This window comes from Botryllus schlosseri, chromosome 5, assembly GCF_051294905.1.
Source record: "Botryllus schlosseri isolate E-star chromosome 5, Bs_hap1, whole genome shotgun sequence".
In the NCBI taxonomy this organism is placed as follows: Eukaryota; Metazoa; Chordata; class Ascidiacea; order Stolidobranchia; family Styelidae; genus Botryllus; species Botryllus schlosseri.
Genome location: NC_137240.1, coordinates 25,184,566 through 25,256,654, shown reverse-complemented (window position 1 = coordinate 25,256,654; position 72,089 = coordinate 25,184,566).

Genomic DNA, 72,089 nt, shown 5'->3' with positions numbered 1-72,089 from the left:
GCATTAGTCGTTATGCAGCCGGTAATGATCTAACATTCATTAAGGACATGCTAAGCAATGAAAGCAAACTCTCTTTTTGCTGGTCCTACCAGCATAGTCTGTGCTTATCTTTAGAGCTCTTTGCCCGGCATCATTGAGGACTTTGAAAGCACTTGCGGGTATGATTCATCATGCTGCAAGAATCTGACAAGTGCCAAACATAAATGACTGATTCATCCAGCCCTTAACAGCATTCAAGACTTCAGTTATGTACCACGACAACAGCCTAATAAGATCAGACAAAGTAGTGTCAATGTCAAGCTTATGTTTGTATTCAATGATGGTACATCTCCCGTGAAACTAGAAATTCGTATGCCACTTGCATAAGCGCCTTTGCACTATTTTTCCCCGTGTTTTTGCGCTTTCCATCAATGAAATCAAGGCATACAGGCTACAACGGTTACCTTCACAATAAGCCATCCAGTCATGTATTTTAAAGATATTGTGAAGCAGCTGTCCTTAGTTAATCGTGTATTTCGTAACTCAACATGTTCTGAATGAATCCTAAATCATTAGTTGCGGACCAACCTATAATGCACTTACAGTTACAGAATCACCGCCGTCAGCCGACTCCTTGACCAGCTAATCAACAAGCCGCCAAAGTCATGATCATTGAAGCATCGCAGATTAGCCAATCAAACGCCGAGATGTCGTGATTACTAGTCTGCTTGCCGTTCTATGGTCGCTGACACGCCCAGTCTACGGCAGCTACTTTCAAACGCATTTAGACAAATGTTAACGACTTTCCTGTGAGCTTATTGCAGGTTCATTGACGTTTTTTTTTAACCATAATCTATAGAATGAGACATGGATACGCATACATTTTGAGATTTTCCAAATTATGGACAACCCTAGTGGATAGCTATGGCTTTGTTTGTAATTAGAGTCTGTAATTGTGAATGTCACGTCCACGACAGTTCATTTCGCTCCGTAGATCCGGAAGACAATGTGTAAATGAAAACTGAGTTGTGATATTGGCGTCTCTATGCCTGCAATGCTCTTTGATTAATTAATGTATTGCATAATCCAAGATTTCGAGTCTACAGAGAATCCACGAGTGATATTGGTCGCCGGCGCGACAGTAACTTAAATTTTAGGATTTTGAGAAGAGCCCGTAAATCTGACGACGGCATCGTCATTACCTCTCGAAGACATGTTTATACTGCCACGAGAATAATTATTCTGGCCGTGATGACAATTTACTGATAAGTCACTGCAATATTGATCAATTCAGTACAAAAATAAATATGTAGTAAAAACCCATATCTTATACCCAAAAGAGCCATATACGGCCCGCGAGGCATAGGTTCCCGACCACCGTCATAGACGAACGACACTAAATTGGCCCGAGTGAATCTATTTTGCGTTTTTACTGCATATTCAGCTGCTTTAGTCACCAATCGCTTCAACACTGCGCAACAGTTGCCTTCTAAACGTACACTAATCCCATTTGCTCTCCGCGCCCCCTACCTCCCAATTTTATTTCCAACGCTCCCCATTCGCTCATTTAATGGCCAGCGCTCCCTGCACACTCGCGAACGCTCCTAGGGGGTGCGGACGCTCACTTTGGGAACCACTGCCCTATAGTATAAACTTTCAAAGCTATAACTGATTGACTGAGATTCACTTGGCAGATCAGTGGTGCAGTATCCCTTATGATTAGGGCTGGGCAAAATCGAGTACCTGAGTGATTCGATTCTGAATCACGTAATATGCTTCGAGTCGAGTCGAGTAATCGAGTATCACTGATTACGACGTCATAACAGAATGTTATTTGCAAAAGTTTAAATATGTACCTTTTATGCGACCGCAAAGAATATAATGCGTGTTATCCATCTCATTAAAGATACTTTGGTATTTTTTCGATCCTATACCGACTTCATTGCACTTGGTGACAATGTTGTCGGATCATGACTTCGGAAATGTGCTTTATCCAGTGATGCTCTTAGCTTGTACTACATGTTTCGTATGCTAGGATACGGCCAATCAAGGTTTCAAGGCTTTCGACAGCGAAAAATTGTATCGAAACTATAATTCTCGTTGATAAATAACTTTCAGTGGGGAATAGCGTAAAATTTTAGTACTCGAAAAAATCGGCTTTTACTACTCGAATCGAATCATTAAAATTAATACTCGATTCAGATTCGAGTACTCGAATCATTGTGCCCAGCCCTACTTATGATCAACTCCAACCTAAGGTTATCAAATTTGAGAATGAAAACTCGACGGGCAATACTTCGTTCATGTGTTGTTAGTGCCATTGGATTATTTATTCATTCCCACCAAGTAAGCAAACTTTTAAAGGATTTCAATAATTCAGCAATGATTCACTTTAAATTAGCAGTACTATTGAACATAGTAAATGTGTCATCCCATACCTGCTATATGAAAACGATGACTTGCTGCTACCGATAAAGTGACTGATGTTCTCATGACCCTCCAGTTCTATTGAATTAGAACGAATTTGTATTTGTGAAGTTTAGTCAGATGTTTATAAGAAATGATGTTGTAACACTATTACACAAGAACATATCATTTTATTGCTAGCTACACATACATCATTCGGTACCATTTATTTTCAAAATATAAAGAATATCGCAACGACTATTTTCTGTTTGCCAGGGCTTTAAATTCTAACAGCTTGTATACCCTATGCGCGCGCATGAATGCCAATAGAACACGAAGACTGACGTATCAAACAGAAAATGGCGAGGGCTATATAACTTGCGGGACGTTTTAGAATAAGTAGTTCCACCCCAGGGGCTGGAAAACCGCGGCTAGAGAGTTGCAAGCTGCAGTTTTTATGCCTCTGCTTCGATTTTCCGTAGCTTCAAAACGAATGACAACGAATATTCCTCATGGTACCTGTTTATCTTTTCGCAAATCCAAAATTGGGTAAAGCATAATAATGTTGCAGTTGCGTGATCGGGTACCTTTTTACTACATTTAGAAGTCATTGACAATTAATGTAAGATCGTCAAAAGTTGTCAGCCGTTTGACTGCGTATTCTTTTGCTGCCGAATGCGGCGTTCGTAATCCATGTTTCGAAAATCAAGCATACATCATGATGCACTTGCAGCTAGCAGCTAGCAAAATACAATGACCTGGAATCAAACCTCGTACTTCGAAAATTTAAACTTGGCACGTAACTTGACCTCTCTTGAATGGACTCACCTTCAAATGTGAAATGTGAAATGTGGAATGGCTCACGATGACTTGTGACTCAAAGTTAGTGACTTGTTACCAACTCTGAATAATGATAGAGCAATGTATACAGTATAGTATATTGTCGTTTAGTACAGTGCTCTTCAACCGGGTGTATTATACATTCAGGCAGTATACCAAATTTTTGACTAAAGTAATTTCGAGCATTTATCAATCGAGGAGCGCAACTATATTGGGTCATTATTGGGCTAAGAACCGATTGATTTGTAAGTGGGGAAGAATCGATTTACAAATATATACCGCACGATAGAATTTACTCTGAAACATGGGATAACATTTCTTGGACGATCAGTATTTTCGAGTGTTGCGGCGATTTCGAGCTCACGCGCCCTGACGAATGAAAATGTTCTGCGAAAATCATATCGATGGCAGTGCAGCAAAAAATGCCCGACTGTTTCACGTACTGAGCAATGTAGCAGATCCGCTTACAATGGACCGATTACTAGCTATCGTGATAAATACGCACGTTTGTGCTTCAAAACAGGTTGACCGGATGTTCCATATCGTACAATGTTCATCTCTACTGCACGCAGCTCATAAATCACGTACATTTTGTGATATCCTCGACGAATGTCTCTCCTCGTCATTTAACCGTTGGTAATGGACATATTGGTTACTTTTGTAGTAGAACAAGGTCGAGTTACCATGAGAAAAGCTTGATGTATCTGTCTACAATCATTCTCCAGGAAGAGATAGCTCGGATCGGTACTTTTTGTGGGTTGGTACTTTCTATGAGATGCATAAACAGTGCAGTACACATAATTACAGGGGCGTAGCCAGAGGGCATCGACGCTCGAGTGTGAGAACCACTGAATTAGCTGGTGGTCCGGTAACGTAGAGCCCTGATTGGTATTTAGCATTTCCTATATGTATCCTCATTTCGATTAGGCTAGAAGTGGTCAACCCGCATTCCTCCCTAAACAATAATTACATAATTGAATCAGCATGTGGTGGCGGCCGTCAATGTTGAATTTGAATTGATGAATTGGTTCCCAAATCTTTGAGAGATATGAATTCAACTTACAAGCACCTTTCAAGCTAAGCGCGAGTCAGGGTGATTAGGAAATTAGTTTTTAATAAAATAGTGTCCCTGAAATCCGAGCTCCCCCGTACAAATGCAGACTGCAGAGAAAATTGATACATCTCATAAACACACACTAAGTTCAAATCGCGTACGTCTAACTAATGAAGGTTTTTATGGTAGTTGTGGGCGACTTATGATATATTTTGACTATACCGACATTCCTGAAAGGAGGTTTAAAAATAGCACTATATAGCAAAGTCAATAGTGAAAGCCGGAAGATGAATCATCATTAATTTTGTTCCCAAAATATTCGAAGACACCTCCTCCATCAGTTTTCGGTTAATCTGATCACCTTAGTTGAGAATGGATAAATATTTGACAATAAGATGTGAAACTACCAATATTATCGACGCAACAACATTGCTCAACATTTATACTCGCGAGTTTGGTGCATATATATAGTAAGTTTGCGGGGACGTTCTGCTTCTACAATTTGAAACCTTACTACGCCAGGTATATCTCAAGAAATCAGTGATGGTATACAGAACGCCTCAAGGGCTCTCCGCGACGCAGAGTTCCCGGTAGCCAATTAAACATGAGTATTTGTTGCCCAGATGGGCCAATACGACTCTCCATTGTAAAGCCCTCCATTAAGGATGGTGCGAGTCCCTGAAAGGTTCTGTCTCGTGTGAACGCGAACATTACTACATGCTGACTTTTTAAACGTTTCCTAATGTATCAACGGAAACAATGAAATGCTATAATAATTTCAGAAAATCAATATCTTTTGTCGCTTTGCCAATAATTTCAATGAGAACTCATCTAGACCGGGCCACGGCTGTGGAGTTGAAGTCGGAGTCGGCGTTCGGCTAATTTTCACCTAAGAGAAGGACTTGTGAAAACTAAAGTGGCTGGAGTCGCAGTCGGGAAAAATACTGACTAGAGTCGGAGTTTGTGAAAATGACTCCAACTTCTTTATTATGAAAACGACTACTTTCAAAGGTATCTTTAAATTTCTAATAATACCGACAATAGGATTTTTATGTACCATCAATCACTGTTATTAGTAACGATATAAATAAGCGGTGGTCAACCCATGGCCCGCGGGCCAAATGAGGCTCGCGAGAAGGTTCTGTGTGGCCCGCCAGGTAATTCTCCAAATTCGTTATGACATCAGGTAAAATTGCAAAGCCAACCAAAATTTGATTAGCCTGACCGCGAAATTTGATGATGACTAAGACACCAGTTCCGACGCATTGCGGTAACTAGGGGCTAGCCATTTTTATCGCAGATCTTCGTATATGACTATAAAATCGAATATTTCGTAGCAGATTTATGTAACTTGAAATTATTTTTAGCACTTCGCATGATTTATTGTCACGCAACTTCTGGCATTTAGCATTAGATCACCCTCCTGAAAATTATAAATACGCCTAATTTACAGAAATGAGTCTAACTATATTCGTAATTATGAGATAACGTGTCGTCCAACATGCGACTTCGCTTGTGCGCTAGCAGTGAGATCGTCGGCGATGAAATATTTGCACAAAATGATAGAGGTGTGTTCACCGAAACCTTCGATATTGCTATGTCCATACGCCGAATATTCCTGTTCTTGCCAAATGCGCAGAGTGGTTTACAGAGGCGACCCCATTATATACAATTAACATATTCATTGATCGAATTCATTCATTGCCTTCGAAAACATTCCGCGCTTCGCGCGACCAGTTCATGGACGCACAGTGCACTGAGCACAGTTACACACAGAGTTTTCATAACATGACTGTTATCAGTTTTAAAGCGTAGTAATATAAGTCTTGTTATCTAATTTGGTTCGCTCCTATCGTATGACTAAAATAGGTTATCAACAATAAAGGGGCGTTCGCAATGGTTTGTACATCTCATGTGGCAATTTGGCGGAAAAGGTTGGCCACCTTTGATATAGATAAAATCGAGCAATATTTGCAAATTACAATTCAGTTGAGTAGAAGAAGAAAATCGCAATATGCATCTTCGCGATGCAGTCACAAATTGATGCAAATATTGCAATAATACCATGATACTGTGACAAAGTAATACATCGCCTGGATTGGTGAAATTGTAATATTGATGTAAATATAATCAAATGCTGCTTCCCACTTGACAAAATTAAAAATATTTGTATTGTAACTTGGCGGCTTGGGTCGAACAAATGATTACGAAAGACTGCATGTCCTATATTCATTGAATACTTGAGTAAGTGCATGTAGACTATAGAGATATGCTACTTCACTACTTCCTAAATTTGGTTTCTGACCAATGTTTATTATTAGTGAGAGTGTATGTGTTTGTAATCAGTATAGTGTGTAATGAGAAAATTAGTGAGCTACATCTCTGTATTAGTTGCTGACTCATACATAAGAGCTACACTTCGATTGTTTTTTCTACATTTTTATTATACAGGATTAAATATATGTCATGATATTAGAGCAGAGGTCTCAAACTTAAATGTGCTCGCGGGCCAATTTCCTAGTTTTTGGTGACGCCACGGGCCGCAGCATCAATAATAGGGATATTCAATGTATAACTTCCAACTATAGGCCTTATGTGACGGGACATTGCACACAGGCATTCCAAAAACATCTTGGAAACGTAATTTACTATTGTACTATTCACGCCTGACCCGGAAAAAATCGGAATTTCAAATATTTTAATAAAATTGTTTTTGTGCCGGGCATAATTTGTTAAAATAATGAGTTATAGACATCATGCGAGACGATGCATTATGACACCGTAAAACTGTCGGGTTATAATATTGCAGCTATTGGACCTTTGACGTGCCACGATTTGTTGTAGAATATTTTAAAATCTACTGACGATTGATCTGATATCAGTGCATATGAGCGGTGTAGCCTAAGTCTGGTTTTGATATAGTCGTGATATGTAGGCTATTGTTACTGTCATTGCCAAAGTCAAATTAAATCAGCGTTACATTTTGCCTTCGATGGAACATATCAATAACAACTAAAATATAATGATTATTGGGCCATAGTAATAGCATTGCTTCTTAACCTTTTTGGCGATCGCACCCCCTTGTACTTCCAATAAGATTTCTCGTAGCTCCTGTCCATTTTCAACATAATTTCTGATGGTACCGATATTAAAATCAAAAAGCCTATTCACATAAAATCGTACGTAGCGCGAAGACTATTTTCCAGTTGAATAAATTGGCCAAGAAAATATTTTACAGCATATAGGTTGAATTCCACAATGCATCTCGTACCCACTGATGTGGAGCTACGTACCCGATGGCGTCTATGGACCCTGGTTAAAATCTCTGGAACAGAATTGTCCGATCGCCGAAGAATTCATTGGTGTTACCGCTGTGGAGCGTACTACTACCTTACTCGCCACCGGTAATAACATGGATAAAGAGTACAAACAACACCCAGTATGTAACCAACTATACGTCACGGGGGTCACAGAATGCCAATGGTTGCTATACTGACCTGATTAGATAGATATATGCCCTACTTAACGCAAGCTACGACCTATTGATATATTACTATTCCTCATGACAGTTTCATAGATTGTTGCGTCCGTAGAATTGCCAAGTCACCGTTCCGAGTCGCAAGTCCTTCTCTGATTTTAACGTTTGACCCGACTCGACTCGAGTCATTCTTATTTGATCACCAGGCCGTGTTATTTTTGGCATTTCAGGAGCCAGATGCCAAAACTGCCAAAAATGAAAAATTTGAAAATGCCAAAAATAAGCAATTTTTGGCATATGCCACAAATAACACGGTCTGCCAATAGTGCATTTCGTTCATCGTGGTGTGTTAACAGGACCGCGTCACAAGCGAGAAAAGCGTGTATGAAGTGCAGGCTTTTCAATCTGAGCCCAGCCCACCCATTAGGGATGAAAGCATAGTGTCCTAAACAGAGATGAGCGGATTTGGGATTTCTATGTCCTAATCCAATCCAAATCCAAAACCACAAATCCCAATCCAAATCCTAATCCATAGCTTTTGTTTATTCAAATCCATGTCCAATCCTAATCCTAATTCAGTAAAAATGCTAAATTATGCAGGGGAGGAATTGGAATATTTTTCTTCACAACCAACAATTCTCTTGATTTAAGATAACTTAGCATAGGGCTGCATGCACATCTCAAGTACATTAATAACCGATCTGAATAAAGTTCGTCACCATTCGCCAAACGACATATCAATCTCCCAGATAATCGGTAAATCCAAATCCAAATCCATTCAGAAAAAAATTTATATTCCTAATCCAATCCAAATCCGACAAAATTACGCAAATCCGGTTTTTTCAAATCCTAATTCTAATCCATGCTCATCTCTGGTCCTAAACGGTGTGGACACAGCGAGATTGAACAGATGACTGCATTTGGTTTACGTCATACTTTCCATTTGTCCAAAGGCAATTTTGCAACCATTTTTGACCGGCTTGCTGAGCGCTAAATTTGATAAACGGGTAACAATGGAAAGCTGCTGCTGTACTGATTACGAAAAAATAGATTGTCTTCTACTCATGGACCTGGAACCCCCAAAATCGACCACAATTTTTGCGTTGTGATCGAGTTTAACATTGTGACGAAAAACACCGTCTGGCTCTTTCTGATCTGCAGTCTCGTTTTGCCAGACAGTCTTGCTGCGTCAATGTTTTTAAACAAGCTAACCTTCCCAGGAATCTTCCACGTGACTTGGTAAAATTAGGCCGTCTGAAGTGACAAATGTCCTCCGAAAATATCTCGGTAGACTGAAGGAGATGGGATGGTCGGGCTACTACACAATATAGAATGTATTGAGAGGCAACACGGGAAACTCCTGGAAAAGTGATCTCATTTCATAATGCTTGGAAGCCGGTTCGGTCCTCCGAAGATTTTGAAGCTCTGAAAACCTTTTGTGGAGGACTGGAAACATTCTTTCACTCAACGGCTACTGTTGAATCCGATTTTTCACAAATTTGTTGGGCGAAAAATGAATTCAGGAGAAACTTAACTGACCTGAGTTTGGAAGCACTGTTGCAGTGCAAATAATTTAAGTCTATTCAACAGCTATAACAATCAGGTGTTGAGCTTGTTTGTTAGGCTTTTCTTTCTTTTTGCTTTTTGGCACCGATTCCGAGTCGATACTGCGGTGTCGTTTGATATTTTTATCTATCAAATTGCCAGGTTTTTTCCTCTTCTTATTGTTTGTTGGCACTGATTATAAATGGATGCTGCACATTTTGTGGTTTCATTTGATGAACTGACCTAAATAAAGCGTTTTTATGACTAATTCGAGTCTGAAACTATGTATTTAGAGGACAATGCCAAAACTGCCAAAAATAAAAATTGAAAAATGCCAAAAATAAGGTATTTTTGGCAATTTTGGCATATGCCAAAAATGACACGGCCTGTTGATCACCCAGCAGTCAATCCCAAATCGAGTAATTTTGCGAAAGGTCGCACCAATCCAAATCACAATTTTGAGTCACGAATCATCAGCGGGTCATGTTTTATCATGATGAACTAGAAATGTGAGGTAATAGCTGATATTCTACCGCTTGGTAGCTTTTAAAAGTGATGAGGTGGTGAAGTTTGTTGAGATTTCAATGATTCTATAGTAGTTTTAGGGTGAACTTCAAGTTCTTACATCTAAAAAATATATATGACACTTGAATATATTGTTGATTACTTGAAATTTCTGAATTCCATCGCGGGCCGCACAAAATGCTCTCGCTGGCCGCATGCGGCTCGCGGGCCGCGTGTTTGAGACCTCGGTATTACAGAGTCAATGTTATAAAAAATTAGAAAATATGAAAATGGAAGGGTATTCATAAAGGCATTCATTCATGTTAATTGCATAGTGAATAATTCGAGCTGTGCCACAATAAAACAATTTTGCATGCCATCGTCAATCATATATGATATTCATTTGGAGACGCTTAGGAGTACAGAACATCATAACACACTTGAATAAAATATTCAAATTTATTCCCGAAGCTTTTCGACTGACACTCGTCAGGGGATATCGTCAGCAATATTGCGAGAATTCGAATTACTATGTTCAACAACAATATATATCGCTAATTATGACGTCACACAGAAAATATACAAAGTTGAAAAATCGAGCTAACTGAAGCGTTGGCATGGAGATAGCGAAGCAAAACAAGTTAATGTGCGATTTTTAAATTATACACAAATTCTTTCTGTTGGCATAGAGTAGGTTTACTCATAGTGATGATGGTGGACTTAAGAACAGACAAATGAAATAAATTGCGACCCTTAGCCAATATAGAGAACATGTCCTCATGATAGTTAGCAGCACATGTATGATTTTCTAGTAAATGTTTGCCGATGCGATATTTTTGACCCATGGCCTGGTTATGTTCGAGAACAAGCGGATTGTTATGCTGCGATTTCGAGATATAAGATTTGACAGACGGTGGGATGTGTTCTTTGATACGGTCCTGCAACCGTTTGGAAGTTCTCCCTACGTACCAACAATCGCAGTAGCACTTGAATTCATAAATTACGTTACTTTGTTTTAAAGCCGGGAGAACGTCCTTTCGGGTTACAGGTAACATTGGTATCGTTGTAAAAATTACATTGGTTTTCACCGCTGAATACAGAAGGAATATGAGCTCACTGTAACATATACTGGTATTTGACAAACTTTTGTAAATAGCAACAACATAGCCATATTTATACTTGTTCCGTATACATAATATTTGTATAACACGATATTTGAAGGCGGAAAACTATCGAAATTTGGTGTAGCAAGGTAGCTAATTTTAAAGTGTCGTAACTTTTTATCACTATTATGTCACATATTACTGTTCCAAGTTGCAAATCTATCACTGACGAGGTTGTCGAATGAATATCGTTAGTAAAGATGATCAAACAGAATTAATGAGCTCACCGTAACATATACTTGTATTTGACAGAAAAGTAATTAAATCGTGAATAAGTAGTTTTCTATCTACTCTACAAAATCTATAGTGTAAAACTTTAGTACATTGGAAAAAGTAGTTTTCTATCTACTTTAGAAAATTCAGTGTAAAAGTGCTCGACAACTTAATAAGTTTAGCATTAGTTTTACAAAATCCTAAATTGAAAAATGTTTGCGCATCGAGACGTTTTCTATCTACTTTACAAGATTTGCTGTAAAGACTTCGACGCTTCAATAAAATTGGTACTCATTTTACAAATCCGCAGTATCAAAAGTCTTTAATACATTGAAAAAGTACTTTTCTATCTACTTTAGAAACTTCAGCGTAGAAGTGCTCGACAATGTTAGCATTAATTTTACAAAATCCGTAGTTTTCAATACAATATTCATTGTATAATAATATTTATTAACTCGAAGACTTTTCGGGTGCCTCTTTTCAAGAGTTAACGGCACACTAAAGGGATTTAAACAGATTAAAAAGCAAAACCAAAAAGGCAAAGTATGACGCAACAATCAAAATCACAAACCATTAAATTCGCATTGTACCAATGGCAACAATAACAAACTATGAAGTATACGGGCATACGGTACTATAGTAGCAACGCAATTCGTAAATAAACAGTTACACAGACGAAACACATTCACTAATGGGAAATTTGTAGGTTATAAAGAAAATCTTTTTGTCTACATAAAATAGGTTTGTTCAACTGAATAATAGTAGACTCCAGCACTTTTAGATGAAACAAAGACCTACCACGCGCAATGACAGTGAACATATTGTCATCATAGTGCTGTGCACAGGCGAGGTTTTCACTCAAATGCTGACCGATTGACGAAGCATATGCTTGGTAATCGTCATAGCAGTCTGTTTTGGCAGCCAATTTGCACGGACGTGTGAGCTCCGTGCGAGTATTTGCGCATGTTTTTGACCGAATCAATTTTGGGATATGCTGCTTAATACGCTCAAACAATCTTTGAGATGTACGTCCTACATACCTACTATCACAGTGGCACTTGTATTGGTAAACAACATTACTTGCATTAAAGGCAGGAAGTACATCTTTTCGAGAGTTGGGCAACATGGGTTTCGTTGTGTACACCACATGCGTGTTTACGCTGCAATAACAACGGTGAACAGCCGATTTAATGAGTTTTTCAAAACGGTTGGACACGTTACCTAGCCAAGGTAAGTGTAAAAATGCCGGGCATTTTTCTGGTCCGTATTTGGGAGCTATATCCGAGTTTTTCAAAACCCTGGAGATGGAGCATTTTAAAATCTGGTCTGGATAGCCATTTTTGGACAAAATTAAGTGGATATTATCCAATTTACGTGACAGTTTTTCCGGTGAACAAATGCGCAAGGCCCGATTGACAAGAGATAAAATCAGGTTTAATTTACGCCGCTTCGGGCAAAATGAATCCCAATGGATATAATGACCAGTGAAGGTAGGTTTTCTGTACACCGACGTTAAAAACGTTTGTCCTGATCTCTCTACTAAGACGTCTAAAAAGGGAAGGGCAGCATCAGTTTCCTTTTCCACGGTAAATTGTAGAGCTGGATGGAGCCAGTTCAATTTTTCGAAGAAATTATCACACTCTCGCTCATTTTTAAAGGCAACAAAGGTGTCATCGACATATCTAAAATAGAGGAGAGGTTTTGCGACGTTTTCAAACAATTTCTTTTCATGGTATCCCACGAATATATCGGCCAAACTAGGTCCCAACGGTGAACCCATCGCAATGCCATTGCATTGGCGGAACATCGTGTCATTGAAGCTGAATTCAACGCTACTAGTAGCAGTTTGCAACAATTCAAGAAATATTTCACACGGCAGTTTCCGAGGTTCAAGCGTGCCATCGTAAAGCACGTCTGCGCAGATTTCGAAAGTTTCCAACAATGGTACGTTGGTAAAAAGACTTTTCACATCAAATGAGCCAAGAAATACATTGGACGGATTTAATTTGACGCGTTTTAATTCGTCTACAAACGTGAACGAGTCGCGAACACAGTGGTGCGTATACAAGGATCGAACTGGCTCAATGACGGTGTTAAGCCATTTGGCTAAATTATGTTGTGCCGATCCACACATAGACAATATAACCTTATTTCATCTCTTGTCAATCGGGCCTTGCGCACTTGTTCACCGGAAAAACTAACACGTGGATTGGATGATATCCACTTGATTCTGTCCAAAAATGGCTATCCAGACCAGATTTCAAAATGCTCCATCTCCAGGGTTTTGAAAAAATCGGATATAGCTCCCAAATACGGACCAGAAAAATGCCCGGCATTTTTACACCTACCTTGGCTAGGTAACGTGTCCAACCGTTTTGAAAAACTCATTAAATCGGCTGTTCACCGTTGTTATTACAGCGTAAACACGCATGTGCTGTACACAACGAAACCCATGTTGCCCAACTCTCGAAAAGATGTACTTCCTGCCTTTAATGCAAGTAATGTTGTTTACCAATACAAGTGCCACTGTGATAGTAGGTATATAGGACGTACATCTCAAAGATTGTTGGAGCGTATTAAGCAGCATATCCCAAAATTGATTCGGTCAAAAACATGCGCAAATACTCGCACGGAGCTCACACGTCAGTGCAAATTGGCTGCCAAAACAGACTGCTATGACGATTACCAAGCATATGCTTCGTCAATCGGTCAGCATTTGAGTGAAAACCTCGCCTGTGCACAGCACTATGATGACAATATGTTCACTGTCATTGCGCGTGGTAGGTCTTTGTTTCATCTAAAAGTGCTGGAGTCTTCTATTATTCAGTTGAACAAACCTATTTTATGTAGACAAAAATATTTTCTTTATAACCTACAAATTTTCCATTAGTGCATGTGTTTCGTCTGTGTAACTGTTTATTTACGAATTGCGTTGCTACTATAGTACCGTATGCCCGTATACTTCATAGTTTGTTATTGTTGCCATTGGTACAATGCGAATTTAATGGTTTGTGATTTTGATTGTTGCGTCATACTTTGCCTTTTTGGTTTTGCTTTTAAATCTGTTTAAATCCCTTTAGTGTGCCGTTAACTCTTGAAAAGAGGCACCCGAAAAGTCTTCGAGTTAATAAATATTATTATACAATGGATATTGTATTGAAAGCTATATTCAAGTTCTGTACCACGAACCAGCTATTTAAAATCCGTAGTGTAGAAGTCTTGAAATGTAATTTTTCGTGCTCTCGCTAGTGCAAATGCAACAGCTGTTCAATGGCGTATGATTGTGATACAGTAAAACGTAAACATTCAAATACGATATCGTTTATTGACTTTTACTCACTCGCTCAATAAATTTGTTACCTCTGTAGGAGCGAGGTAGCATAACGGAACTTTCCGACTATCCCATTTCCTACTAATGTAACTAGGACCGTAACTGCCGCACCCCAAAACCCCCAATTGGGGGGGGGGGCGAGCTCGAAGGGGGCCCAAAATTATTTCGTGAATTAGCATAAATTATAGAGTATTTTTTGAAAATTCATGCAACTTTTTCCCAAGTTTTACGCGTTACGCGCGTCAAGGCGAGAAAAGCTGGCACACATAAAAGCACACAAAGTAGATGGCAAGTATGACGGTAAACAGCGGATAGCGACGTTATACAAATACCACAAACTGTGCTAGTTGTACTTCTTCGGAGTACTCAATTAGGTTTTTAGCTATATGCAACAAATACTCTCAAGTGTTTATGATATTTGCCTGCTTCAACTCCATGATAGTTACAGTATTATGCGGAAATGAACCTAGAATACTAACGTTTTACTCACTCGGAAATGGCTACTTGTAGCTTAATTTAAAAAAAAAACTCAATTAAAGATTACGAAGTCCATAGTGTAAACGTCAATATGCAAGTCCCGAATATTTAAGAGATTTTTATTAATCTTAATATTTTCTCCGCGCCGCGCACGATTCAACATGACTTCATTTTTCAGTTTTAATATAGTAGCGCCCTTTGAAATCTCAGCCCCAAAGTATAGAGGTAAACAGCAGAGAAAAATGACGCACCCGATATAGAAATACCACCTTGGAATCGTGTGTTACTCACGAAAGAAATTTGATTCTGGTACGTTTCGGCGATTTCAATATCTTTCCACGATATACTGACGATCTTGATGGGAGGTCAAGAATTCAGAGCATGCAACAAAGTGACTAACAACAATTGGCCCACCCGAAAATCCATCATCATTTATAATTTGCCCGACGAAATAGATGTAGAATTTTAATATGTCGCCATAAAACCGTGCATAGTGCAACGTTGATGAGTGATATCTGAGAACTCATATTATCCGCAAAAATACATAGTCCTAACTACACATTATAGAATATCTGGCGAACATAGTCTTGCATAGACATCATAGTTTTCGAAATTATGTATAATCTGTTTGTTATTTTTCCCTCGAAAGCAAGTTATTATCAAGTCTCGGATTTTAACCACTTTTACTTATCAAGTCGCTTCAGTCCTAAATTAGGGTTACCATATTTTTGTGAAGCAAATTCCGGACAGTCTTTAGCGCCCACTAGCGGATTTTAAAATGAGGTGTACCACATTGTCCGTCAATATGACGTCACAATAGCAAACCATTGCCCATCGACTGTATACAGCAGGGGTTCTCAACCAGGGGGGCGCGCCCCCCTTGAGGGCGTGAAACATCTTAAGGGGGCGCGAAGGAGCGGTCACCTGAAAAAATTTTCGCGCTCGGCGCGATTTACCTCCAATACATGCGTGTTTCTCTCTATATAGACCAATTTCATATCTTTTTATTCTCTCATCAACATTATAACCGTCCATACCATCAAACAATCTCTTGGGGTTCCTAGCATCCCAGTTGGATTTTGTGATATGACTATAAGGGGGGTGCGAAATTTTTCACCATCAAAAAGGGGGGCGTGTCTGAAAAAAGGTTGCGAACCACTGGTATACACTATACAGGAATGGAGTGGAACATTGGGCCATCCGTAATGTGAGACCTGGTGATTGCTATACTTGCTAGGGTCTACAATAGATTCCTATACGGGCCGGATGATATCATCTGGCGGGCCGTGTCTGGCCTGTCAGGATTGTGTTTGAGAGCCCTGCGGTTGGTGCGGTTATCTGTTTAAGTGTTTTAATCAGGTTCGAAAGAACATTTTTACATCCCCTCCCCCCTTCCGTCCAAAAAAGCACTGATCTTGGGGCCACACCATAGGGTAGTCGATGTTACTTGTTGGGCACTTACTATATGCATTTGGCTGTTAAATTTTATGTATGAATTCTCTCAATAACATTGATTCTTCCGTATATTAGTCCATCGTAAAATGCACCAACAGGTTGCACATCCGGTGATTTCCAGCCTTTTATGGTCGCGACCTCATTTCCCATTTGAAAATGTTTCGTGGCAAAGCTCAAGACTTGATAAGCGGATTACTAAAAAATTCAGCTTGCCCAAACTTATCTAACGGCCTAGGAAGCCGATTACGTCCAACATCAGATAAAGGCGAACGACCGCAAGATTTGGAACCCCTGTCTGTGACCGATGCATCCAATCGATCTTAACCAACTCTAGGAATATACCGTTATATCTTATAATTGCGGTCACAATCAGACTTATTTCAGTAAGTGATGGTTATTTATATTTATTTTGATTGCATTTTCGGCGAGAGTACTGCCAGGTGCCCATACCAATATCATCATACGTTGCATTAACTCGCGCGCAGCGCGAAGAAAAAATTTGAATAGCGTAAATCTGCTTGAAAATAATACTGTTTATGTTGATTTACGAAAAAAAAATTGAGCCTGCTTGAAGCCTTCATAATTCCGGACATTTAGGCATATTTTAGAAATTCCTCCCGGACGCAGATTTTTCAGTGAAATTCCGGACATGTCCGGGAAATTCCGGACGTATGGCAACCCTATCCTAAATACACATAATAAAATATCTGAGGAAATTATCGGCTAACGTATAATGAATGATATTTATTTATCGGAAGAAAGTTATTATCAACTCGCAGAATTTAAGAGAAAATTGATGTTGATATTCTTAAAACAGTCAACTACGACATATCTGCGCGATAGTCTAGTGGTATTCGCAGTGAAAAGACGGCTGTCCAAAGTTGCTCCGAATCCTGCGAAGGTCACTTTCAAAACACTTAGCCTCAGGGTATAAAAATGTACGTGGCAAGAATATTATCAAATCGATGAAATTGTGACGTCACCAAGGTGTGCAATAAAGACGGATCCCCTCACTATTAACTTGTCGAGGCTTCGTATTCGATCCTCTATTTTGGCTGAAATAAAACCGACTGTAGCATGCAGCTATACTGTTACTCACGTATTTTATTAGCAGTTCTACGTGTGCGTGAGCCATACAACGCCTTTTTGCATGTATATTCAACTTTATGGATGTATGTATATGGGGATTATGGTGCTCAGCAACTAAGGACTTTTGCACCAAACCTAAATGTTGTTAGTTTATTCACTCGATTATTCTACTAGATTAAAGCTTTCTCTCGGTTTGAAACACTTATTCAATTACTGGTACAATGGTGTAGGGATTGCCGAGTAGTGTTACAATATCGATGGGCACGTGGTTCTGTTCTGCTATGTTCAATAGATAATTTTACTGCAAGTTATAGCGAGTGCATTGAAGCAAAAAGTGCTCCACCGTTTCAGACACGCCACAAGTCCTACAAAGACCATCGTCGTGATAATCTAAGCCAGTGGTTCTTAACCTTTTTTCCTCCAGCGCCCCCATTCAAAAATTATCGTGCTCCAGCGCCCTCCCAACCGCATATTGTAAGGAATGTAATAAAGACAATGAGTAAGAGGGAGGGCCGTAACAGCACTTCGTCATCCCCCCTAAAAATGATTGCCTTGCGCACCCATAGCGTGATAAACCAAACTTCCGAGGGCTTCGCTCCCAAGAACCCCGTAGCGTGATTTCGATGGTCAGCAAAGTTTGTGTGGCATGGTCGCCCTAAGCAACAAAATTTTCTATAATGCATGAATGAATAGGTGGTAATTACATATATAAGTCGCTATAAACTTTTTATCCTCTCAGCCCACGTAATCAGATTTACCAGTAGCGCAAAATTTCAATAATTAATGATTGAATTGGTAAATATGATCGGGAATTGCATGTATATTGATATCAAATTTTATCCTCTCTCTGCTCACGTAAACAAATTTACCGGTAGAGCTGAGTGATGTGTGATTGAAAAGGTAGGACCCCTCAATAATAATTATACATCTTCGGGCGTATAGCCGTTGGCAGGAACGAAACGGCACTTCGTCAGGCCCCCCGAAAAAACTTGGGTCTTGGGCTCCCATAGGGTGATATACCGACCGCCCCCATTACGTTGTTCGTTTTGCCACGAAATCAGCTGTACTGTTTAGCGAGCCAGTGCGAAGTGCGAAAACTTTCGATAGTTTATGATAAAATCGGTCAGTAAGATCGGGAATTGCATATATATTGCTATTAATTTCTTGTCCTCTCTGCTCACGTTACCAGATTTACCGGTAGAGCTTAGTGAGGTGCAATGTTCCGTCTAAGCTGCTCACGTGCGCAGTGCTGACATGGTATCTGTGCACAGAAAATCTACGTTGCGCACAACTAATCCGAAGTTTTGACCCTTTTTTAGTCGTTACGCACTGTTGTCCAAGGGTCTGCGCAGTGAGTTTATTGAGTGTGTGCAGACTCATCAAAACGTGGAGCGAGCAATGTGAGGTGTCTTGGAAACTGTAGGGCCCGTAACTAATAATTAAACATATTCGCGCGGGCGAACCCGTTGGTATGACTTCGTTGCATGATGTTATTTCGTGACATCCTGTCTGCTATATCAAAAAATATGGAATCGCCCAACAGGGATGTCGCCCAGCAAGAATATCTATAGTTTCAGATATCCCTGTCGCCCAATCGTACTAAACTAAAAGACGAACACGATTTCAAATTGGTATTTCTTCACTGGTATATAATTTTTCCCTGCCGGATGGAATTCGTCTTCTGGGGTTCAGATTGCCAACACAGGAATATTCGGTGCCAGTCATTTAAGCGCCCATGGACAATTAAACCTATATGTCTTTTGTAGGCTATATATAACGAAGTTTTCGGTGTTCATTTTCTCTGAATACTCATTAAGGATATGTCCTACCACCACATCATCTACTGCGAAGCCATTTTTCTCCAGCGCCCCCCATACAACCCCCCTGAGCCCAGCGCCCCCCATATCGCCCCCTGAGCGTTTCCGCCCCCTTTCAAAATCGCCAGCACCCCCTGGGGGGCGCTGGTGGCAAGGTTAAGAACCACTGATCTAAGCGATATCAATGGCCAATCAATCTGTCTTCCGCCCAGCAAAATGTAATGACTTTGCATCATCCCTCATACTTCGAATAATCAATTTGACTTGAATCGTGACTTGACTTGACTTAACTGCACTTGACTCGAGTCACCTCCAACAAATGAGTGACTTAACTTGACTCGAGTCACCTTCGAAAATTGATTGACTTGATTTGACTCGAATCGAAATCTTCAATGACTCGATATAACCCGTGATTCGAAGGTAGTGACTTGATCTCAACACTGGTTTACACACAGAACGCGAACGTGAACGTTAGGTTCACCCCATCCCTACTATATGAAATCGAAATGCGGTCGGGTACGGCAACAAAGTAACAAAGTCTAACACCTAAGGATTAGGCTTAATGCGGAATCGGTGTATTATGTGGTCGGGGGTGTACGAGATTGACTAAACCAGTGGTTCTTAACCTGGCGGCGCGCCACTCTTGGGGGGTGGGGGTGGCGTGAAAGCATCTGAAGGGGGGCGCGAAGAAGAAAAATTTTCGCGCTCTGTGCGATTTACCTCCAATTAAGGCGTGTTTCTCTATATATAGACGGAATTATATGCCATTACCCACCATGCCATCAAACAACCTGTTGGGGTTGCTAGTAGGGATGGTGTGAACCTCTGAAAGGTTCAGGTTCGTGTGAACGCGAACCTTTTTGAAAGGTTCTGTGTGAACACGAACGTGAACCTCGTGACGTCATATTGCTTATTGTAACCCTATCTTCCAATGAAGTGACAGCCTATGTTAATGTGCACGATACCTAGCGAAGACTCGGTCCACATAATGCCACAATGCTGAAGTACATATCGGCGTTTTCAACGTCGCTAAATGTATCAACTGCGGTAATCAAAGGATATAATAATTGCATAAAATCAATACATTCCGTCGCTTTGCCAACAATTTCGACGAGGACTTGCCACGGAATATAAGCTTACGCCTTAACGGTCTTAGCCAGACCGGACAATGTGTTCGGAGTCTGAGTATTGCTACATTGATATTGAGCAGAGTGTACAACGGGTTTCTATACTCGCTACCGATACCACAAACAACAACAAGTTATGCAGCAGATTGACCCCGCACGCCCGTTCGATTTTTTACATCAGAAGACGATATCAATGTCATTGATTGGTTGAATAAGCATCATTCGCTGACTACGTATATATCGCTCGTGATGTTGTATGATTGCGGGTCAAGCTCACAGCAGAGAGTCACTAAATATTCACAAACGGAAAGCTGGTTATTCCGAGAAAATTTTTGCAACAAAGCAAGTAAAACTTTTAAGGTTGTCGAGGTGCATGGTGCATGCTCGTTTAGCGTTGATTTTTTATGCTGCCAGCACCATGCATGAAGTGGCCCGCAGTTGAAATGCAATAAATTTGAGCCAAAGATCTTATCAAGGAGTGAAAATTACAATTTACCAAAAGGTTCACAGTACAGAACCTACCAAGGTTCTGTTGTGAACGTGAACCTCTAAATCTCCGAGGTTCACACACAGAACGCGAACGTGAACCTCACGTTCACACCATCCCTAGTTGCTAGAATCCCGGTTAGATTTTGTGATATGACGATAAGCGGGGGCGCGATATTTTTCACCATCATACAGCAGTATTGGGATGACTCGAGTCGTGACTTGACTCGAGTCAGACTCGAGTCACCTTTTTCGTATGACTTGACTTGACTCGAGTCACTTTGCTAAAATGACTTGACTTGACTTGACTCGGCGTATCAGAAATGTGGATTGACTCGTGACTCGGAGCAAAATTCACGAGTCAATTTCAAGTCATCAAGTAAAAATGACTTTATCTTGCATATGTTCGGATTGTTCGCCAAACACTTGTGTAACCTATGAGAGCGACCGCTCATTCAATGATCGTGCGTTTTACTGAGCCTCAAATATTCTCTCACAAATATATTGACCACAAACGAAGTGATCGAAGCTACAGCTTACCTTGACGTAAAACTAGTAGTAAAGTAATTTGACAGCAAAATATCTATTTCTGATCCTGCCTTAACCGAACCTCTTGTTTTATTGAAATTGAAATCGAATATAGTATATATAGTCCTCAACCATTGACGCGGACTCGAATTGTATCATATCAATATGTATAAATGGGTACTGTATTGCATCTTATCAATTCGTTTCTCGATTCTCTATCTCGGCTAGTAACTATAAAACGAGGCCATGCAATTACTAACGTAGTTTAACAGTTCTACGTATATGTGAGCGATACAGCCCCTTATTGCATGTATATTTAACTCTATATTCGTTCATCGGTTCAAATTCAATGACCAATTAATCTATTATTCAGACACCTAGCGAAATGCAATGACGTAATCATGCTTCATACTTCGAAAAGGCAACTTGACTTGAATTATGACTTGACTCGTGACTTGACTTGACTCGACTCGACTTGACTCGAGTCACCTCCAAAAATCGAGTGACTTGACTTGACTCGAGTCACCTTCGAAAATCGATTGACTTGACTTGACTCGAGTCAAAATGTGCAATGACTCGAAATGACTCGTGACTCGAAGGTAGTGACTTGATCCCAACACTGTCATACAGTTTGGAGAGCACTGGTTTTGTATGCCATAGATGCTCAAACTCAACACGTCAATCACAATTTATCGGTCCCGCGAAAATTGCGTCCGTCTTTCATCATATCCGTCTTTCAATTGATATGAAGTCCTAGTATGATGTTCCGCCAGGATTGATAAACAGTTGGAAGTGTGCTGGCTGTCAACACCGTCCGCACGGTCTGGTTAATTCAATTCAGTACAAGACGCCGGAATGAATACGAGTATCCCAATCAACATAATTGTAAACAGTTTCATTGGTAGCTAGATAGATGCATTCTAACTTTCCAACAATTTAATTCAAGGCTAAAGCCTGTCTTTATACCAGTGGTTGTCAATTTTTTTCTAGATACGCCCGCCTTGATGATAGTGTAAAAGTTCGCGCCACCTTATCGTCATATCCAAAATTCTCAGAAAGAGCAACCAGAATGCTTGCAATCCCAACGCATAGTGTGATGGTATGGAAGGTTATCACTAGAGGTCGACCGATATTGATTTTTACAGGCCAATACCGATATATCAGCTCACTCATAAGGCTGATACCGATATCATAGGCCGATATTAATATGGAAGGAGCAGAGAACAATTCCACCAAAAATATTATATATTAGGCAAGATGGCACTTGTACATGCCACAGAAAGCTGAGCAACAAACGAGAAAACTGAAATAGAAGAGAATTATTGCTTAATTGTGCACATTCGATGAAATTTGGGATAACCCAAAAAGCAATATATGATACAGAATTGCAGATCAGTCCAGAAAAGGTAGATTGTAATGCAGGAATCATAGTTTCTCTGCCTGCTCACCCAGCTAAACTCGTCCTGCAAGGGTAAATATGTCATATATCGCCCTTTGCGTGGTCGATTTCTTGAGATTGAGAACACGGAGCATTGAATTCTCGAAATTTTTGAATTTTTTTTAAATATAAAATATCGGTCGCGAAATCGGCCTTCATAGGCCGATATCGATAATCGGGAAAGCTCTAAATATCGGCCTCGATTATCGGCCATGTCGATAATCGGTCGACCTCTAGTTATCACCGTTGAGATGCCTTTGAAATATGAAATTTATGCAGGGAGCATATGAGCTGGAGGTAAATCGCACCCAGCGCGAAAAATGTATCAGTTGTATATTCTGTCGAAAATAATATTCATGTACAATGGTAGCACGCAGCATATCAATATTTGGGCGATTTTCGTCTGCGCCAATGCACTTTATTGTGGTGACCTAAGAGCTTCCATTTCCACCATTTTCCAAATCTATGTTCGTGAAACTTATGCGAATAGCGACTTGCGACGTTGAATTCAGTTTTAATAATACCATGTACAAGGAGATAGATGGTGTTGCAAGTGGTTCTCCACTCGGCTTCATTTTGGCTAACATCTTTGTGGGGTTTCATTAAAAGAGATTGTTTGCTAGTACTGATCGGCCACAGATGTACTATCGCTATGTTGATAACACCTTTGTCATGTTTAATGATGAAGCTCAATGTGATTTGTTTCTGGCCAAATTAAATGACCTTCACCCTTTTTTGAAGTTTACTGTTGAAGAAGAGAATAACAATTCGATGCCGTTTTTGGATGTCTTTATTGAAAAGATGAACAATAATTTTGCTGATGCGACAGTCGGTATGTCGGTCGCACATCTCAGCGCTTGCAACAAAGATTCGTCAACACGTCCCACGTCAAATTAGGAATTCGCAGGGTGATGACATGCGTCTTCATCATCACAGTCCCTAGCTACCATGCGTGAATATGACCAACAGCATGTAATACTGCCATCGGACAGCACCTCTTGAAAAAAACAGAGTGTGCAAAACATTATAATATCACTCAGTTTTTCATAGTTGCTCGTGGTCGTTCTCTTTTTCATATAAAGGTCCTTTGATCAACCATTATAAAGCTGCAACAGCCGATCCTCTGTCGCCAGAAGGAACATCTCTACACGCTGGGAATCTCCACTTGTTTTGTCATTCGGCTATTTTACGGCTGATTATGTGCGTGTTGTACCGTAACCGTGCGTTGTTTACTGTCGTTCGCGACTCGGTGTACTTGCCATTATTACGTCACAGTGACAAAATTATTTCTGTATTTCGAACGTGGTTAACCTCATTTACTGGCGTTCGCTCCTGAAGAAAGTCAGTCGAAAAGCTTCGAGTGGAATAAGTTTGGCAACATGAACGTACTGTTTGCTGCAATATTGAAGTTCTCTACTTCGAAGAGCCTATCCAATCATTTCTATTTCCAAACTTGGGCTTGAATCAAGCGCACCCACAAAATTCAACCGTTGCGAGACAGCAAACGAATTTCGATAAATCACAATATTACTTCTCTGCGAAGATCATATATAATATTTTAGTTTTACTACTTGAAATATTTGGCAATCTGTCAACTCGTCATGCCGTTTCTATGCTGCTGTCGCGATGAGAAGGTGTATGCGTCGGAAGTAATAGCTCAAAAACAGGCCTCTTGCTCCGAATTGGAAGAGTTGAAGGGGCAATTGATCGGACAGCAAAAAGAAGTCAACGAACTCTCCGCAAAGCAAGGAAAGACTGATGACAACCTACAGAAGACAAGGCATGAATTGGAGGTTGGTAATGAATGGAGTGCGGGTCTATTGTTGATCTCATTAAATCGCATGAATTTACTGTGGGAATTAACATCGTACATTTATGCAGCCTCTAACCGATCGGAGGATATGAATCACTAACCTGATTGGGAGGTGTCAAATGTACGTGTTTCTTTTCGTAGGAGATGAAAAAAACAATCTCCGGACTCACGGAGCGCATCGTGACATTAGAAGTCCAATCGCCAGCCAACGCAATGTCACAGGTAACGTAACAATTTCACTGGTATCCGTAGCGATCGCCAGAAACACTTTCCGTATTTTCACTCCTGTGTTCTTCATAGATTAGTCGTACGTAACTGAAATCGGAGAATAACTCCCATAACTTGGTTTTGTCGGCATCATCAATGGAACGCCCCAACATTGCCTTCAAATGTGCATGGTGTGAAATGGACATGAGATAATCGTGATATTAACCTAATCGATTACGACGATTGCAGAGATTTCAAGTAATCGTAGCAGAGATGAGCGGATTTGAAATTTCTTTGTCCTAATCCAATCCAAATCCGAACCTTCAAATCCAAATCCTAATCCATAACTTTTTCATATTCAAGTCCATATCCAATCCTAATCCAATTCCAACTGAAAATTCAGAAAAAAATACTAATTTATGCAATGGAGGGCTTCGAAAATTTTCTTTCACAACCCACAATTCACTTATTCAAGATAACTTAGTAACCATAAGCATAGGCGCCGACTTTTATTTTTGCATGGGGTGGCGGCAGGCGCGTAGCCAGGGGGTTGTCGAAACCCCCTCCTTTTGAAACGTAAAACCCCTTCATTTTGAAATGACCATTCTGACGCTAATATTCAGTTGCAATTCAACAAGCCGTGTTATCAGTGTTACGCGGGGCCAATTAGCGAGATTATTCTGTGCACGCATATCGCATCACACGGTGTAACGCGACGCGATCTCCCGCTGAGATGATATTCTGCGGCCCGCGACCTGATTTGAGATTCAGGAAGAAAGCTAAGAAAACCAATTTGAAATGCTGAAATTAACTACAGTTTCAACATGTTGTTGTTGTTTCAAAATAAGCTATTCTCTTGTGCCCAACATCTATTCGTTATTATAGCTAAAACGGCTGTGGTGATGGCAACAGCATTCCATCGAGGGAGAATCAGCTGATGTGAATGGGCAATTGAGCATATTGTCTTGACTTGCAATGGCCCAAACACTGCCAAGACCGAGACGCGTAGACAACGGCTTAGGGCAGTGCTTCCCAAACTGGGGAGCGCGCGCCCCTTGTGGGGGCGCGAAAGCTTCTGCAGGGGAGGCGGAGATGCGCTCAAATGATTTTTTTTGCGCTCCGCGCGATTTACCTCTATTTTATAGTTATTGCTATTTGTATAGTCCGGGATTCAACTTATAGAATTATGTTATCAACAGCCATAACCTTCCATGCCATCAAACTAGCCGTTGGGATTGCTAGCATTCTGGTTGCATTTTGTGATAGGACGATTTTTCAGTATCATAAAGGGGTGTGTGTCTAAAAAAGTTTGAGGGCCACTGGCTTAGGGCTTCCCCACGAGATCAAGCTTTACGTGGCGATGGTCTTTCAGCTAGTAACGTATCCCGCTAGTCCCAATATCGATTCCTTAGTCGCTGAAAAGCGTTTCCAGGTATCGTGCACAGCTCACAGTTCAAAATAAAATATAATTGGTGATAATGATTTTTTGTTGTGTATTTCTTTAATGAAATATTATTTCTTTTGTGGTCAAATATGCCCATCGCCTATGTTAGGTAGCTCACCGTTGGACTGACGTAGAGTTTTAGAACGTGGATTCCTATCTTACATCGATATCGAATTCATGCGGCCCGCGGCCTCTACGAAATTTGAAAAGTGGCCCGCGACCCGTTTTGAGTTGGCGACCCCTGGTGTAACGCGACGCGATCTCCCGCTGAGATGATTGCGAAAGTAGGTCATTGATTGTCGCGCACTCGGCATTCGTCGCTGGACTGAGCAGTAACACGGCGCGACAGTTCTGGAACACGAAAGACGGACAAGAATTATGATTACAAACGCACGCGGGCAATCGGCAATTATCCCTTACCGCGAACACAATGGGTTTTTAATTAGTATTGAGTGCTCGCATCGCGACAATAGGTTGCTGATTAAAACATCGATTTTGACTGCATTGCTGCATTTCGCGATTTACGTTCGCAAAGCATAATTGGATTAATATTATGGGCACTGGCATATATTCCAACTAGCAGGCACACACAATAAAACACTTTGCAATGCACAACTTTGCGCTCCGATAATATTTATCACAAAAATGGTTCACAAAAATATTTTAAACGCGGCTTGTGGCCCTCACCGATGCAAATAATGCACTTCAATTTGTTGAAGGCGAACGTATATTTGGTCGTCAAATCGCAATAGGAGATGGTGTTTCTCAGAGCGCGCGATGAAATCTACGTTTTTAACGATGGGGTCGAATTTGTACATCTAATAAGGATCGTTAGTTTGCTGAAATTAGTATCAGTACGCTGTGCGAAATACATACTAGTGATCAATTTTATCGGACTGTACAATCGGTCGGCTAGGTTGCGCTGACAATGGAATTGCAGACAGGCCGCAAACCTGCAATAATTAGTTACAAGGTGCGCTAGTCATGCCTAAATACCCAGATTCGGCAATGACAACGAGCGCAATTTGTTCAGACGCGGGCATATAAGTTTTCATCAAAAAGATACATAAACACTAACAATATTACAGTCAGAGATTGTTACTGTTTGGCGAAAGTGATTCTGCAGACGGTAGCAGGCCTGCATGCGGGGACGCTAAATCATACCACCGCCGATAGTACCAATGAGACATCGATGAGCCATTTCGCATACAAATGATTCTCGCTAATTTTGAGTACGCAGCATCGATAATACAAATTAGTGAATTGGCATTTCAAAAGGACTGGATTTCTAGTTTTAAGTGAGAAACTCACTGGCTACGCACATAGGGTGTTAATGCCGACAACGCGCTGGTTATTCAGCCCGGGACCTACGGCAGACGCAAGTCCCCTGCAGCCAGTCGAATTTGATCGTGAAATGGTGCGATTTTATTTATCCAGGTGTTATTGCTGCAAGAGCATTATGGCTGCACATGCCGCAATCTTATCTATGGAAATACAAATCCCGATGGTCTGAAATTCGATCCGCGACATAGCTGTGCCCGATAGAGTCCGTCCAGCAATGAAGTTTATTGGAACTTGAAAGGATCCCGCTCAAAATAATCGAATAAATTCATAATTTCTGCCACCGAGAATCTCTTTTTGCATCAATATTTGACTACATAATTCAACGCCGTGCACTGCACAATGCACAGTGTTAATAACTGATCAAACACTGATAAGTGTCTTCAAGGGAATACGAGTGTATAAAGCAGACAAGAATTAGTAGCCTAGAGATGATAGCAAACGAGAAAGCGCGCATCTCATCCGTAATTCCTCAACTTGCGCATGGCACAATGGAGTTTCGAGTCTGACATCGCGACAAAATTTTGCTATTTAATATGCGCACTTAGCGCAGGAATGACATTCAATTCGCAGGCATACACAAACAGACTGTCCTTTTTCGCGGTTCAATAAAAAGGCTACCACGAAACTAACTCAAGAATTATTTTGTAAACGAATATGCGTGCAAATACAATTTAATTGAGAGAAGTATAACGTGAATTCGCTCGTCCGGTAGAGAGAGCTGTTGTTTCTCAGAGCACGCGTGTCGAAATCGACGTCATAAACGAGGTCGCGTCGATTGTATGATTACTAATCACGGATTACAATTTATTTGGCCGTTAAGCACTAGTTTAAGCTGCGTATACAATTAGTCGCGCGCGTATCGGTGAATAGTAAATAGTTGGCATTTACGCGATAATCACAGACTCGCTAATTGACAGCACAGACGGCGGGTGTTTAAGCATTTTGTATGGGGTGGCCGCCACCCCACAATTATGTCATGGGGTGGCTGCGCCACCCCGTAACTCGGCGCCTATGACCATAAGTACATAAATAAATGATCAGACTAAAGTTTGTCGCCAGTCGCCACACGACATTTCAATCTCATAGAAAATAGGTAAATCCAATCCAAATCCTAATCCGTTCTGAAAAAAATTTCTAATCCAAATCCAATCCAAATCCGACAAAATTTCACAATTCTCTTCTACATAATGTACCACCAATACATTGTTTATTGTTTGCAAACTTTTACGTTTAACGAAAGAGCAGTACGCTGTCATGAAATGCATTGACCGATTAATTCGGCAGAACAGATGTATAAAGATAGAGCACGCATGGAACTAAATTAGGTACGGAGCTACTACTCACAATCTTCGAACGAAGAGTGGTATATAAAGATGATAACTGCTTCCGACAACAAATAGTTGCATCCACATATAAATTTATGGGTCGAAAAGAGGTCCTGATCGAAAGCAAATAGAGAACCACTGGATTCAAGTTCACTGAAAACTCAGTTATGTTGTTCTACAACAGTGGTTCCCAACCGGTGGTACGCGTACCACTAGTGGTACGCGAAGGTCTTCCAGGTGGTACTCGAGTAGATTCTATTTTTTTATTGTCGACCGAAGGTAGTTGATGATTCAGATAGGGTTGAGCACAAAGATTGCTCTCCAATAAACTTCAATTTAGCATGGCCTCCTTGTACTTGACTCTAGCTTTTCACGCTATTCCCCAGCTGCTAATTTTGCCTTCTACGTAGGAGTGCGAGCAAGGATTTTCATCTCTGATGACTATCAAGTCGAAGAAATGAAACCGACTTGTTGCGCCCGTGCATGACTTTCGATGCGCTGTGAGCAAACATATGTCGCGCATCGACCAGCTAGTGCAGTGGTTCTCAAACTCGGAGGCGTCCCCCTTGGGGGGAGTGAAAGCTTCTGAAGGGGGGTGGGGCGAAGCTGCGGCTAACTGAAAATATTTTTGCGCTCCACGCGATTTACCTCCACTTTAATGTTTTCGCTCTCTGTGTATAGTCCAAATTGCATATTGAGAGTTCTCTTATCAATTGTCATAACATTCTTTGCCATCAAATTATTCGCTGGGAATGCTAGCATTCTGGTTGCATTTTGTGATATGAGGATAAGGGGGGGGGGGGTGATTTTTCACTATTGTAACGGACGGCTGTGTCGTGTCTGGAGAAATAGGTAACTGAACTGGCAACTTGCTGTCCTTTAGGTTGGCGACTTCTTAACTCGTGGTTCACTCGGTGTGGATGTAGGCTACTACAGTAAGATAAGTACGTGAGGTTCGTAGATGAATCTCAAGTCTCAAGAGCCAACGAGAGAGAAATTGTGGATTTTTAGACCCAAAAATTCATAACAATATATGTAATTTTAAAGGCTTGAGCCAATAAGAAAACGGGTTTGTAAAGTTCTAGCGATACGAAAAAGGTAGGAATATCTAGCTAGAGCTTATGTTTGTCGTAATAATGGTGACTAAGCTTACGCAACACTAGAAGGGATAGCATAGAATGATAATAGTTGTCATAATATGGTCAAATTCTAGTACAACGAGCACAGTATATTTTCCTCATAACAGATACCTGGCGTTAACTAGGGACATTGCATTACTGGTCCGCTACACTATCATAAAGGGGGGCGTGTCTAAAAAAGTTTGAGAGCCGCTGAGCTAGTGGAAAATAAACAATTGCAGCCATCGCATTAAATAAATTCACGTTTGTTGCTTGCCGTTATTTCATTCCGTTGTTCTGCTTGTGACTGTTGGTGAAAAAACAATTCCGTGCATCCATCAACCCTGGCTGATAATTCCTAGTTTAATAGCATTTGCTATTACGCTTCGCATAGGTCAAATACGTGATTATGGCGTCATAAATGACGGAACATTTTTGACCGCCTTCGGTGTGCGTAACTTATGTAGGTGGTACGCGAGCACTGCATAAAACCTCGAAATGGTACGTCGGCGAAAAAAGGTTGGGAACCAGTTCTACAACAACCACGGTTTCATCATTATAGATGATTTCAATATCAAAATTTGATCTGTTGCTGTTGTACGCTCACCGTAATGTCACTAACGAAAGCCGATATTTGATTAATTTAAGAAAATTAGAAAAATATCTGACGTGATAGAGAAATTCTGAGCACAGAATATATTCAGCAACCTAATATTAGCCTAGATCTATGCTTTTCAACTTTTTTGAGCTCCATTCGCACTTTTTTTGTAAAATAAATTTCATTCGCTCAAATTAACCGAAATTCGTTGTACAAAAACAAGATGAAGATACTTAACAACATCTTGTTCAGATGTGCAGCAAATTGGCTACTATGTAACTTAAGCTATCAAGTGTCTCATTAAAAAGGCAAATATTTTCCCTCGTTTCGATTTCAACTATTTTTCTAAAACCCTTCTCGGTCAAACAAGTTGTTGGGTTTTGTACAAGAACGTCTACTAGTGCTTGGATGGCCAGGTCTTAAAATCTGTTCTGCACTCCTATCCAAAATACACCGTATTGTTCGCGAGTGAACAATGTTTTCTGGCAGAAATCGTTTTTAAGGGCTGACACAAAGGTCCCGAAGAATCCAGTTTGTCGAAAGAGTGAAAAATCCACATGTTTGAGTTGAGGCTTCTGCCTTATGTCTTGGAAAATAAGGTCCAAAACGATCAATGAGAGTAAGCACAAAAGTGCCCTCTACCTTATGATACGCTGCTCCATCTTGTGTTCTTTTTTTCCGATTTTCCATTTGCTGTCTCGCGAGTATATAAAAACAGCAAATAAACTCACGATACCGTGTGTTATTCTTTTTAGCTCAATCTGACTTGAGAATTCATAACTATTTATTAACGTTAAAGCAAGTTTATAGACTAACATCAATATCTGAATTTTTGTGGCATCTCGCGACTCGAGCCTCACACATTAAAAGGAATTCATTTTTAATATTACAGTATTCTACGACATACAGAACACGCACCCCACAATTCAACCCAATACAGCTCTACAAAACATGTCGGACGCACGCGATTTCAAATTAGGGTGAATTAAATTCCTTTGCGTGTCGCAGTTGTACTACTGTCTACTCAGATTGCAAGAACGGGTCTATTTCGTGTCGACAACGGAGCATTTCCTTATCGAAAGGTTTGGCCTTCCAGCATCGGTCATTTTTTGGCCATGGTTTTGGCGCCGCTTATGTGTTTGGCACCTCATTCTATTAGCGGTTTGTTGGCCAAAACTTTACGTCTTTGTGTGCCCCGACGCGGAATGGGTTGGCCTTGAAATGAATGAATCTCATAGGCCTGAACTCGCTCGTTGCACACCACTACACTAGTTCCTCCCAACGGTCTTCGACCATGTTTTCCTGAAAAACCAGTTAGACAAATCTTATCACGAATTCTGATGACAAAGCCATACTTTCGGCGTTTCTCGCTTATTGGCTATAGTAGCCTACCTAACACGGTGACCTGGCATATGTCAAAACTACCGCAGGATTTTTCGCAATAAATTCAACAAATATTACATAATATTAACTGATAGTTCTGGCACCGTGTCTACCAAAAATCATATACTTTGCGCTCCATACTTTAATAACATAATAACTTGAAGGGGTGAAAAATTGCGGTACAGTAACTTGCAAATGTGAGTCTGTAATGATGGTATTTTCATTCACACAAGTGCGAATCGTCACAGAGGTTGAAAAGCACTGGCCTAGGTCAATCATTCAAATTTCTCGGGCAATTTTTTTTTTGAAATTTGTAGACCAGTGTCATGTTATGGGTCGAAAAGTGCTTCTGATTTAACGAAGATAGCGAATGAGTGGATTCAAGTTCACCGAAAACTCGCACATTCTGTACTACAACAACCCAGGTTTCGTGATAGATGATTTCTATAACAATATTAACAATATATGATCTATTGCTGTTGTACGCTCACCATTATGTCAGTAACTAAACCCAAAATTTGATTAGTTTATGAAAATTAGAAAAATACATACCGAAAAAATCTGACGTGATAGAGAAATTCTGAGCACAGAATCGGATTCAGCAACCTTGAATTAGCCTATATCAGTTAATAAATTTTTTGGCGCAAATATTTTTTCGAAATTTGTAGACCAGTGTAATCAGTATGGGACAACGCACATATATATTCATGCGAATATGAGAGTATAGCATATCGGTGTTACAATCATATCAATCTTTTTCATGCGAAGCACGTAGTATAGCCCTACCGGGTGCTTCCCGGGAATTAATTAATATCTTTAAATAATGCGTTGCGATTTGTGTACGATAAGTAAATTTTAAAATGATATAATGAATAATTTTGTTATATTTCGTGAAAAAGTGGTTACACATGATCATGACTCCATCAGGATGCATAATTACGTGCCCCAAATTATCGCAAACACCATACCTACATCAGCCCTACCGGTGTATCTGATCAAATAAAATGACAGAGAACTCATCTATTTATGCACCAACATATGTAATTGGACGAAATCATTTATTAACTAGGAGCTAGAGAATTATTGTCGTCTGATATTTAATAACAATAATAGTTGCAATTTTGGAGAGTACTAACCCAATATATTCAAATAGATATGTCTTACCTTCGTAATTGTGCAACTTATTCCAACTCGGTCTCCGACTTAGCTCGCTACGGAAAAGGCGATCGTGTGTGTGATTGTGAATCATGAATAGAAATGTGCTTCAATGCTGGATTTTGTAAAATTGATTGCCAGTTTTATTAAAGCAGATTTCCCTGAACTTACAAATTAATTCCTGGCTAGGACTTCGTGAACAGATAAAGGTTGGAAGCCATTAGGGACGGTGTGAACCTCTGAAAAGTTCAGGTTCGTATGAGCATGAACCTTTTTCAAAAGTTCTGTGTGAACACGAACGTGAACCTCACGACGTCACGTGACGTCATATTCCTAATTGCAACCCTACATTTCAGTCACGTGATAGCCATATTAATGTATAGATTGTACACGATGCCTAGCGACAACTCGGGCCACCGAATGCCACAATGCTGAAGCATACATATTGACGTTTTAAACGTCGCCAAATGTATCACCTGGGGCGATCAAATAATATTATGATCCCATGAAATCAATATCTTACGTCGTTTCGCCAACAATTTCGACGACGTCTTGCAAGGAATATAAGCTTACGCCTTGACGGTCTCTGCCATAGACCAGACAATGTATTCGGCGTCTGAGTTTAGCTACGTTGATATTGAGCATATAGTGTAACACGGGAACCGATATTAGGCCTACCCCAATAACAAGTCATACAGCAGTAGCCAACAGCCTAATCGCACGGATTTGGTTTTTATGATACAATAAACATGTACAAGTCAAGATCGACCCTGTACGCTTGCTAGATTTGTTACATCAGACAACGATATCAATTTCATTTGTTGTTTGAATGAGCATCATTCGATGACATGTAGTGTATTTCGCTTTTGATGTTGTGTGATTGGGAGTCAAGCCCAGAGCATAAATTTTTGAGATTGTCCAGGTGCATGCTCGCTTAGTGTTAATTTTTGTACGCTGCCAGCGCCATGCATAGGGTGGCCCGCAGTTGGAATGCACTAAATCTCAACCAAAGATGTTATAATGAAGTGAAAATTGTAATATATGAAAAAGGTTCACAGTGCAGAGCCTACCAAGGTTCGTTTGTGAACGAGAACCTCTAGATTTCTGAGGTTCACACACAGAACGTGAACGTGAACCTCACGTTCACACCATCCTTAGAAACCATTGATATGAGCATATAGCACAACACAAAAGAGTCGTGCATATAATTGATACTTTAAAGGCTACTTGCCACGTTACTTCAACCTCGACGAGTCAATGACTTTTTGTAATTAATAATGTTTCATGGAACTGCGTTGCGTACAACTGTTTGTGTGCACCTTATCTATTTCGTATAAGAGCTCGTAAAAACGTAGCAAACTGACACCGGAAATGCATTCATTCCAATATGTGGCTTTTGGTCGCGAAAAGTCATTAAAAACCCAGATTTGGGTCGCGATCTAAAACGTTTAGGAACCACTGTTGTATATATCAACAATCTCATCAACAAATATGACGTAACCAGCATGAAGTTTCGAATATTCGAGGCAATGAGATCGCGTAAGCTCGATAAACCATTTTTATACGGTACATAAACTCATTCCGTTGATTCCCGAAAATAAATGCGAATCAACAGGGTGTTAAAAAACAAGTCAATAAATTTTAATTTTTACACAATTATGGTGTTCTTTTTTGGAGACAACCTCTGAAATGTGATGCTGCATCATAGATACAATCAACGTATTGTGCAGTCTGCGATCCAGACTGATTCATTACAAATAAGTTGACAAATATTGGAGGTATAACTGCTCGATACGTACCAGGACAACTGTCACAATCCGACTATTGATCGAATGATCAGGCTTACTTATCTGCAAGCAATGATGGTAAAGTAGAGCGTGGCATCATCACAAACATATGTATGAGTTAATTGTGTGTCTTGACCTCCAGGGAACCCTTGCGACTGAAAATAAAAACTGGCTCAGAGCAAGGTATGTTAGACAACCGTATTTACGAAAGAGTGCGGTATTAATATTATTATTATTTGCACAACACAGTGGCGCTTATCGCCTTTTTCAGGCTGTGTGCACCACGACACGAATGTTCGTAATTGCATCATTTATTTGCTTTTCGTAATCTTGGGGACGACTTTCATACTCATTGACCAGGCTCTCTCGCTTCCATGCGTGCCCATCGTGGTCTCTGCTGCCGACTTGTAGTACGGTTCACTTTCAGTCTGGGCTTTTCAATGCACTACCATAGTAGTGAGATCGGCGATGAGGAGCCCAGAGAAACCTGCGACACGTAGAAGGTGGTCGGAACCGGGTTCGAACCCACTTCCATCGGTGTCGTGGCTCAGTGCGTAACCAACTGCGCTACTCGCTTCCCCAAAGAGTGCGGTATTGCAGTCATGACATTAATGCACAATTGCACATTGCGCAGACCGATTCCTATAATTTTAGGATGGTAATCACCGTCACTGATATGCCATAATCATGTTTCTGGCGCCTAACAAAATATAGACTGATATTGCGACTTTGCGCTTGCACAATCCATGGGACAGGGTCGTTGAAGTCATGCTGATGACATATATTCACCGTCGCAAGAGGCTTATGTCTCAAATTATTAATAAAACTAGAGCGAATCTTTTCATCCATCTGTAATGATCTTTATGGATACACCACACCAATTGCTGCTGAATAAATACGATACCTTTGTTTTTATTGTATGACCACCTGCTTATATACGTTATCACTAGACCGAATATTTTTCCCCTTACAAACGGAAGATTTTGCACTACAAATTAATAGTTTGACATTTTTGACAATAAAAACTTAATTTTGACAACAGTTTTCCATCAAATACTTAAATTAGGCATTGCTTCACATAATGTTGGAGTTGTAGTACTTTTCTACATTTTTGTGGGAACTGCTGTCTGTGTTTACGAAGTAGCTTGGCAAGAATCAGGAAAAACATTCAACAGAAGCAGTTGTTTGCTGGTAGCATAGAAGTTCACTGTCTACTGCTGGAGTACTAGTAGGCCTAACACACCTGTTGCTTCATACTGACACTGTTGTCAACATCGCAATTTCTAGACCGCAAACTAATTCTGAGTTTTGCTAACATTTGCAATTCAACCATACGTTGAAAATCACTGTGATGTAAAACCAATGTCACGTTTCAAATTCAGATATGAGATATCGGTGTGAGCTTGGAAAGACTTGGGACTTACCAAAAATTTTATTTGTTTTTAGATGTGTTGATTATCATGCCATCTAAACTTATTTGTTTCATTCGAAGATTTATGATTCGCAATGAGTAGACAATCGGCAAATTTCAAAATAAAAATTAATTTGTAAATTAATTTCACAATTTCTCGACCTAATGCTGTAATTTTGACAAAATTATGTCGTTTGTTGCAATGTCCAAAAATAATCGCCCTAGTTATCGCAACACCTAAATCAATAACCAACCATTACGATACTAAAGAACCACCCAGAATTGTCGAAATCGGAATTGGATTTCAAGAAAAAAAGATCGCACATCACATGGGATAATATGAAGAAGCTCCTGGGAGAAAAGGGACCGCGATCAAGTGATAAGGTTATTACATAAATTTGTTACACATATACGCTCTTGACTGAGATACGATTTAAAAAAGAATCCGTCATCTACGACAGTGGTTCTCAACCTTTTTCGCCTCGCGGACCGGTAAAATTTCAAAAAAGGTCTGGCGGACCGGTGAACTGTCAATATTGAAATGAAGCCAAAATGTAAAGCATGCAACCGTTTTTTGCAATTATGTGATGCTAGCGAGTGACATTTAGAGGGTTTTCATCGTTTTTATTTATATTCATGATGGCATCCATGTGATTTTATGGTATAGTGCATGAGTATGCTGAGTCGAGGTAAAATTGCCTTGTCCAGATATACGTGCTACCACCGAGAGTCGTTTACAGTCTTTCGCGCCGAAGGCCGTGGGTTTAAACGGCCATGCCAACTCCAAAAATATTCTTCTCTTTGACTATAGCAAGAGAAGAAGCGTATCGGAGTCGAACCAAGCACCTTGTCGTGCTACCTTGTTGATTCCCCACTGCCACCAGACGCAGGCCACTCTGGCAACTACGAATACCATGCGTGCCGCAAGAAAACACATTACAGCAGCTATAGCGGCTATCCGCAAATCCGGGCCGAAAAAGCACTTCGTCAGCCGACCCCAAAAACGTTGGTCTTGGGGCCCCCGCATGGCGATAAGCCAAACTTCCGGGGGCTTCGCCCCAAGACCCTACACTTAGATGGATGTTTTCACCTGTACTTGTGATCACATCCATTCTACTCAGCATAAGCAGAGAGTTTACGTAGCTTATCGCGACAATAGCGAAAATTTTCGATCATTCACGACTGTAGCGGTTTTCTCGCGGCCAAAATTTTGGTCCAAATTTCGGAGTCCCATATGTTAACCTAAACTTCACTATGTGTGGATACGTCGTGGTGTGGTAATGGCTGACGCGGAAAGGCATATAAATCATGCGTATTTCTCGGAGAAGGGCACCTAATAAGCAAGACATTTAGGGACACCAAATCGTGCAAAGCCCCACAAGAAATTGAAAAATGTTGGAAAAAGTTTCAAATAAAACGCTATGATTTATGTTCATTTGCGAAATAATTTTGAGCCCTTTTAAAGCTCGGCCCCTCTCCAATAGGGTGGTTTGGGGTGCCCCATTTATGGTCCTGCACAAAATAAACGAATCGAAAACCAATGATCAAACTGCGCTGTTTTGCGATGAGGGAGCTCGTATCTGTTCTGTATTTGTCGCTCGCATGTCGTCAAATGAAACGTCTTGAACTTTAAGTCAAATCGAACATGTTTCAAGCCTTAATGTTACCTCACGAAATTTTGAATCAGTTTAAAATTAGACGTTTTATTTATTTTATCAATGGACAAGCCTTCAACATTGCATCTTGAAATTAAAGTATAAAATTTTAATATACCTCGCGGACCGGCAGGAATGTCGTCGCGGACCGGCACCGGTCCGCGGACCGGCGGTTGAGAACCACTGATCTACGACGTGTATACTGTACAGATGTCCCAATTATTGCACTCGTAAACAATGGCTTCCTTCAGTGACCCTTTAACAGGATGCTTGCAAGATGAAATGGGGGCAAGATGTGATTTGCAAATATGGATAGCTCCAAAATAAAATTGATTTCAAAGACACGTTAAGGGGGAAGTAATGGTATACGTAGCTATTCATACCCCTCACATGCTAAGTTTTACACGGTATTACAATCGCAACATGCATTCAAAATCGCTACTTTTACCAGTGATACTGCATATATTAGAGGTGTTACTTCTGCATGACTAGTATCTCTGATTAGTTTACCTTATTTTAAAAAAATACTCGTCATGGGGACTGATGAAATACTCAAATACTCGCTTGCAACTACGGTATAAGCTACAGCTAGCAAAAAGATAAAGCTTGGTAGCTGCCTTCGGCAAATGGACTCAATATTACCTACACTTTGGCATCAAATGATAAAGTGATAAAGTGAAAACATTCGAGAAAACAAACATATTGCCTACACCGTCAACGAAAAGAGTGTGTAATCAATTCACACCCAAAAGGTGTGACATGCAACCAGATACCAACTCAGAATTATATCGCGTTTATAAATCCTACATACCTAAGTGCACACCTTCCTAATTCTCACGATATATAAGCATCATTTGGATTAAAATGCTGAGTTTGATTTATACCGTGGTGTAAGTATAATATCGGTTCTGCTTTTGTGTACCACGGGAGTATATTCACTCCCATATATTCAGGGTTGTAACCAAGTACCCAATGCTCCGAGTCACAAGTCAATCGTACTTTTATAGTTTTTACTCTAGTCAAGTCGAGTCATTTGCAATTCACCGCCGAGTCAAGTGCGAGTCCAAGACAGCAAGCAGGGGGTCGTGTCCGAGTCATGGTATTATGACTCTCGAGTCCGAGTCCAAGTCATTGTGTTGATTGCTCAGTTTTCAGTAAAAGTCTTATTAAGCCTTCTTTCTATACCTCTGTATTATGATATCGAATGGTTCGCATTTATAATATATTTATATATTTATAATTTTCCTCACTTTTAGCATTTCCTGCTCGCATTTTCAAGTGTCAATACCAATAGACGAAATCCCAATAGTGTGGGTACTTTACTATTCTTCGAAATTACAATGAAATGTCGGTCTTGGCCGTCTGAGTCTCGAGTCATGTGACTTGGTACGAGTCATGCGCAATGACCCGAGTCCAAGTCGAGTCAATAAAAAGATTGACTCGAGTCGAGTTATTTCCGCATTTTTAGAAAATGAATCGAATCATTTCGAGTCGTCACAAAATCGTGACTCGAGTCTGACTCGAGTCGAGTCATTACAGCCCTGCATTAGGGCTGTTCAAAAATAACTTATTTTTCTAGATTCCTGTCTTTCAGTTATCAAATTGTCAGGTTACCCTGAAAAACGCTCCACACCAAATTTGGTTCAATTCTAACAAAAATAGGACTCCGTCTTCAGAGACGATGCAAAACAAATTTGACTCAATTCCAACTAGTAGAAGCGGAGTTATAGGAGTTTTTCGTTGATAATCATCGGATTATCCACCAATCAAGGATAATCCGAGAAATATCAACGAAAAACTCCAATAACGTCAAAATGCGTATTTCAAATACCTACCCAATCGCGAAAAAGCATGACCTGCGGAATTTTTACTCGAGTATCGGCCAAAACTGAGAAAAAAAAGATGAGAGCCCCTGATCTTTAATGTAACGAAAATTAGGGGTGGTAAAAGTACCCTTTTCTTCAATTCCACTACTGACCTTCGTGAATCGTTAGGTTCCCTAGACCTTAAAAACGATGCACACTCCAATTCTGCTCAATTTCAACCAATAGAAGCGAACTATTAGTAGTGAGGTTAAAGGGTTTATACGCCAGCCAATCAGAGAGCGCCACGTCATCCTAATTGCACGCTCATTTTTATACCCTAAGGCTACATGTGCTAAAAGTGACAATATGTATTGATAATAACTTGCTTCCGAGAAATAAATAACATTCATTATACGTTAGATGATACTTTCCTCATATATTCTATTATGTGTATTTAGGACTAATGTGACTTGATAATAATAATGCGTACACTTTCGAGAAATAAGGACGTTGGTAACATTCAGATTCTGCCATGGATAAATGCATCATCACTATTTAATTAAATACTTGAATGCGACTTGATCATATCAATCCCTAGAAACGTAGTGAAACGCATAATAGAATTTACGCAAAAGACGGTATTGCTCTGTGATGATTTTGATGTAGTTCCATACCGATTTGGGATATATAGTACAGTTGATTTCATAAAGTAGATAGGAACTCATTCGGAAATTTTGATGTTGTACAAATACCTCAAACTTTGCTTGCTTTCAGGGTTGGTAACTGAACGCATAACAGAATTTATGCAAAAGTCGGTACTCGCATTCATCAACGTTGAACTAGGCGCGGTTTTTATTGTGCTATAATAAAACTGCAATGAAAAATAGCAAAAATACATCGAGAATTTACAACCTTTTACTATGCGATATTTGAATTTTACAAATTACCCCACGAAGTGAGCCTAAATGTTGGATATTACCCAAAACGTCGTGAAATTTGGGCACTTCGCGCTTATCTTATCAAGAAAACATGAGTTACCCATAAAATTAGTGCATACCGTAAAAAATCCAGAGTGTAAATGTCTTTGGTACATCGGAATAGTGTTGTTTTCTATCTACTTGAAGCACTTTTTCGCGGACTCGCCAGAATTTTTTGGCTTGTCAGAATGTCCGTGAAATGACAAAGTAATAGATCTGACAACTCTGCAGGAGCGAGGTTGCATAACGGAACCTTCCGAGCATCTCATACCCTACTAATTCAAAAAAATTATAGTTGCAACTTCGTACTGCAATTTTTATCGAAATCAGGTGCAACAAAAACTCCCCCTACCAATTACTCAATGATTATAGGCGTTTGAATTCCGCGAATGCAACAGCTGTTCAATGCCGAACAATTGTGACACCAAAACGTATCCATTCAATTACGACATAATTCATAGAGTTTTTACTCACTCGCGCAATCAATGACGGCATAAAACCACGTAGAGTTCAGTGGAACTAGTTCCTATTAAGTTTATGAAATCAAGTGTACTATCTCCCAAATCGGTATGGAACAACATCAAAATCATCACAGAGCAATACCGACTTCTGCGTGAATTCTATTATGCGTTTGACCACGTTTATAGGGATTAATATTATCAAGTCGCATTCAAGTGATGATTAATTAGAGAGGATTAGGGCGTTTTTTTTTACCTAAAAAAAAGAAGATTTTGACCTAAAAATTCAAAATTTTGACTTTTTTTGACCTAAAAAAATGAATTTTGACCAAATTTTGACCTAACGTATGCAAATTAGGTGTTTTCCCACATAATGCTAAAATTGCACCACTTATCTTCATTTCTGGTTTGAACTGACTGTCCTAACATAGTAGTTTGGCCTGAAAAAACGTTTTTGACTTAGAAACAGGCATGTTTTTACATGAAAAAAACAATATTTTAACGAAATCTGGCCCTATGAAGAATTCCAGTGGTTACAATATGTATTATGGTAGAAATAATTAAAATATTTTGTAGTACAACGAGAGATGCTTTCCTACATTCTTGGGTAGAAAGTGCACGTCCTTACTAAGAAGCTTGTCAAGGACGTTCAACAGCAGCAGTTGTTGGCCGTCAACACTCAAGTTGTGCGTACACTGCTGGTGCTGGTGACACACCATGTTGCTTCATTCTGACAATGTTGTCTACATCACAATTTTTCATCATGCGCTTCTTAATATAAGAATGATGCAATGCACAAGAAGTCTTTCTTCAGTTAGGATATTGCGGTACGTTGAACATAACACCATGTCTACCTATTATTTGTTTTTTTACCGTTTATGATTCACAATGAGCAGACGATTAGCCGTTTACAACGGTAGGCCTATAAAATAGGCTAAAAGCGGTAAAATATCAAATTATAAGTTCACCGACAGTGCTAAATCTACGATACAAACAAAATGCAGACGTCGAAAAATTTTTAATTTTATGAAAAATTTTGACAAATTTTGACCTAACGCTGCAATTTTGACAAAATTTTGACAAATTTTGACATGTCAAAAAAAACCGCCCTTAGAGATGATGCATTTATCCATGGCAGAATCTGAATGTTACCAACGTCCTTATTTCTCGAAAGTGTACGAATTAATATTATCAAGCCGCATTAGTCCTCAGTACACATAATAGAATATCTGAGGAAAGTATAACGTAAAATTAATGTTATCTATTTCTTGGAAGCAAGCTATTATCAATACATATTGTCACTTTTAGCACATGTAACCTTAGGGTATGAAAATGGGCGTGGCAATTAGAATGACGTGGCGCTCTCTGATTGGCCGGCGTCTAAACCGTATGGCCTCATTACTGTCTTGCTGTTTGAAATTTCGCCTATTTCCGAAAATAATAGTATTTACGGTAATGCATTTCGGTGCTTTTACCGCACGTTGTCATCTGGAGAGTAACCTGTGGTGGCGTTTAGATGATGAAATTGATTAATAACTAAACAATATTACTATGCTGATAAGTTGGAAGTTGTGAAGCTTGTGAAGAAATCCGACAAAACTTATCCAGTGCTCCATTTCCAGACCCCTTCCGTCTCTCTGGTAGTTTCTGGAGGAGGTTATCGCGCAATTTCGACAAGTTGTGGTGCCACAGAGGCTCTGAAAGAACACGGTGTATTTGATGTTCTGACCTATTTCGTTGGTCTGTCTGGATCGGTCTGGTAAGAATGATTTGATGAGTCTGTTTTGCGTACCCGGAAAGTCAGCCATATTTTTTTCGACACGTTGTGCCGTGACGGAAGAAAGTCAGGTACCGCAGTGAGGCCTGACACCGAACGCGAGGGCGGCAAAACGCATCCCACCAAGGATTGACTATCCATTGCTACTTTCGATTTCTATGTAGCTTTTAATATTCTAGTATCCCTTCTTAGTTGATACGATATACTCTAATGTACGTGTTAATATCCTTAAGCGTGGGCAGTGACCGTGAAAAAGAAATTATCGTCTTCTCGGTCTTGTCTAAACGCATATCTTTTCATATATCGCAGGTATATGTCGATGACTTACACACAGAAATCATTCACCAACTTAGAACATCTCAAACAAGAGCACGATCGGATCAGAGATCGACTGGGTGACGACCGCCTTAAGGATAAAATAATCAATGTGATGCAGTACGATGTATTTATGATGTTTTTGTTCTCTGACTTGTATGTCGTGTATACTTCACTACCCACCAAAATGCAAATGATCAGGACCTAAACACGATGCATCTATCATCACTACTGCGAGTCATCACTCTGTGCAATTCCCTTATGAAGGGGAGATGTGGTACCGATGAATCAGAAATTGCAAAATGATCTCTGGCTCTCAAATCGTCAGCCGAGAATAGCAGATCTTTTGCTCGCTCAACACTTTGATACAATCTCCACCTATCGCGGACATTTACATGACTACACGCCTTTTCAAAAAATATTTTACCTCGTTATAGCGATAAAACACTACATGTAACTATGATTTGCAGCCTCTATGTATGCATGTGAGTCTCTGTTATTAAGTGATTGGTTGGTCCAGCTACTTTGCTTGCTTTGGCTATGATACCCATAACCCCCCACCCTATAAATATTGTAATTGCATTGAAAATAGTCCACTCGAGGATGGTATTGAATTGAAAAATATGTGGCAATATACACCCTGATACAAGCCCTACACTTCACATTAAAAGCTATGGCTGGTTTGTTAGTGTTGAAGGTGATATAGAAAAATGTGTACGTCGATCCAAATTTATTTTACACCCCCCTCAACATAACTCATCTGTCACAGACCCCATACCTGACGCAGGTCGACGTTTTTTTTGCACGCGAGGAAAGCTTCTGCCAGCATGCAATGGCAGATTGATTCGCGTAGTGTAATCATGTGATTATCACAGATAATTTTACAAGTATTTTCGGTCCCACTGTCTCATCGGTACTACAACTACCGTACATGCCCGTAGAAAAGATACCATGATTTTAACGCCAAGAGCCCTCTAAATGAAGTGAACCCTTCTCCATAAAGATAAATTATTTATAAAATATATTAGGGTGAGTTAATCAATTCATTGTTTAATACAAATTGTCGAAAAGTTGTTTTATAAAGATGTCGAAATTATATTCGAGAATTTGCAGGTAGGCTTACTCACTGCAACATGGCCACTAACATTACTTAGGGTCCGAGGTCCGGTAGTGGTCGAGATACTAAGCTTCGCTACTCAAGTTGAACGTTGGAAGTCGAAGTGGAAATGGAGATCTGAACATTAGTCAAGTAGCTTCAAAATATATCTGGTCCATGGGTCGCATTTATTTAGCAATTAATCGAAAGTGGCCGCTTTCGAAATTGTTGTGTTCATCTTCACGACTAACTCAAAATGTCCATTGACACTACAAATATAACTGCTATTTTCAATAATGTATGCAGTTACTCTTTTCAGTCACTTATCATGAGGATTTCACTCCAAAAGCTGTGATGCAAGCAAATTCGAAATGCACCTTGTCCTTTACTAGATTTCAAAAAGTAGGCAATTTCACCTAAAACGCTTCCCCAAATTCAACGTGAACTTTATGACGTCATTTACGATTGCAACGCCGCAATTGATATAGGATGGCACATCGTTGCCGGAACTTGATTCCACCTTATCGTTTGTGTGCTGGTATACGCGCTTAGTCCGTGACGTTTGGGTCCAAGACATTTCAAAACGTTGTTCGTCATAATTGTTATAGTACACCATCGTATTTGTTACTTTAGGGAGAATAAGTCGGACAAGGTGGTAGCTTTTGGAAGAGCCCTCCGAGACGTGCTCTTGGAAAAACAGGTAACAATGTACAATCTACCGCGGATTTGCGTTGGAGTTTCATATACAGAAGGGAACGAATAGAGCAGTGGTTCTTAACCTTTTATTTTTAGTCTTCGCGGACCCCATATGAACTGTCATTGACCCGCGAACCCCAAAAGTTTTAGTTCAAATTCGCAGCCCCTATTACCGCACAACCACCATCTTTCTTGTGGAAATATTAACTGTAGGCTAGTGATAAACAGGAACCAAATGACCTTTCTCGAAATAAACATCATACTACTTGATATTTTAAAACGAATTCTGTGGCCGCATTTCTTGAAATACACTGCAGTGCCTCGAAAATCCGCGCCGTCGATTTGACATGAACGAGGGCCAACAATCAAATAATTTCCACAAAGACAGGTGGTGGAAATTGTAATAATAACGCGTAACGCTTCCGAAGGCACCTTTCGGTCTGATCGCAACATACATCGCGCCAATATAACGTTCAGCATATAGTCATTTCTATGTAGCAACTCATCTGCAAGTTATTCTGGAATAACGGTGATGTATTTCACCGGAGATAATGAGCTTTTCTACAAGTGATTTTTTGCGAAATCCAAACATTACATTTTTAAACAGCAATATGTTTGTATCAGTAGACTATTGGCAATTTGGCGACTAAAATGAGTTGACACAGTAAAGTTTTTCGTGTCGGACAGTCATTCTGTTTGTGTGAGTCATTACGTTTCAGCAGTTATGAAGCGAATCTGCTTTGTGATTTCTCTAATTAAAAAATATAGAAATTAGGTTATCAAACATTTTGCAAATTTGGAGGTTTCACGAGCCCCCTGATATCGCGCTTCATGTAGATCTAGGGGTCTGCGGACCATCGGTTCAGAACCACTGGACTAGAGAAACTTACTTGGGTAGTAGTAGTTAAATTTAAGCCTTTAATGGGTAAAGCAGTAGTTCTCAAACAAATCGAAAAAAAATTCACGCAACGCCGATATTAATCCGTTGTTCGTCAGAAAAGTGATTAGGAGATTTCTGAGCATTGTTTGTCCTTGATTCAGTATGTGTCCTTATTTTTGCCAGCGCATGAGATTAAGATGCTTTCATTTTAAATTTTCACGGTTTTGTCATTATCTTTATAATAGCAATACTGCGTGGTCCGTTGTAATCGAATTGTGAAGTAATTCAAGCGGCAATAATCATATGCCTGCCTGGCGTCGTCAATAGGGAAGGTATACCGACGGGGTTTTACCTACGTTTTCCCAGAATAGGGGGTATATTGATTAGCTCATTCCAGATAAAGATGGTGCTTCAGTGCCTCAATCCATTACGGAATTGGTCCTCGACCTTTTTGATCTCACGTCACCCACTTGAAGAGAAATATAGATCGCGGCACCGTACTACTTCGATGCTCAAATTTCAATATTTGTGAAGGTCAGACTGACAAAATCTCAGACTGACAAAAGCTCATCCCAACACGCAATATTAATGTTCATCCCTAGATTATAATGAATGGGCCTATAGAAAGATCGTCGCTTCCAGTCACGCCTCACTATCACATCCTCATCGACTGTAATGGCCTTTTTGGTGGATAAAACCTGAATGAAGGTGAAAGCAATCAAAACAGTATCAGTTCTTTTTAGAAATAAAAGATCACTACCGCATTTCGAATTTATATACAATGGCCAGAGCATATAGCGAGAGCCGATTCAAGACGATTGACACAGGTTCCAGCATAGCATAGTCATAGTCAGTCACAGTAATGTGCCAACTTATATCTTGATGATCTGCACGTTGCATAATCAGTGTATCGTGACCTTCACTAACATGCAGATGCAGGCCACTTACGGTGACCAGAACGCCGTCGCGGAACCCCACGTATTCGCAAAAAGTCATAAAAAAAAAAAAAAAACAGAATACGTATGAAAATAAACATCTAATACAACACTATATATTACTGGTGCACAAAATAAACTGTAAATCAATATAGTGCAAAAACAGAGTCATTTAAATATAGTTTATAAACCTAATGATAATATTATAATGAGTATTTGTTGCAGATAAGCGTGACTTCTGTTGTTTCCTTTCAGAAACCGGTTCAGAAAGGCTAGGGGTAACTTTACAAAGTGTCATCGTATTATTCGGTGGAAACGCAATAGCTTGATACCAACGGCTTGATTACAATTGAGTTTATGAGTCAGTCTCAATGGTTTCCCTGGGGATCAAGATTTGTGATGGCACGACCATCTATGGCAGGGGTGGGCAAACTTTTTAGCTCGCGAGCCGCATTCAACATTTGAATGCATTCGCGGTCCGCACTAAATAAAATCGGGATGAAAAGCCACTATATTGGTATTTGATTTATATCAGGGGTCGAAAACCTTTTCGACAAAAGAGCCATATTAACCCTAAATTTTCAATTATAATTCCAAAAGAGCCATACATCGATGTCAACTGTTTCGTCACAGTCGTAGACACGTGACTCCATTGAGGCAATTAAAGGGGCACTGCACTCTAAAAATGACGTGGTCTCAAATTGAAGGGCAAAACGAAATAAAAATTTTGGCCACAGCAGTTTTCTTCAGAACGCCACCGTAATAGAGCTGCAACGGAAAAGAACGCGGCGAACTCCTAATGTGTATGTGAGAGTGTGTGCATTGTGTTTGTTTGTTTCATGTGTATGAATCTGAGTGCGCGCGATAAAATATAAATTGAAATTATTTGTATTGAAATTATTTAAGCAATAAATCTGTTGGCGGACACCCAAAAGAAAAAAATGAACATCGTTACTATAGACAACCAGTCACTTTCATGGGGTGAACAGAAAGTTTTCAAATTGTTTGTTATTTATTTTTATATAATAAATCGAAACTTTCGTCTCCTGTAGCAAAGCGGCGACTGGCTGGAATTGAGACAAATTTGGTTTGTAGGCTTAAATTAGGTAACCTAACAATTTTATCAAGTAGCCAGTACGATTCGAGAAAAAAGTCATTTTTGAATACCCCTACTGTATACTGTAAAGCAGGGGCGGGCAACTTGTCCAGTCGGCGGGCCGGATATAGGAAGATAAGGAACTTGGCGGGCCGGATTGCAGAATCGATACATTATTCACCCATTTATCCATATACACAAGAAATAAACCATATTGAATGACGGTATTTAAACGACAGCAATGTAACGTCAAAGCCATTTCTCGCTGATAATGACGAAGACAATGTGGATTTGAGAAAAGCATTGTCATACATGCACCACCATGTCTGCTTCTCTCTGATCAATCAACACACGGTGCAATCCTTAATTAAGATTCCAAGGCGTTCGATAAGCCCGGTACCCCAAATTTAATAAGATATCAATTCATTAGGATTAGTAGGTGACGAGACAGCATGGTTGTGGAATTGTGTGGCCTATTTTATCTCGATATTAATTGATTTCATGCGGCCCGCGACCTCTACGAAGTTTGAAAGTGGCCCCCGACCCGTGTTGAGTTGGTGACCCCCTGGCATAAGCGATGTCTTACAGAAGCCTAGAAGTGTTCTGAGCCACAAGTCGACGGTTACCGAATCGAAAATAAGAAATATAGGCCAGGTGTAAATGACCATTGTAGTCGACAAACACCATGACTAACACAAATGACATTAGGGTTGAGTACATCGTAATTGCCGATAATGGAATAAGTCTTCTCGCTTCGACGAACTTACGCGAATAAGCTTCACCCTCGCTAGCTGCGCATGCATGTGTATAATGACATACAGTCACTAAAATCTGACGTAGTACGCAAGTAGTGGGGAATCTCGGCAGACTGGGGCCGCGGGCCACATTATCATGTACGACGGAAAACTGTCCGCGGGCTGGACAAAATCCCTTCGCGGGCCGTATGTTGCCCGACCCTGCCCTAGAGTTTGGTTTTGGTGTACAAATACAGTATACTCCGTTTAATTTGGACGATTTGATTGCGTTCAGTTGTGGCGGAATTGGGCGGAAAATTAATTCTTCTTTTCATTGTCATGCGTAAAGGCAGACAATGCAACAAAAATACAATACTTCTCCGTTTAAATCAGTGGTTCTTAACCTTGTCTCCAGCGTCCCCCCAGGGGGTGATTTGGATTTTGAAGAGGGCGGAAACGCTCAGGGGGCGATATGGGGGGCGCTGGGCTCAGGGGGGCGCTGAAGAAAAATGGCCTCGCATACGACAAAATCTGTCAAAATCCGAATTTCTTCGTCGCGCTCCGCGCGAAGCATACATCAGCCATGTTTTCGTGAACGCGACGGTTTATTTTAATTCATGTAAAATGAATTGCGCGTACTTTTGGCTCACCAATGCCCCGCCAAAACACTCCCGTCACGCTAGTTCGGGTTATTTTCCATCAAATGTTTCGAACTAGGTATTGTATCCTGCAGTACACATCTTGTCGAAACCGTAAAGGCACTGTACCAATTTTCAGAGTGATGCCCTTTGTACATAAAAAATACTTTGAAGCTTTTTGGCCGAATTGATCAACCTAATATACTTGTATTTGAAAGCTACAACCTTGAATCGTCAGAATATTTCTTCATCGTATCATGAAAGATGATACTGCTTTGTGTTGTGACCCACACAACACACATGCAGAAACGTTATATAACAGTGGTTCTTGAACGTTTTTGACCGCGTCCCAGATATGAATTTTATTTTATCTCGCTACCCAAGCCCCACATTTCTAATATTACTACCGGTATGCTACGTTTTTACAGGCATAGAGAACGCGCAGACAGCAGCTGTGTGAAACATGTTTGGGTCGAGACCCATACTTCAAGAACCCCTGTTATACAATATGGATTGCTTTGTTTGGAATACATTCATGTTAAAGTTAAGAGCTTGGTGCTGTACTAAATTTAATGTGAGCAAAGATCCATACCACATTCTCAGTTAATTTAGCAGTCACACAAAGCATTAAAACAAAACCCAATACAAGTAACTTCTCCGTATTGCCAATCGCACAGGTGAATTCGGGATGTGTACATCAAGCTCGAACCAAATCATACGAGGCCGTAGGCCTACCCAATGGTTGTTATAAGAAGCTTGATTTGATCTCGAATATAGCATACACAATTACGATATCGTTAATTAGTCGAGTGGCACTAGGACGCAATGCAAGCGCGAAATGTTTTTAATAGTGAAGTCCCAACCCGAAACCGGACTTCGAGCACTTACCCACTGTCTTTTACTACACAGTCTTTAAAAATAGGTGGGCGCCAGACCCAGGCAATTTTTGAAAGGGGGCGCTTGAGGGAAAAAGGTTAAGAGCCACTGGTTTAAATGAATTAAAGTTGTACTATACAGGAGTAATGGAAACTGATCAAATAAAATGCATACGAGTTACACCTTCAGAATAGTTGCATTGTATCGGATTTCAATACTAAACTATTTAACCAATATTGTAAACCAGCGATCCCTAACTCAGAATGGGTCGCGGGCCCCTTTTCAAATTTTGTAGAGACCGCGGGTCGCAAGAATGCAATATTTTTGAGACAAAAATGCCACATAGTTTGGCAACCGCGTTTTCAAAACCTTATTGTCATTCAACGCTGTTCCTTCTAACGTTGGCGACTGTCAGAGTTACCACAAAAGAAGCAATACTTTATAAAATTAGTACAAATACATTAAAAACTATCATGATAATCAATTTCCTTTTATTGAGCTTCGCACGATACATGGCGGACGGGTCGCGTGTTGGTGACCCTTGCTGTAAACTGCATGGGCCTACTGTGTAACACATGCATATACGGTGAAATAAAAGGCTGCTGTTACCATGCATGCCCCACCAAACCATGCAGCAATGTGTGAAACGGTATTTTCACTTGAATATAGAACATATTTAAACGGTATGGGAATTAATAGAAAAATGCTTTTAGGCGACAGAAAAGGATTTATAGAAAAAGGATGCAAGTCTTACAAAGTAGAAGTAGTGACTACCGAGCTGGCACGGCTTCATGTGAGTTGATTGTCATCTGTTACTGGCCCTTGCCTCACCATAATTTATCACTCATCTCCGGGCTTGTTTATTTCTGGATTTCTCCCAAAATAACAAAATTAGCTAAGTTTTGGATGTTTTCAAATTTTGTTTTTGGAGAATCTTTAAAAATAAAAAATGAAGATGTTTTAGCCCTAGTACTACTAGAAAACTTCACCTAAGGTATGTTATTATCCTGTATTCAATTACTCTAACACATCAACATCATCAGTGATCCAGATCCAGCTTTTGAATACAGTCGTCACAAAGTCTTTGGCCTGAAGAATGCCGTCTAATGAAAAATCATTGAGAGACACTAGGACCAGACCCTTCTTCCACTTGATTTTCGAGAAATCGGCCTTAGCCGTTGCAGTTGTGGAAGACATCGAGCCTAAGGGTTTAAAGAATGTCGGATGGCTTCGAACTCTCCAAATTCCTCAGTCTTCCAACCCATTGCTCCTGCGCCCGTCGATAATTTACTTGAAAATGACATCCGTTTTGCATCGGAGAAAAATGGATTGGAATTGGTCTTCGATATTCTGTATCTGCTCGGACGTCCACTTGTTCGACAACCGACCCCGGTTTTTTTCGATCAGTTCACTGAGCTACAAGTAAAGTATATTTATACATATCATTGTTATTTATATAACTAGAATCTAAAAGAGCTAGGCGTGTTTGTTGTGTCCTCTAACCTTGACCCCGCGAATTTGCACCACCTTGTAGACTGGGTGGTAACCTTTCATTCTTGGCAACTTCAATTATACACTGGTCAACAAAATGAAAAAAAAAAACAAATTTTTGGCAGAAACATCTTAGAGCCGTCTCTGGGGTTTTCGAATTTGCTGATTACGAATATCACATTAGTTTTTACCAGATTGGTTCTGGAAAAGAAAATATTTATACATCTGAAAAAGCCTAAAATCGCTGTATTTACCATTGAATATTTTACTTGGTAGAAAGTAAATAGTAGATTTTTCTACTTTTATACTGCGCATAAATAGATAATTGACTATGATGAATACTCATGTCGTTCTCAGTTATTCCATCATTATTAATATGACCTGATGCGAGAACTTTGCTTGTTAAAAATCAGTTGGTCAAGCGTAAAATTTTTGCTTTTGCACAATGTAAATATATTTTCATCTGTCCAATTAGTCATTCTACCAAGATGAAAGAGGAGTATAAAGCTATCAAGTTTATTCCAGCAAAGCTTGACTAAAATACTTATATGCGTCTCATATCTTTTCAATTGTAAATGGGTATACCTAGGATCCATATCAAACGATAAGCTTGAATCTGGAGTCTTTATTGGATCTCATTACAGATTCGAATACCGACTAAGGATTGCAATTCCATATTAAGAAAGGTGCTCACTAGATGGAATCCCTTCTAGGATGTAGCAAAGAAATATTTTTGGAAGATCACAAAGCACCCAACTACAAACAGTTGGTCCGAGAATTGGCAACTGTATATAAAAAACTTGGGGCAAACATGAGCGTTAAATCCCACTACCTGTTTAGTCATCTTGATTTATTTTCTGATAATATTGTTGAATAGAGGGAATAGAAAGGGGTGAGGTTCCACCAATGCACCGGAACAACAAAAGAAAGATGTCAGCGCAGATGCGACGAACATATCATGGCAGACTATTGCAGGAGCTTTTCGAAAAACTGCACTAAATTTCTTACAACCGAAATTAGCACAAGAACTAATTTTGCTTTAAGATATGTTATTATTATTATATTCCAACTGATTATTTTGAATTTGAAATAGCTGGTTGACATAAAACTGACTCAAATCACTGGTCTACACAAAATTTCAGGTTTGGGTTTTGACAACTGATTTTGGCTAATTTTTGGGCGCTGAATCCGAAAACGACCTCAGATTGTCTCCATTACATCACGTTTTTGAGATATGAAATATCCCTAATTTTTCCAAAAATTCAATTTTCGACCCCCCTCTCTTGTCAAAACAAGGAATTCTGATGCAATAAACACTGTTTTACATGTATTAATCTAGCTTTAATTAGCAAACAAGCATTATATTTTAGATTCACACAAATTTGAGGTGTTTTTATTAGAATTTTATGCCCCGGAATAAAAAAATAGGCATGCAAAAGAGCAACCATAATAAAATGAAACGCTACATTATGCAGACGAACATTTCGATAGGACAGTGACAAGATATTATCTGAATTACAGCCGAGAGTTCACACAATATACACATAGACATTCCAATGAAGTGCAGAAATTCTTAAGACAGAGACTTGGGCAGGGCGAGATCAGAAACAGTCAAAAAAATAGCTTTCATAAAATATGAACTCTTCACTTATAATCTTTTGAGGGTCGAACAGCATCTGGAATTTCTCTTTTCCAACTCCAGCAATAGTCGGCTATCATACGAAAATCCAGGTACAGGTGGCGACTATGTCCTAGTCGTTGCTCTTACCGGATTTTCACTGGTGTGGGAAAGAAATGAATCCATTAGTCCCGCCAACCTTCATAACGTGCCTCTATAATATTAATATCTTGGCTGAAACGTTCACCCTGTTCTTCGCTTACTTTCCCAAGGTTTTCTCTGAACTCATCCGCATGGCTCTTCATATCGTTAATTTTGATGTTCAACCTGCATCTCAAATCTTCAAAACTAAGCAGTAGCTCCCTTAAGAGGTCTTTTACAATTTTCGGCTTTTCTGTTCCCCAAAAAACAGCACCGAAAGCATTCCAGGCTCTAGACTCGAATGGCAACATTGATTATATACAAGATTTTAATTCTTTGAAAATTGCCTTATTTGAGGTCCATTGAAAATCCCAGTTCTTTTTTCTCTTCACTGAGACCAGAAAACGCTTAACAATATCATTTAAAACACCCCCCTTCACGATCCAAAGCTTTTACACAATGTTTCATGAGACCAAGTTTAATGTGAAAAGGAGCCAAGAGGATATTTTTGATATCAACAAACCGATCACGTACGATATTTTTGTCTCCAGCCGTCAAGGTGGGCCTTGGAGGCCACTCTTGTTTGTTCCAGTGCTGATCCTTGACCCTGCTGTCCCAGTAGCATAGGAAACGTGGGTATTCGGTGTAGCCACTTTGCTGCCCCAGCAAAAAGTTCACCATTTTAAAATCTAGACATATGAGCCAGCCATGGTCATGGTGCTACAACTTTTCGAGAACGGTTTTGATGTTCTGATACTCTTCTTTCATTTTTCATTGCGATAAAATGTCACGCTTGTACCAGCTTTGAGAGTTGCTTTTTTGCATGCCTATTTTTTATTCCAAGGCATGAAATTTTAATAAAGACAAACTCAAATTTGGTTGAATATAATATAAAATGCATTGTCGCTAATTAAAGCTGGATTATTGCAAATAAAACAGTGTTTATTGCATCAGAATTCCTTGTTTTAAAAACAGAGGGGGGTCAAAAATTGAATTTTTGGAAAAATTATGAATATTTCATATCTCAAAAACGTGATGTGATAGAGAACATCTGAGGCCATTTTTGGATTTAGCGCTCCATAATTAGCCGAAATCAGTCAAAATCAAAACCCAAACCTGAAAAAAAAAGTTCAAATTTGTAGACCAGTGTAATGCAACGTTATTTGAGTATTTAGGTAAATGCTTGTTTACATGAATGAAGTTTATTTATGTACATGGTATACGTGAAAGTCTCCAACCCCTAAATATAATTCTGTTGATGTATTTTGATCAAAAAGTCTTCAGCGCGTCAAAATAACAAGTAGAATGAATTTCTGAACTTTATAGTACGACTGAGTAGATTTTTTATCCAGCCCATACAATGAGATTTTAGTCAAAATAGCCCAATGTATTATCTCCGAAAATAGAGCCAATTTGAAAAAAAAACAAAGGTCATATTCGGAATCAGTGCCTTTCAGAACCCCAAAAACCACTCTTATTTTGTCTGTTCAAAAATATGTGTTGACCAGTATTATCTTTATGCCATCGATGAGCCCTGCTGTCTCTAACTCGGACTGTTTGTCAACTTCGTCGATGTTCTCGAGAGGTCGAGGACAGTACAGTACACCCCTGATGCTCCACGAAGTTGCGAGCCTCAGCGAACTTGACAGCCCAACACCCTCTGACCAGAAAGCATACCTTGTCGCATTCGTCATTGTCCTAGTCCTCAGCTGGGCCAGACCTCGGCGGAGTTCGACCAGGCGCCGGAGCTCCTCCTGATTCTCCCTGATCATTGGGCCAAGTCTCTGAAGCTTCTTGACGTCGGTTACTGAGATCTGCGGCCATACGATCGAGGGCTATCAGTCGGATCCACCCCTGTGGTAGTACACAGGTCGGACTTTTCTCGTCCATATCCTCGAGTAGTTTAGTACGGTGTACAGTCAACCAAGAGATCACCTTCTTCATTGCCAACCAAGGGTATCAACAAACTTGGGGCACGTACTTTTCGTCTCCTGGATCAAGTTCTGATTCCGCTTGAGGTAGTTTAGTCACGTCATCGTGTGGACGAAGTGATTTTTGTAGAGTTATCATACGTCCTCTTATAGTAGGATTTGTCCTCTTTTTTGACTTCTTTGAAGGTGTCATCGAAGGACGCCAAAATGTACTCTTTTTTAAGAAAACGTCCTCTTTCTTGAAAAGTTGGGTTAAATGTAGGTGAAAATTAAACTGAGATATAAGAAATCAGTACTCAAGTAACGGTCCGGTGGGTCTTTCGGGAGTTGAGCCAGAAAGAACACCTTTTCATAGTAAACCAACTACAAACTAGGAATAAATTTACAGTTTTTTTCGGATTTTACCTCGGTATTGTAAGTCTGAAAATATTGAAGAAATAAATGTCCTCCTTTCGGATTCCCAAATATGGTAACCCTATTGTAGAAGTGGTGGTATTCGGCCTGTGCCACAAAGTTGGCGCTTCGGCGACCCCCTGTTTCATAAAAAAAACACGTGTGCTATTTACACTACTCTGACACACTTATTTCACTAGGAAAAAAAACATCATCCAAAGAAAACTTATTTTGGATGTTTTCATATCATATTTTGGAAATCTTTAAAAATAAAACCAAATATCCAAAAATAAACAGACCTGCTCATGTCCCTGACATGTAGTCAGTAACGAAGTGCTTTTACTTTTTCGAAGTACTCAAGTACTTATCCACTACTTGCAGTGCATACTGAAGTAAATCTAATTTCCGTTACTTGTACTTCTACTTCCTAATATATTTTGTGATCTACTTACTTACTTCTCGCTATTTTCAGTTTGTCAAGTAGAAGTAGTTTAATTTTCAAATCAGAAAGATAGCCTAGGGAATTGCAGGGCTGTTTTCTCGGAACGCAAACATTTTTCATAAAAGTTAAGTACAGCCCGCAATTTCGTCGCGCACAGTAGATATGTAGTTACAGATATGTTTTAACAACAGTATAAGTGAGTGAAATTTGGGTAACGGTTTGTGTTTCCGTTCACACCGCATAGTCGCCAATTGAAATTTCATCACAATAAATATGGCTCATCATAACTTTTGAAACTACTATTTCGGAATCTAGCAAATACCTATCATATCGTAGTCTAGCAGGCCATCGAGTGTCCTAATCGGCAAAGGTAAACTCAGACTTTTCTTAGCGTTAGACCTGTTTTGGCAGACCACCGTTGAAACGTCCTGGACAAAAGACATGAAATATATTTTTCGATTTTTAGAAGTAGTATTTTTATTTATCTTTCAATTCTCAGTATTATACTTTGAGTTCTAATTAGTTTTATTTGTTGTCTCGAGAACATACATGTTGAAGTATTAAAGCAAGTGTGGATATTCCTCTATTTTCCGAAAATAAAGTTACCCACTAGGTTATTTTACGATCTGCCATATTTTTATAACCGTATACTAATCGCGGAAAGTTTTAAGACCGTAACCGATGTACCGTTTCCGTATTGCTCTTCGACAAACTACGGCCCTTATAATATGAAGGACGGCGCCGGTCCGTGCACAGATGGGCATGCGACACCTCGGCATCCGACAATTGGACATGCGAAACGTGAGCATGTGAGTTAAATTGCGAGTTAGTTGCTTATTAGGGTTGGATTTGGGCATGGATCAGAGTAAGGCTTGTGGTTAACAGGTTAGTTACATGCGAAGTGACGAATGCTGAGGTGTCCCGTGCTCAACTGTCGTTTTCGATTGTGCCGCATGCTCGTTGCTCATATGGCGGGCAACCGAGGGCGCCATGCCATCATATTTCCTAAAACGGAGTGTTCGAGTAAACACTATAATTTGCATCTCATAATACGGACCAATGCTTATTCTGTCCAAAATTGAAACCTTCTGGGATGCATCAATATGAATCAAGCTCTCTACACTTGGGATTTCAAACCGCGGCTCCCAGAGCGGCATGCAGCTCCAATGTAGCCTTATTGTGGCTCTGATTGTCCTCAAAATATGTCACAAAACATAGTAGTCGATGGTTGTTGTTTGTTTCTATGAATTGTTATAGTTATAGTCTATGTCTGTATATGAATGCTTAAATGAGGGATATTAGTTTTGTCTAAAGCCGTCTAAGGCCGCTTCTGAAAACCGGAATGGAGAATTCTTGCAGTATAGCGTCAAACGCATGGATGAATACCCCTCAGACAAGGATATATCTGTAGTTATGCTGGTCATAGGCCTTTATATATCGTCTCTATGAACAGTAAATCCGACGTATTTTTACTAACATCAAAATCACGGCTCATAGACAAGTATAAATCACACCGCAAACTGCAGTAAGTGCAGGAATGTAGGATGAGCTATCACATAACGACGTAATGGTATGTTGTAGTAATGGCGATATGCATTTTCAGTTTATTCAATGTATAGCACTCGCCAGTCTGCGTCTACCAATGCTAAAATAACATGTATAGAATCCATCGAAGTCTATGTGCATGCTTTTGAATTAGCTGGATGGTGAAATCCCGAGGTAGGCTAGCTACCATAAGATTTCCGTTATAAGTAGCCTACTCGAATGTTTTCATATGGATATATACGTACTCTGAAGTTTGAATTGCGGCTCCGACATCCAGAAAAGTTGGAAACCATTGCTCTACACCTTCCGCATATAGCTCAATTTGCAGCTTTTGACAGTCCATGCGAACGAATTACGATTGTTTTCGCAACAACTTATTTACTTCAGTAGATTTAAAGTCAGCCAATTCTACTTCTATTTCTCCTCGTACTTGACTAGATCTTTATGTCGCTACTTCTATTTCTACTTGTGTAGCTTTCTTGACTACTTTGACCACCTCTCCCTCTCCAAGTAGTTTTCATTTTGTCATAACCTAGCGATAGGAATTGTGAACTGTGTCCGACTTAGGTAGAGAATTGTCCGGCTTAACGCAATCTTTAATCACAGAGAATAAGTTGAATGAAGTTACCATAAGTGTCTGGGGCCGACATGGTGTAACATGACTCCGAGAAATTTGTCAACTATAATGATACATATGTAAAAATCAAAATCGATATGGCGTTTTGTTAATCCGAGCGAAGTGCCGGAAATCATTTTCAAGTTTAAAAAAGTGTTACGAAGATACAATTTGGGGTGCAAAACTTTAATGGACATTTTAATAATATATTCATATCATAAATATTTAAAACAGGAAGCTTCTCGAGCTGACACTCTTCAGTGATATACGAATATTCCTGTAATTGTAACTGCAACTGTAACTCTCCGGCGTGGAAGTCACGAGAAGAGATATGTAACGTCTGAAACGCTATAGTTAACCAATATTTTCGCTTTTATCGCATACAGACTAGAATATATCAATAATAATATTTATCTTCGTACGCGCGTTACACAACATTGTTTTCTTCACGAATATTGCGACCATGAGTGCTGAGTCTGAGTCGCAATCTGAGATTCGAACAGACAACTATTACTGAACGCTTTTAGAAATCGAAATTATATTAAAGGAAATATGGTTCTGCCAAAACTGTCAAGGTATATAAGTATGAAATAGATTCCATACCCTACAATACTAGTACATCTCCATATTACACGCCATGCCTGAATACCATACAATACGATGTTATATGATGGGTAGGACTAGATGCAGACGATATTATTTTATCAGTCGAAAGTTTATAAGTTTATAAATTTTCATTAATATTTTAGCATCAAGATGCCAAATTATCAAGCCTTAAAGAGTACGTCGAAGACTTCCAAGTGCCATTTCCTATTTTCAGTGCAGCACACGTGAAGAACGGTGTTGCGATGGACTATTTTTGGGGTAGACGCAATATTTACTTTTCCTCTAATTATGGTTATATGCAAACGTGGAGATACTGTCGTCTAGATAAGTGGTTCAAAAACTGGAGGGTGCGCCGCCTTTGGGGCGTGAAAGCATCTGTAGGGGGGGCTAAGCTGCCAGAGAGAAATGAAGTTACTGGAAGTCGCAATGAGTTTCAAATATGCTGAAACTTCCAAGTATAGACAACGGCCATAATCCGACTTATGGCACGATTTTAAATGTCATAGTTGCGTCGTACCATCCGTATAGGAAGGAAGGAAGGACGTAGTTTATTTTTGTCCTTGATGTTTTTGCGGCATATACACCGACCCATGTTACACATACACACGATCTGCGCATATGCATACCATGAGTGCATGATGTGCATATGCCGCTGGACAAGGAAGTGCAGATATAGCCTTTACGGCTTTCTAAGTCATGCACCACCCCTCCATGCTATCCCAGTAATGCATGAGCGCCAAGCAGGGAAGCCATGGATACCAGTGTTACTAATCAGGTCTTTGGTCTGACCCAGCCGGGAATCGAACCCACGACCTACCGATCAAGAAGCCGGACGCTTAACCATTACGCTATCTTGTCGGTATACCGACGCTATACATTATGATGGCTGATACGCGACCTTGGTCGATCATAATATTTCCCTGAATTAGAAGTAACTGGTGAATGCCTACAGGTGAATGTCTCTAGGTGTTATCTGATGCTGTTATGGTCTGCCTGTCCAGAATCTGTGGAGTGGACGCAGTAACACAACTTTTTGGAGAAATGAAATATTTCCTTTTAAGGTCATGCCGTATGCCGTGCGTGAAATACCTTTTGGATCGCAGAAATGTGAACTTAAATCGAGACGGCTTTGAACGGCGCCCTTTTATGTTCAGGTACGCCTGAGTCAAGCACAATTCAGGAAATAGAAGGTAGTATACTCACTTAAATATGTATAAACTACGTGCTAAGGATGGTACAAACATGCGGTTCACGTTTACGTTATGTCTGTGAACCTCTGAAATTTGGAGGTTCGCGTTTACAAACGTACCTTGGTAGGTTCTGCACTGTCGACCTTTTTTCACATCGTCATTATAACATCTTTGATCGAAATTTTCTGCATTTCAACTTCGGACCACTCCCTGCATGGCGCTGGTAGCCTGAAATGAAATTCAGGACTGAACGAGCATACACCTAGCGAGTTTTCTGATATGCGGCTCACGTATGACGCAGGTCAGCTCACCCATGACGCAGGTCAGCTCACCCCTGCACTACATGGAGAGAGAGAGAGAGAGAGAGAATCTTTATTCGTATACCTTAAATATCAACATAACACTACAAAAATGCAACAGTGAAATGCGACATGCAAGGTAGACGGGAGGCTCGATATGACAACAACTTCAGAGCCGAGCCTACAGGGTATAGAATAACACCTACGCTTGAGGCCCCTCCGTAAAAAGTTTTACACAAGTGTTTACCATTAGACCATGCATATAAAATATAATATACCAGTGCTTTTCAACCTGTGGGACGATTCGCACTTGTGCGAATCGAAAAAAAATTCAGAGCGAATGGTAAGCGTGGTGCGAACGGTGCAAATAAAAGTCCGGATGAGTGCGAACGAAAAATGTCCATATTTCTCATTTTTTTGACGCGGAATAATTCAAATTAACTTAATAGGATATTAAGTACAGTGAGTCCGTAACTGTTGTCGTTTGAACGCAATTCTAAAAACTAGTTCACAAGTGTGGAACGCTCCCGATGCGTTAAAATTGCAAAGCTTAAGAGAATTTTTTCGCGTGAGAGGAGTACGTCACTGCTTAGAAAAAAGAAATTGTGGAAACGGTGACCGTTGCTCGGAAACATACACCGTGTACGAACCTTGTAGGTAATAGCAGCGGATACCAGTGTTGACATTCGGCATATTTGAATGCAAAGTATTGGAATTTTGGCACATATTCATGTTAGTTGGCACCAAAATTTTGCGTTTATGACGTTGGCACTTTCGTTTTTCTTCAATTATAACATTTAGCACATTAGATCTATAACAAGTGTTGTTTACTCGTGTACCTAACCATGTTTTATAGCAGTGGTTCTCAACCTGGGTGGCGCGCCCCCGTTGAATTATATATTTTTGAATTCTCTCATCAACAGTCATAAGCTTTCATGCCATCAAACAATCTGTTTGGCTTGCTAGCATCCCGGTTTGATTTTGTGATATGACGATAATAGGGGCGCAAAATTTTTCACCATCATAATGGGAAGCATGTCTAAAAAAGGTTGAGAACCACTGTTTTAGAGGCTGATAAAAAATAAAATTAGAGTAAGCACGTTGGTGTCGTACGTCCCGTGAATCGTTATCTGGCATTACATCGAATTATTAAGTCACTGGGCAGTGTATCTACTGATCATTTCAATAGCCTGTTTGTAATGCGAGCTACAATATTTAGGCTTAGAAGCGCTTTCCTGTTCTTGGACTGATGATCTCAGGCCAAGTCTAGATCGTTAAGGAATAGCCTATATATAATTAATTGGTGATGTCACTAAGCTTACTGATCCATAAGAAAAATTGCCTGGTTCGAATTTGTACCGCCTTGGTTTGTACTACAAACTTATTAATACTGCGAACTGCGATTTAACTTGAGAACACTTTGCAGAGCAGAATCGAATCCACCAAGACGTATGTTTTAACTATACTTGTTTTGTCGCCCAATTTAAGCTTAATTTGACTGTTGAAACTTATTCCTCTTTATGTGTAAGGATATTTGGGATAATAAAGGAAATTTGGCATTATTTCAATCACTTTGCCAGTATGCAATTGAACAGTGTATTCATTTTGAAATGAACCCGAATATTTACGGCTGACACTCGTCGGCGGTAGGCCTAATCGTCAGCAGCTAGTTCTAAACCTCCAAGAAGCTCTTTGCCAATATTGTAAGATCGCCCCAAGAGCCATCCCGCAGTTGGCAACCCTGGCCGATAAAACTCTGTGGTAATCATGAATCTTATATAAGTAATAGTTATTCAAGGGGGTGTAAGTGTTGGCTTTGGCAACCAAAAGGATACCCCACGTTGTTCTTGAAATATATGATGATTTTTGTATGTCAAAGATAAGAAGGTAATGAAGCCTAAGCATAACCATAAATAACCGTACACAATTACTCCAATTGTGTAGGTTTGTATAGCAATGCATTCCTGTTTTAACGCACACCATTTCATCCTATCAACTAACATACCTTATTACGGTGAAGCATCTTTTCGAATGTTGTCAGAAAATGAACCAAAGTTGCTAGTCGCAAGTCGCAACATGATACTACGATCCAAGTGGAGTTCCACTCTTTTCAGATCGCGATGACGTAGCATGTCGATTTAGAGGAAAAGTGATATTGTTGCGAGTAAATTTTTTTCTTGGATTCGGCCTTCAACCTTCGAAGGAAAGTACTGCTCGATATCCGCGGTAAAAGCAACTGACACCTTGAAAGCAACGGGTGTGCGATATCTGTGATTTTTCTACTGCAGTGAAGTTACTTGTTTAACCAATAATACGATACGCTGAATGCAAAATAATGAAGATCTGTACCTCCAAGAAGCTCTTCGAACACAAAAATGATAAGTTTCTTCATTTTTTTGTATAATAAATTCAGGCTGGCTTGTGCGAATGAAATAAAAAAAAGTGCGAATGGAGCTCCAAAAGGTAGGAGAGAACTGTGATATACCAGTGTGTGGATCAAGTCAATCTTCGAGTCACGAGTCATATCGAGTCATTGCACATTTTGACTCGGGTCAATTCAAGGACAGATTAATTGGTCATTTATTTTGAATGAAATAACGAATATAAAGTTGAATATACATGCAATGCTCACGCACACGTGGAACCGCTAATGAAATACGTGAGTACATGTATAGCTACAGAGTGTTCTTATCAGCCAAGAGTATCGAATACGACGCCTCGAGAATTTGAACAAATTGATGCGGTAGGCTACAATACAAATACACTTCTTTGCTTTCCAGGTTGTTTATTCGATTCATTTTTTTTCTTTTGGTTGTCCGCCAACATATTTATTGCCTAAATAATTTCAATACATATGATTTCAATTTATATTTTATCGCGCGCACTCTCATTCCCACACATGAAATATGCAAACACAATGCACACACTCTCACATACACATTCAGATTTCGCCGCGTTCTTTTCCGTTTCGGCAATCATCCTTCGTCTGTTGGTCTTCATCATCCTTGCTGTCGTCTTTCCTTCTTTCGTCATCGTCCTTATTGTCGTTTCCTTCCCCATCGTTTCTTCTTTCTTCGGATAAGAATGTTTGAATTGTTTTCGTCCAGTTTTTTATGCTCTCATTTATGAGATTTTCTTTTTGTAGTTTAATTCTCTTCAAAATTTACATCAGGATTACTTCCGCCGTGTTCTTTCTCCATGCTTTTTCGTCTGACAGGTATGCGTTCGACATGTCTAGCTGCTGTTTATATCGCAGCACCGTACGCTTGAATATCGATATCAGCGTCAACTTTACACTGTCTTCATTCAGCTTATTGTGTAGTATTACTTCCCTGTTCGTATGCCCCAATTGGAGGGCCTTTTCTATATTCTTTAGTACTCCTCTTGTTACTCTGCAGTCTGCGAAGACGTGCTCCACTGTCTCGTCTTTTATTCTACAAAATTTGCATTTACACACCTCAGTTTTTCTTTCAATTATTCTTAGCATTCCTCTTTTAAATCTTTTTAGGCCGAAGATATATCCGTCCTTTGATATCCTATAGTTTATGACCTTCTCCTTATTAGATGGTTGTATTACGAGATTTTTCTTAGACCTGTTCAGTTGGCACCTGTTGATATTTGGTGTCATGGCGTCTTCCCTTTCATTCAGCTTTATTATGGTTTTGTAAATTTCTTTGAAGTTGGTTTCTTGGAGTTGTTTTTGTTTCCAGTTTAATCTTTTGTAGTCTCGTAAAGTGGTTGCTCAATCTTTGTTTGGAATGTCTCTGTGTGGAACGGTTTTTGTAAATAATTTGGAATTAATTGGTTTGACCGTAGAGCCTAATTGGTACACCGCGCGTTTTTGCCAGAATTCCACAGGAGTTTCAATGTTCGCCAAGTCTTTCATTTTGATTATATTACAGGTTGTTGCTTTGTGTTCTGGGGAGGGGATAGCCATTTCACCTCTGCCTTTGTCCTTGATCAGGGTCGATCTCGAGATTGTTTCCATCTTTTCAGGATGGTATAAGAAGTCAAAAAACAGCTTATTCAGTTCTTTAATATGCTTTCTTTCGGGAGAATAAACTCTCGCCACGTACAACAACTGCGAAGCTGCCAAGCTGTCCAAGACGACTTTCTTCCGTATCCAGGTAAGATCTCTCCCTTTTCATAGGTTTAGGATATTTTTTATCTTCGCTATCTTTTGTTTCCACATATCTTGTATGTTGTTCTTCCCAAACAGATGTCCCAGAACCTTTATCTGCTCTTTGTAGAACTGATTTAGTTCTGGGTTTTTCATCTGCTTCCTAGCTTCTTTGTTTGTAGCGAGGATTTGGGTCTTTTTCATATTTACTTTTTGGCCAGTAGCCAATTCAAAGTCTTGCAGATGTTCCAAGATTATTCTGATTGATTTTTCGTCGGTGACTGTTGCTGTTAAGTCATCGGCATATTGTTGCAATTTCGTCTCACTGCTGGTGCCAAACGTTATGCCATTTATATTTCTGTCTTCTGTAATTCTTCTTGCTATAGGGTCTGCTGCAATCGCATACAGCGACATGCTCATTGGGCATCCCTGTCTTATGCCTCTTTTTATGTCTATTGTGTGTGTTATCTTTCCATTTATTACTACGTTGCTTGTTGCTTTTTCGTATGTCATTTTAATATATTTATATATGTTTTTGCCTAGTTTTAGTGTCTTGATTATTTCCATCAGGTATTCATGGTTCACCATGTCGAACGCCTTCTCTTGATCGAGACTAGTGATCAAGAGAGGCGTATTTTTGTATTTGGAGTACTCAATTGCAGCTTTTCTGTTAAGTGAGGCATCGTAAATTTTCCTCTTGTTAACACTGCACTTTTGAGTATCCAATATTATATCGGGCATAACGTTCGACAACCTTTTATAGATGATTTTAGACAAGATCTTATAGTCTGTGTTAAGCAACGTTAAGGGACGATAGTTCTTCAAATCTTTTATATCTCCCTTTTTGTAAATAATCTTGACCATGCCTACCGAGCATGATTTGCATGATCGGTTGAATAGGAATGCGTTGTTGAGCACTTCCTTCATTTTGCCTTTTATCGTCTTCCAAAATATTTTGTAAAACTCCGCGGAGAGTCCATCACTTCTCGGTGACTTTCCCTCTTGTAGTTTTTTGATCGCGTCTTCTATCTCGTATTCTTGTATTGGTTCATTTAGTGTCTTTCTTTGCTCTTCCGTTATATGACTTTCCTTCATCTCGTGTATGAAGTCCTTTTGTTTGCTATCATCAATCGCTCCTTTTTTGTTCCAAAGCTTTTCATAGAAATTCGTGACTTCTTTGGTTATCTCGTCTTCATTTGCTAGCAAAACTCCGTTTTCGTCCACTAGCTGTTCTATGTTTTGTTTGTCTAATTGGGATCTCAACCTTTTGAAGAAATATTTGCTTGGCTTTTCATTTTCTTCGCGATCCGTTATTCTGGTTAATATTTGGCTTTTCCTGAAGTCTCTTTTTTCAATTTCCTTAATTTCCGATATTAGCATCTTGTACTCATTTGTGCTTCTTTCCGAATTGCTCAACTTATTTAATAGTTAGCGATGTCTATTCCTGTTTTCAGTGTTGAATTCCTTTCCTTTTCTAATGAGTAAATCTATGATCTTCATTTTAATAGCGTCCCACCATTCGGGAATGTGGCTACACATATCTTTTTGGTCCTTGTATAGACCGTATAGCTCTTTTATTTCAGATCTTACTGATTTGTTGTTATAGATTTCTACATTGTTCTTCGATGTGCCGTTGTCCCATTTATTTCTTTTCGGCTTTTTGATCGTTAATGTGCCCATGTACACATGATCAGATCTCATATTTATTCTGTACTGGAAGTCTTGTACTTCCAGTTGCATATCTTTCGAACAATATATTCTATCTATTCTTCTTTCTTGCTGAGAACGTTTCAGCGTGTAGATTCTTTTGAAAGGATGTCTAGCCCTGAACACATCTACTAGTCTGTTTTGTATACATGTGTCTACCCACTTTTTGGCCGCTGCTGTTAATATGAAATTTTCAACCATTTTCGCGTCTCGTTTGTCATATATCAAGTTAAAATCGCCGCAGATTATTTTACGATCCATTTCTGGCTTAATTTGTTTATTTAGCACGTCGTAGAAGCTTGTTTGTGTTTTACCTACGTGTGCAGGGGCATATACATTCCACATCTCTGTTGTGATATCTTCATTTTCTAATCTAATTATTTGTGCCCTATGTTCTACTATAATCTTGTGTCTTATCTCGTAGATTCTTTCCAATTCTTTTTTAACTATGATCGCTGTACCTTTAAAGTACTTTCTATCTTTGAGTGTAATCGACTGTTTGTCTTTCTTATCTATGCAGTTCAGGTAAGTACTGTAGTCATTTTTGTCACACCAATTGTTTATGTATTGTTTGTCAATCTTATGGGTTTCTTGGATACCTGGTATATCAAATTCTCTTTTCTCTAGCATTAGTTTTAAGTTATTCCAACTGCTATGTATCCCGTTAACGTTGATAGTGGCGATCTTGAAAGTTAGTGGTTGAAAAGGGGTTTGAATCTATTTTCCGTTCTTGTTTGGGAGTTCCGATTTTTATTGTTTACAAAGCGATTCTTTTTGCTTTTATTTCTTCTTGTCTTTGGTATGGCTTGTTGCCACCTAGTTAGGATTTTGTTCTTCTCTTCTTCCGTGAACATGCTTTCATCTGGGCTTTCTGGGTCGTCCATTTTGTTTTCTATGTTATCTGTTATTTCCTGCATTTCCTTTTCCGTGTCAGATCCATCTGACGACAAATCGGGTAGGTATGCTTCTTCTTCTTCGTTTGGGTTTTCATGTATTTCCTCTGTTTCAGTTTCTTCATTCGACAGAGATTCATCAGCCGTCTTTTGGCTATTTTCTTCTACATCAGCCTCTTCGGGCTATTTTTTTCTTCATCAGTCGTCTTCTGGCTGTTTTGGTTATCTTTTTCTTCCTTCTTGTTGTTCTTGTTAGAATTCAGACTTGGAAAGTCATCGTTCTTTTTGCCACATTCACTTTGTCTATGGCCGGGTTGCTTGCAATACCAGCAAACCATTTCATTTTTGCATTCTTTTGCAGTGTGATCTTTCCCGAAACACAAGTTACAATATTTCTCCACAGTGATGGGAAGAAACACTCTGCAATCGGTCCCGTCTACATCCATTATTGCTGGGATGTTTTCTTTTATCGCATCTTCCATCGCGACTTTTCTGAAGCCGTTGTAGATATTAGTCCCTTTGTGGTAGACTTTTTCCACTCTCACTACACTTCCACAATTTAGTGCCATTACAGCTTCTTCCACACGCTGTTCTCAATCTCAGTGGGAACAGCGCGTATGTTTATGTAAAACCATTGTTTTCTCGGCTTGTATAGCCTGACAGTGTAGTTTTCCGTTGTTATTTTCCCCTTAGTCTGTTTCATTATTTCTGGTCTTGTTGCCTCAGTTCTGTTTGTTATGTTGTAAGCTCTTTTCCCGTTTTGAAAAATGGCTTCGATTTCCGCGGCCGTGTGTTTTAGCTTATCATGTTTTGTTGCCAGTTTTATTACATCCTCTAGTTCTACCTCTTCATCAAAGATTAGATCGATAGACCTTACTCTGTCTTTCATATTCTTGTTCTCGCCCGAATGGCGATTTACTGTATCTGTACCGGTGCGCCAGTTGCTTTATTATTTACCTTTTTAGGCTACCAGAGCTCAGGATGCCTGTTTGGTATGCGGCAATTGTTATGTTATTGTTCCGATTGTTATGTCTCAGTCTCGAACAATCTATAAATCTATTTTATATTGTTCTGTGTAGTACAGGACAATGCTCTCAATTTTTTCGTCTGCGTGGCACTTTCGGGGCAGATATTTCTTTTAATCAGTGGCGGCTCGTCCTATAGGGCAACTGGGGCATTGCCCCACCTAAAATTCTGTTCAATAACAGTTCTTTACCATTTATAGGCGCACAGCAATCTATATATACCGAAATCACAGCAAAAATCGTATTCTTCTTGTCCTTTCGCTTGTAAATGCCCATATATATAGCGAAGTCTCTGCGAAAATCGAATTCTCTTCGTGTTTTCGCTTTGCAAATGCCTAGCCGGGGCATGCCCCGGTAGCGCTCATAACAAGCTTTCACTGTCTATTCTGTCAAAGCTGCGCACAATAAAGAAACAGTGATTTACTCTCTCCTATTCATAAAATGACCGAGCAACCGGGGCAACATAGCCTGCTCGTCCTTAAGGTGTGATGTAACAATCGTATCTACATCTGAACTCGGTTACCGTCATATGCGTTTAGTCGACCTTTGCTGGTATAGGTCGATTTTGATGGTGTTTCACACCATGATAATTCTTGAAACTTGGTATGTCATGTCGTGATGGTGGTATTTAACATTGTCCCAAGTTTCAGGGTTTCTACTTAAAGTTTAGGGTAGTAATTCCGTTTCCGAAGTTGAGTGTGTGCTGATTCGTCATGTATCGCAAACATATTTTACGCAAAGCCGGTATTGGTCTCCATTGATTTTAACGATGCTCCTTACCTAGATCCGTCATGAGCTTTTGCATGGTATGTCTTGATTTTAGTATCGAACGCTGTGCCAAGTCTCACGGTTGGCACTCAATGATTAGGGCAGCAATTTCGTTATCAAGGTCGAGTATGTTAAAGATGTGCGCTGATCTGACACTTAGCCTACCTAACGCATTGCGGATTTCACGCAAAAGTCGGCGTATCTGTGTTAACGCTAACTGTGTTCCATACTGAGATAAGTGATGAGATGATGATATCATGAAACAGTTTACTAGCATCCTCGGTTTGCATTCAAATATTCACTTTTATTTTATATTCTCCAATGTCAATTTTGACCGTGAAATTGTGGCCTTCAGGCCATTTGCTTACAATTACAACCCCTTTCAAGCGCGATAGCTGTTTCGTTTTCGATGGCGGCTAACAGCTGATCGCTTGATCAATGATCAGCCTATTCCTCAGTAAATTTTACGCAAAATTCGGTGTTGGTCTGTTTGTATTAATTTTGACAGTGTACCATACCGAAAACGGTCATGAGGCTACTTCTCGTTGATTTCATGTAACAGTGTACCAAGTTTTCGGCTTTCATCCACGTATTTATTCGGTAATATATTTTCCAAAGGCGATTTTGCAGCAGACATATAGACCGTAAGCCGTATGTGTCGTGTGACAGTCTCCAGCACCAAGGCCAAAACATCTCCTATGCTGTATCGGGACCGAATTTCCGAGGCTGCTATCCGTAGTTCTTCAGAATTATGTTTTGGATTCAATATGACATTGTCCAATCTATGAGATAACAATTGCGTATGTGTCCGAACTCGTTGACCTTTCCAGCTAGGCTTACGTAATCTCTCGAGTTATAGTCATTTCCATTTCTGCAGATAATTAGTCAAGTCAGGTACAGTGCGAACATGAGCCGTGTGAAATCTTTGTTCCGTACGCCGTTTACGCAGTTACCACACTTCAAGTCACAGCTCACCGGCAGACCTCTCGCGGCACATACGTTAAATCACTGTTGTCGGGAAGTTCGTGTTACCGTAGTTCGTACCACTAAGTTACTTGTTTACGTTTGAAAACTCCATTGTGACGTCATCTTGATAAAAAGTCGCTTGCAGCCCTTGCCCCACCACCCGATATTGTCACGAGCCGCCACTGCTTTTAATACACCTAAATTCCCTTCCTTTTTTTTAGTTTTACTCACTGTTTCTACCTCGGCCGATGGGGAGAAGTGTTTCTACCTCGGCCGATGGGGAGAAGTCGTAAAGTAATTTAGGTTTTGGATTGGCTGTACCGTATCAGTTTGTTCTGCTGAAGGTAGAGTTGCTCTATGCGTACGACACCTACTATTTTCAGCTAATTACTGTGATTTTATCTGGGTACTAATCTTGGCTAGATACAGCTGGCACAGGTTAGTGTTAAGCACAATCTGCCACGGCACAGCTCACGACCACTAGATGACACGACTTTACGTTATGCGTACGGCAGGTACGAGTTTAGTCTAAGGCACAGCTGTGATCGTTTCGTTTGTGGTCAATTTGTTTGTGATGTAATCATGGGAGATCAGTGAAACGTACAACCAGTGAATGACTGGTTGCTCTCACAAGTAACACCAGCTGATCGCGAACAATCCGAACATACATACGTTTGGGTGATTTAAACGACACTGTTTACATAATGACTTGAAATTTACTCGTCAATTTAGCTCCGAGTCATGGGTCAAACCACATTTCTGAAGCGCCGAGTCAAGTCAAGACTCAAGTCCAGGCATTTTTGCAAAGGGACTCCAGTCAAGTCAAGTCACACGAAAAGTTGACTCGAATCCGACTCGTTTCAAGTCATGACTCGAATCATCCTACCACTGTAATATGTTATATCAGGTATACTCTAATTCCAGAGACATAATTGACTTTGTATTCGTTACTCAATTCCAAACTCAATATGTACTTCAAACCACTGGCGTAGCAGCATCTGCTGCCGCCCCTGGCTCTCTTGAAAATGCCGCCCCCCTAGGTAGACCGCATCAAATTTCGACATAGATTGATGTTCAAGTAATCTTGTCAATAGGAATAATTACAAATAATATGCCACTTCTCAGCCTCACCGTCTCGACGTTAATGACGCCAAAAATAATAAAAACAAGAAATAGCGAACGAAGGTATTGTAGGGGAGATGTGGTACCGAAGGATCAAAAATTGGAAAATGATCGCTGGCCCCAAAATGTTCAGCCGAAAACAGCAGATCTTTAGCTGGCTCAGCACTTTGATACAAGCTCTACCTATAGCGCACATATACATGAATATCCGTCTTTTCAAAAAATATTTATGGACGTTTAAAATTTGTTGCTCGAACGTCTCACCGGTCCCCACCCGGTGGGTCCAATGGCACACGACCCGGGGACCTATGACACATATACCCTAAATAACTCAGATGTGACAACTTTTCTTGCTCAGTATTATAATCTAAGCTACAGTAAGCCAAAGAAGAATGTTTGACCGCAACCGTCAAAAAATAGAATACATATTAACTCAAATGTTGTCATAAAATCACGTTTCGATTTAGGCTCGGACTTATAAATTTGAGGGTACATACATATTGCCCGAAAATCGACAGTGTGACTTCCATATACCTCGTTATAGCGATAAAACATCATATGCAATTATTACATAAAGATTTTCTGTATGTAGGCATGTTACATTTGTTTCATGATTAGTATGCTTGATTATTTTGCTTGATTTGGCTATTGTATCATCGGTCCCCACCCTACGAATTTTATACATGAATCGAAAAAGATTCCACTCAAGGAAAGAACTGAAAAAAATAATAGGTGCCATTATATAGCCTGATACAAGCCCTAC